Source organism: Lycium barbarum, chromosome 2, assembly GCF_019175385.1.
Source record: "Lycium barbarum isolate Lr01 chromosome 2, ASM1917538v2, whole genome shotgun sequence".
NCBI lineage: Eukaryota > Viridiplantae > Streptophyta > Magnoliopsida > Solanales > Solanaceae > Lycium > Lycium barbarum.
The window spans coordinates 95,945,090-96,017,178 of NC_083338.1; the positions used below are offsets into that span (position 1 = coordinate 95,945,090).

Sequence of the window (72,089 nt, forward strand, 5' to 3'; positions counted from 1 at the left end):
GCTGATATGTCGATATTTGATTGGCCGGAACATGTCACTTGTACATGTGACACATCTTCATTGGCATTTGATTTGACTAGGCATGCTGCATCATTTTGACACGTGGCATGATCCTATTGGCTCTCTCGCTTGACTTGGCGTGCCACGTCATTTGACAGGTGGCATCAATTTGGGCCTCTTGGATAAGATGACATTTCGGGCTTGGCAAAGTGGGCTCATTATTTATAACCCAAATTAATGGACTAGCCCATAAAAATCGAACCATCAATTAAATCTACATTTATTGGACTTAAATAATTTCAAAATGATATTAATCCACAATATTTATTTGGACTAATATCATGAATTTATTATTATCCGAAATTCTTTTACAATTAAATTTAATAAAATTTCTTTATCCACAATATATTCTTTCTTCTATGAATGAAGGAATTAGTTAACTTGGACGAATGCAAGATTTTGCAATAGATGCAAGTAAATTCATTGCTATATTTAAGTGTATCAGTGTATGTCTCCATCCACAAAGAGACGTTGTAGTCTTGTAGATACAGCGGTCCTCTCCGTCTACTAACATAAAATCTTATATGATAATCCGTTATTTAATAGAGAAAAGTCATGAAGTATCAAAGATATGTCACGGTGTTATAGTATGGTTAGGTCACAAATCTCAATCAACAAGCCTTTGAACAAAAAAACAAAAAAACACTATTTCAAAAGTAATCGTTAGTGTCGAATTCATTTGTTTCTTTATTTTTGACTAGTTATTCAAGAGGTTAGTTGGAATGTGAATAAGCTTAATTGTACCATGTAACTTTTAGGTACACGTCGCCGTTGGTATTACTATATACTTTCCCTATTTTTGCTTAATGGATTAAGCTGCCGTTACTTAAGACATATCTTATTAATTATTTTCACTGTTCAATAACTTATGTTGTTTCAGCTAACAGATGTAATTGATACAAGAAGCACATGTTGTTTTATGGAGTACTAATTTATCGTATTAGGTTGTGTTACATCAAAAGCAGAAAATAACTAAAGTTAATGTTTTCATCGTGCCCCAAATCTGTGGCGGGTCATGAAGTGGTGGCCATATTCACCCAATGACCCAAATTCACTTAACCTTCCCATTACAAGGTCATATTTAACTCGTCCCTTTTAAATAGGGATAAAAATTGGTTAACCCATTTTTAACCCGTAAAAATGTGGGTTTACACGGGTTCACAATGGGTTGATAATAGGTGAAAGGGAAAATGACATACGGTACTACTTAAGCCTCTTTATTAAAAAATATATAGATAGTTTTTCTTATTTACAAAACATAACGATATTTTACGAAACATGACGGATTTTCATATATTTTTCGTTTCTTTATTTGTTTTCCAGATATTTTACGAAACATAACGATATTTTTATATTTTAAACTAAAAAAATAATTTTTTTTTTCTTTTTGCTCAAAGGCTTAAAAAATTACCTCAAATTTTTACGAAACATAACGATATTTTTATATTTTAAACTATTTTTTTTTTTTTTTGCTCAAAAGCTTAAAAAATTACCTCAAATTTTTGTGTATGAAAGCTGTATGAAATGTGTATGTGTGAGAGAAATTTTAAATATAGTTTTCATACACAAAATTGTGAGCGAAAAATTTAAGCCTTGAATATTGTATGAAAGTTGTTACAATGTTGTTATAATTATACTAATTTTCCAGAAACCTAATATGAACTTCATATACGAAAAATGTGAATGAAATTCTAAGTCTTGAGCGAGATATACACATTTCATGTCATTCTCATACATAAAGTTTTGAGCGCAACATTTAAGCCTTGATCGAGATATACACATTTCATACGTTTTTCATACACAAAATTTGAGCGAACTTTTTAAGCCTTGAGCAAGATATACACACTTCATGCTCAAATTTTTTTAAGTCTTGAGCAAGATATACACATTTCATACACAAAATTTGAGCGAGCTTTTTAAGCCTTGAGCAAGATATACATATTTCATGCACAAAAATTTGAGCGATTATTTTAAGTCTTGAATATTGTATCAAAGTTGTATACAATGTTGTTGTAGTTGTATTAATTTTACAGAAATCTAACATGAATTTATACACGAAAATGTGACCGAAATTCTAAGCCTTGAGCGAGATACAAATTTCATACCGTTTTCATACACACAATTTTGAGCGGATTTTTTAAGCCTTGAACAAGATATACATGTACATTTCATGCATTTTTCATACCGTTTTAATTAACTAAGGACCTGTTTGGCCATAAGAATTATCACTTTTTTCATGAATTTTTTTTCACCTTTTTCCGGAATCAGCGTTTGGCCATGAAAATTCCAAATAGAACTTGAAGTTGTATTTCAAATTCGAAAAACAAGAAAAACTTATTTTTCTAGTTTTTCACCTTTTTCACTACCAAAACAAGTACATTTCAACAAAAAAAAATGCAATTTCAAAAACTATGGCCAAACACAACTCCAACTCCAAAATTTCAAAAAAGGTGAAAAAGTTTTTTGTTTCTATGGCCAAACGCCTACTAAATTTTGAGCGAACTTTTTAAGCCTTGAGCGAGATATAGACATTTCATACATACATTTTTGAGCGAAAAACGAAATTAAAAAAAATAAAAAATTTAAAAATAAAAAATATTTTTTTAAAAAAATATTTTTTTAAAAAAATATGTTTTTTGAAAAAATAATATTTTTTTTTTAAAAAAAAAAAAGTATGTTTCGTATAGGATTTGTAATGTTATGTTTTGTAAATAGAAAACTATCATCACGTTTCGTAAATATTTCTCCTTAATATGTATATATACGCACTTTACCCTAGGTAAAATATGGTTGAGAGAAATAATGTGATTTACAGCTTCAACAGGTTAGTTTTAAACCTTTAGTAGGCGTTTGGACATGCGATATGAAATCATGATTTCATATTTTGATTTCAAATCAGCGTTTGTTTATGCAATTTGCACAAAATTTCAACTTCAATTTCATTTCATGTTTTCAAATCCCAAATTCTCCAAAAAGACATGATTTGGGATTCCAAATTATTTTAAATATAAAACTTGACCCATAAGTTTATATTTTGTAAAAAAAAAATCTATAAGTTGTAGATATATTTGTCAACCATTTATATCAAATATTAAAAAAGAATCGTAAGTTGGTTACTCTGACCAACCATTTACCAACAACATTAAAGAGTGGTTACTCTACAACTGATGTTCAATTTTCCCTTTTATTGAACTAAAGTTCAATCAATTGATGTTGTATTTTTAAGAAAGGCCTTCTAGTAGCGTATTAATTTTGTTATGAACTATGATTTGCTCATTTAGGAAGATTGTATAAGAAATGAAAAAGTTTCCATGGTTTTCACAACTTGTGGGGGTTTTATCAGACATATGAAAAAATACAACTTAAGAAATCCAGATTGCATGTCCAAACAAAACTTCAACTTCAAATCATCATATTTACAAATCACTGATTTCTTATCATGATTTCAAATCATGTCCAAACAGTTCCTTAGGTCAATATAAATGGCCAATAGTCACTGGCGTCAGTAAAACTTATTAGAAGCATTGATGGGTTACATGATTTGTGTTACGGACCTAATGCCACTTATTTTTCATTAGATATGGGGAGGAACACATTAGCAATATCAACTCTGTGATTAGTAAACTAGAAAAATAACAAGTTAATTTGTGTGGATGACTCAACAAGATTATTAGCTACTGTAACCCTAAGATCCCTGTTCCCCTTAAACTCTCCTCATTAGCTTTAATTGCGTTTTTTGTAGTGTCGTAATAGTTTTAGTTAATCACTTCATGGAGTCACTTGAATATATAATTCGTATTAATTTGATTTAGTAAATAGTTAATTAATTGCAAATACTTGTTGAGAATGACACCGTATTAATTTGATTTAGTAAATAGTTAATTAATCGCAAATACTCATCGAGAATGACACTGTACTTATAGCAAAAAGTCTAGGCTGGGATCACTTAGCCTGATCGTGCACCCAATGGGCAATAGTACTGGCCGACTTTTCAGTTACCGGCGCAATCACTCCTCTTCATTTAGAGCGATTGCTCCTGCACCAGATATCAAGTTTTTCTAGTTTCTTGTTTGAGGTTCTAACATTCACCAAAATCCCTTGGTCTGACCAACCCCCACCATTCCAACAAGTTTCAAATGATTATACAAACATATACTAAGCTTGGACATGCAATTTTAATAATAAATACTCAAAAGTGAGAGTCCGATTGTTACAAAGATTGAGCTGAGTGATCACACTCAATGAAGCTTCCGCAATCTCATTCATGTCCGAACATTATAATACTTTATAACTGACGGTCGTATTTTTGTAGTTTTCTTATTATTGTTTATCACATAGCTGGCCATATGCTGACACTCCTACAACTTACTTCTACAACAACTCTTTGTGATTATGCTATCAAGACCATGCTTTAATGGGTATGAGCAAGCGAATCTTCCTGAAAAGTTATGTATATTAGTTGTACATACAGTCTCGTTACACATTGTTTCTTACACTCAGTTGTACACATGTAATGGATTATCTATTTTCATACATATGTAAGCTTTCAGATTATAAGAATTTACTTGCGCATCTAATACATTTCTCCCAAATATGTACTATTCTCCCTTGGCAATTTCGCATAACTATACACCGTCTTGAAGGTGCCACGTGTCCATCGCATGCACGTAGGCACTGCTCAAGCCCGTAGTAAAACATGCATAACTAGTTGTACTAAGATCAGATTGACGAACGATTTGTTGCGTTGGAAGCTAGACTCAAATACCTTTAATTGGATAGGCAATTCACCACCTAACTCATCATACGCATATAGATATGCTTGCTTAAAGTTGAACCCTGTGCGAGATCATTTGAAATATTGGTTTGTAGGTACGTAACTTCTAACTTGACTTTGTGCTAGGGCTCTCCTTATACCTTAACTAACTTTCAAAAAAGTCTTCTATCCTTATTATTATGACCATATGATATAGTACTAGTCTGTAGCCTACTTGGGTACACAAAACATTATTTTCAATCGTCGTAGTCGCACTTTAAAGTCTTGAATCATTTCGGGACTTAATCCTTTTATACACTGATCTTTTGATCTGCATACTTGAACACTACCTTATTCTTGCGAGTTCAGAAAAATTCACTCATGTCAAAACGTTTAATTCCTAGTCCGAAGATACGGGGTACTACATATATCTAGTATATCAATGATAATCTTTGTGTGATACACACTGATATACATAATATACAATGTCATATTCATATGTCACATTGCCATGGAAACTTCTGAACCCATAATATCAAATATCTTCTGGAATTAATTTTGTTTGGATGAAAGTGTTTATAAGTTTCTCTGGAGGAAACTTCTACAAATATTGATTCTGAAATCTATTAATTAGTACTCGGTTTACATAGTTTTCTAAGATCTTTAATGGCTGAATTCAGAGTCCGGAGCCTAAAGGGTATAAAAATACACGGTTTTTACCAAAAGGGAACGTTTAAAATTTATTATACCGAAAGGGGTATATCGTGGGCTGATCCACGATATACCCCAATTTTTTTTTTTAAATTGTCAGACAAACGAACGAAAAAAAAAATATTTACAAGTATAACGTGGACTGATCCACGTTATACAATATAAATTGTATAACGTGGATCAGTCCACGTTATACAATTATAACTTGTATAACGTGGATCAGTCCACGTTATACAAGTTATATTGTATATTTGGACTGATCCTTTTGCCCTAAAATATTTCCCTTCGTTCCCTTCCCTAAAATCTTCCGCCGCTTCATTCCCTTCGTTCTCTTCCATTCTCCTCCATTGCTTACAGAACCTCCATCTTCTTCTCCTTTTCCTTCTCCTCTATTTTTTTTAAACCCTGCAATACAATCTAATTTTTGAAGCAACTTCTTCATCTTTATCTATTATTGCTATTTAAATTGAGGTATTTTTTCTAACTCATATAATATTGTATATTTATAATAGATATAGATCTGTTTGTCTTATATATCTTAATTGTTATTTTTTATTTGTGTTATTTAATACGTTTATGTTATTTGTGTTATTTTAATTTGAACTTAAAATATGATTGTTAGAAGCATTATTATATAAAAGGTCCGATTTGTTTAGTAGCACTTTTGAAGAAATTTGTTGTTATGTTGCTGTTATTTTTGTGGATTGTTATATGAAAGATCTGAATAACTAAATAATATATTTTGTTAGGGATTGTTATGTTGCTGTTATTTTTGTTAGTTTTGTGGATGTTTGTAAAACGTGGACTGATCCACGTTATACAAAATATATTGTATAACGTGGATCAATCCACGTTTTACAAGTATAGATCACTATCTTGAAACATTGTGGAACTGTGGATATTGCCAATAATAGATCGATGATGACATTTTCGGTACAGGAAAAAAGAATTGTGAAATGTGTCATAAAGAATCGAATTTTTTTTCCTCCCTTTTTGTGAATGTTGCTTTGTTTGATGTATTTATGCATTACCATAGTAATTTATGACTACAGAACCTGTAATTTCTTCAATATATTTTGTTATGGATTTTTATACAATATATTTTGTTATGGATTGTTATACAATATATTTTGTTATGGATTTTTATATAATATATTTTTTTTAATAGTGAGTTACTCCAAATAACTTGATCTGGACTTCATTTTTTTTTTTATATAAGGTATGGAGTTTCCACGGGTATGCGTACATCCGGGGCCAGAAGTGTACGATGTGTTAACACTCCAAGAGAAGCATCGATCAGAGGCTGTGTGGGATGGTTCCTTGAGAGGACCGACCGGATGCCTGTTTCCTCGCCGCGCGGATACTGAATTTTGGAAGCATGTGAGGCGCCATCCTTTTCATCCTCGCATCCTTGACTACTTTGGCCTGTGTGGATTTAGGGGAGTAATAGAGGTAGGATGTGTATCATATGATTGGGCAGTCATCACTGCACTTATAGAGAGATGGCGTCCTGAGACGTACACCTTTCATCTGCGTACAGGTGAGGCGACCATCACATTACAAGATATCGAGGTCATGTTTGGCTTGGTTGTTGATGGTTATCCCTTGAATAATCTTAATGCTAGATATATAGATATTGGTGGGTGGTAACAATTGATCCATGATCTTACTGGTTGGGCACCCGGTCTGGATTGTTTTAATGGTGTTAGTAGGTTAGAAGTACATAAATTAATTGAATATATTAGAGGCTTAGATGATATTACAGATCAGACCCCAGAAATTGATGTGCAACAGCGGGTTAGGTTGTACTTGCTATGGCTTTGTGGCGGCACGATATTTCCGGATAAGTCTGGTGACTTACTTAATTTAGATTATTTGCTTGACATGCGTGACCTTAGAGCAATGAATGAACAAGCTTGGGGAGCGGCTGCATTGTCATATTTGTATACTTGTTTATGCCGTGCTTCGTTGAGGAAAGCCAAGGATGTGTGTGGATTCATTTCCTTATTGCAGGTACGTGACCTTTAAAATTATATAATTTTATTTGGTTGTCCTATTTGATAGTTATAAGGTTTTTATGTATTTATTTTTATTTTTTAATATAGGTTTGGGCTTGGGAGCGCATTATATCGATGCAGCCACCATGCAGGGCTCTTCCGCCACACACGGCTCTTGCACGAAGGTGGACTCATCGTAAATCCCACGAAAATGAGGCACGTGATGTTTTACCCATATGTAGGGATGTATTGGACAACCTAATAGATGGCCAGGTATTTTATAATAATTATGGTTGTTAATGGCGTTTTGATAGAATAGTTACGCTTATGTGTAATTTATGTTCTTTCTATCGTAGTTTGTGTGGCAGCCTTATTCAGAGGCCATCATCAATAGACTCCCTGAGTGGTGTCTGCGTGGCCGAGATATTTGGATGGCGAAGGTTCCCCTTATTTGTGGGATCTATCGAGAGTGGCACATGGTAGACCGCGTTCTCAGACAGTTTGGTAGGAAGCAACATATTCCGGGTCCATGTGCAGAGATTGATCCTTTTCATTACAAACGTGACAAGCGGTATGCTATAAAAGTGGAGGATCAACAATATTTTACAGAAACAAACTTTTTGTGGGGAAATCGTCGAGATAGTTTAATTCTGGCCGAGTATGAAACTCAAGATCCAGAGTCACTATCAAAGTATTTTTGTTGGTATCGACGTCACTCGCGCACTTTCATAGGAAATCCTGCGCATAAAGTGGATAGAGGATACCAACACATGGCAGGCAGGCATGAGGCACTGGTACATACATTACATTCCATTAGATGTTTGATGTCTTTATATGTGTCTTAGACCACTATCAAATCTCGATTTTTTTTTAGGCTTTAGGACATCAAGAATCATACAGGTTGGCTCAGCAGACTATCCAAGATCCAACCAAGTCTAATGAAGTGAAGGAAATAGCAGAGATGTTTAGCCACATTAATACAGAGTCCATGGTTGTTGCCTCTCTGGGGACGATGTTGAGTTTCGCTCCATATTATACACCACCGGCAGAGTATGTTGAGCCGCCTACTATGCAAGTGCCTCGTCATCAACGTCCTAATGTACCAAGACCTGCGGCGCGTGGTAGAGGATGCCAATCAGGTAACAGACGGGGTCGAGCTCCCGTGGATCACCAGTTGGTTGATGAGGAAGAGGTTCGTTTTGATCAAGATATTCCCAGCTCAACGATGCATGCAGATGATGATGCATATCACCCAATAATAGATTTTATGTCCAGCTCATCGACGTCTGCTCCTGAGGTTCAATCACTAGCGGTAATCAGAAGTGAGGGGCCTTTTCAGGCATTCGCATCGTCTGGGCCTATTAGCCTGGCAGTTATGGCCCAACAGTTTGGTGGTCAGACAAGCAGCTCTTATGGGATGACTGAGGGGCCTTTACCTGCATTCACTGGACAGAGCTCTTCAATTGGGAGGAGACTGATTTTTACCGATGTGAGTATTCTAACCACTCAAATAGCTTGTATCTTGTTTAAAGTAATGGCTACCTTATGTGTCTATATTATTTATTTTGCATAGTCTTCCATGGCATTTGATGTTGGATCCTCACACATTTCTGTGCCGGATGTACAGACTTTAGAGCCACAGGTTAGCTTTTAATTCAAATTTTTTTGAGACTTGTGGTTGTTATGTGGTGTTTTGTCTTAGTTGCTTTGGTTGTTTGTGTTGGTATATGGTATTGGAGGAACTCCTTGTTACAGGGGAGATGCTGCCCGATTTTACGTAGACAATCAATTTTTTTATGGCATTTACAGGATACAAGAGGAGGTTCACCAACGTAGATCAAAACGAGAGCGTCGTCAAACTCGGTGTGGCACGGGGGGGGGGGGGGTGGGGGGGGGGGAAAGGGACACTGTAAAAATTACATTATTATTGTATAGTGGGTAACTTCATGTTGAAGTATTAGTATGTAAACTTTATTGAATTCAATTTTAGATGGAAAAGTTACTGTTTTTATTTGCCAATTTCTGTCTGTTTTTATTTAATTCTGGTTCACCTCGTTTCTGCATATTTAATGTGTGTAAAGTTTGCAACAAAATTGAATTGGAAAACGTTGGAGTGTAATTTTGTTGGCCAACGTTTTAAAATATGAATTGCAAAACGTTGGCCAGCCAACGATTTGCAAAAATATGTTCGTATTTTGTAAAACGTTGGCTGCCAACGTTTTTCCTCCAAAATCGCAGAATACATGCGGTCGTCGAATCTGCCATGCAATCGTCAAATCAAGCGTGTTTTGCGTAAAATCAAATAGTAAAATCCGTGAATCATTAACGTTTTACAAAATATGAACATATTGTTAATTGGTAATTGATTCGAGAATTTTTTTTACGCGAATCGTTGCAGTCGTCAAATCACGCATGCTGCTGTAAAAGTAAAAATGATCAATAATTTGTAAATTTGTTTGTGTGAAATCGTCGAATCTGCCATGCAATCGTCAAATCAAGCGTGTTTTGCGTAAAATCAAATAGTAAAATCCGTGAATCATTAACGTTTTACAAAATATGAACATATTGTTAATTGGTAATTGATTCGAGAATTTTTTTTTTACGCGAATCGCTGCAGTCGTCAAATCACGCATGCTGCTGTAAAAGTAAAAACGATCAATAATTTGTAAATTTGTTTGTGTAAAATCGTCGAATCTGCCATGCAATCGTCAAATCAAGCGTGTTTTGCGTAAAATCAAATAGTAAAATCCGTGAATCATTAGTTTTATATAAAATCACAGATTTGTATGTCTCACTGAATTCTACACTTCTCTATTGTAGACTTCATTTTTTACGAACTCTCAACTTCTCTCTTGCACTCTCCATTAATTTCTACTTCTGTATTCTGTTGAAAAACATATGGCGGAAAATTATGTAAGAGTTAATTTATATTGGGGTGGGGAAGTTGTGTACGAAGAAGGTTCAGTTAGATATAACCGTCGTCCGGAAGCCGTACAACGGTTTCCAATTTCCCTCAAATACGATCGTCTACAACATGTTTTCATAAGCAAAATGGCCATATCTGATCCAAATCTTTCGGTGGTTATCACTGGACGATATCAAACATCAATTACAGCTAGGGGATTTCCCATTTACGAGGAAACTCTTATTTCGGACGATGACTCCTTATCGTTATTTCTTCGAAGTCCTGATATATTTAGCAATCATATCAGTATAGCCACACTTGACATGTATGCAACTGTTGAACGCTCTACTAATGTTGGAGCACCCACTGACGATGAGTTTGATATTCGGGGTACTACGTATCTTCCCGCTATGAATATTGGGCTTCAAAGAGGTACACTTCAACAAGAAACAATGGTAGGAGTTGGTAGCCAGTCACATAACTTTGGTTGGACTATGCAGAGCTGTGATATTCCTGGACCGAGTAGTGCTCCAGATACAACTGAATTAGATGGCGGGAGTATAGTTCGATATCACCCTACTCAAGTAGAGTCATTTACAGAAAGGTAAATATAACGATGTTTTATGAAAACTTTCTCATTTACGTTCTATTCAATTTTATTTATTTATGTAGGTGTAACGATTTTGAAGAAAACCCCGTGTTGACTCAGCTCACACAAATTGTGAGCAATAACGACGTAGCTAATGATCACTCCGATAAGTCAGATAGTGATATCCCATTAGATCACACAGAAACAGACGATGATCACTCATCTGATGGTGATGGTCATTCTTATGAAGACATTACTACTCCGAGTGATGGTAACGTTAGCTACCATTCTAATGCGATTCCATATTTGGACAACACAGAAGAAGGCCCGGATGATTTTGCCTTCTTGAGAGATGACGGTCCAATTCGATCTGCACTTTGGGATTGTAATAAACCTGAATTTATCAGATCAGGTTAGTATGGTGACAATGAATATTCTTTTTATTTGTTGGACCATTTTTAAGGGGTTGATAATTTTTCTTGTACTATGCAATTAGGTATGTTATTTCAGAACAAGCAGGAAATGAAAGGCGCAGTGAGACTATATTGTCTCAAAGAAAAGAAAGAGTTCATTTGTGATCAGTCCAAAGGTAAATTTTGGAGGGTTATTTGCAAGCGTCATATGCTGGGGTGTGAGTGGATGATCCGTTTTAGAGAAATTTCAAGTGGTATGTGGAAGCAAGGCAAAGCGGATCTCCACCACAGTTGTCTGACGGATGATTACAGAAAGGATCATTCCAATTTGAACAGTCACCTAATTGCTACTACGTTGATACCATATATTATGGTCGATCCATACATCAGTATTAAGTCAGTTCAGCTAAAAATAAAAGGATTGCATTTGTTTACTCCTAGTTATAGAAAAGCACAAAAGGGGCGTAAGAAAGCTATTGAAATGGTATTTGGTGATTTTGAAACCTCTTTCAAGACATTGCCCCGATACATGGCTGCCTTAAAATATTTCAATCCGGGGACCGTTGTTGAGTGGGAGCACCAATCAACTACAATGCAAGGTGAACACATCTTCAAGTTTCTGTTCTGGGCTTATAAACCAAGCATCGATGGATTCAAAAGTTGCAGGCCTGTCATCTCAATAGACGGTACTCATCTGTACGGTAAGTATGAGATGAAACTGCTAATTGCTGTTGGAATTGATGCAAACAATAACATTTTTCCACTTGCATATGCTATTGTTGCACGTGAGAGCTTTGAGTCCTGGACGTGGTTCCTTGTGTTGTTGTGGAGACATATTGTTCGTGAGAGACAAGGAATTGGACTTATTTCTGACCGTCATCAAGGAATCTTGCAATGTGTCCAAACACATGATTGGTTACAACCACCATCCACACACCATAGGTTTTGCGTTCGGCATTTGAAAAGCAACTTCAATAAAAAGTTCCTCAGTAGTGACCTTGAGAAGCTAATGTGGTTGGCGGCTACAGAGCACCAGAAGAAGAAGTATAAAATGAGGATGGAACAAATCAAAACAATGTCATCTCCAGCGTATTTGTGGTTAAAAGCTCTTCCGGAGGAAAAATGGACATTGCATAAGGACAACGGTCATAGGTGGGGGGCTATGACAACGAATGTCTCCGAACCTTACAACGGTTTATTGAAGAAAGCTCGTGGATTGCCAGTTACTGCCATGGTCCGTTATACGTTTAAAAATCTTGTTGATCGGTTTGTTGAGAGAAGCACCCTTGCTGATTTGTTGATTGCGGATAAAAAGTTTTGGCCGCTCGCTGTTGAAAAGAAGTTTGATGAATACTGGGAGAGGTCCCTAAAGCATACTGACATGCAGCAATACAATGCAACTGAAGGGGTCTTTGAGATTCTAACATTTGCACACGAAGGTAAGGGCGGAAATATACATAAAGTCTCTGCCGAAGGGAAAAAATGTTCGTGTGGAAAGTGGAGAAACTACCATATGCCATGTTCACATGCAATTAAATTTTGTGATATTCGCGAAATTCAACCAAAGACCTATGTTAGCAAGTACTACAGTTGCAGGTTTTATAAGCAAACGTACAGTGGAAATTTTTCACCGTTGGGTGATGAGGCATATTGGCCACCTTCTCCCTTCAGTTTAATTGCAAACACTGAATACAAGCGAACTTCAGGAGCGCGGAGTACAACTAGAAGGAGGAATGAAATGGATATAGCTCCTGCTCGCATGGCTAGAAAGTGTAGTACGTGCAAGCAAACAGGTCATAACAAGAATCGCTGCCCCGATAGAAATCAGTAGTTGTTGTTGCTTGTTGGTTTTTATGTTTTTTCTTAACTTGTACAATTGTTGTTTCTTTATGTACTCTTTCAAGAATATATAACATGTCTTGTGCAGTTTAATAGTTAGTATGTAATTTAACATTTACCATTCAGTTAATGTGTGACGTTTATTTAACTTATATTTAATTTTTTATTTCTGTTCGCATATATAGCACATTTAATTATTTGCATGTGTTAAAATATTTATTTGAGTTAATCATGCTTTAAAATTTTAAAAAATCAATAAATTTTTTTTATTAAAAACATAATCGAATATGATTTAAATCTAGACAACGTCTTATAGAGTGAGTATTTGGAAAAAGGAAAAAATTTCGAAAATTTATTTACAAGTATAACGTGGACTGATCCACGTTATACAATTTATATTGTATAACGTGGATCAGTCCACGTTATACTTGTAAATAATAATTTTTTTTCGTTCGTTTGTCTGACAATTTAAAAAAAAAAATTGGATATACCCCTTTCGGTATAATAAATTTTAAATGTTCCCTTTTGGTAAAAACCGTGTATTTTTATACCCTTTAGGCTCCGGACTCGCTGAATTCAATCGACCGCTTCGATATTTCTAGAAAATAGAGCTCTACGTTTTTGTGTGTATTTGGATTACTGGATACACTATCAATTTGAGGGACTCATTTTTCTAGGGTGAAATCAGGAGGAAAATCCTCTTCTCCTATTATCTGGTCCGTTTTGGTGTGATATGACTATACAATGCCAATTTTTTAAGTCTTCAATTGCTAAGCCTAAAGTTAGGCAAAAAAAATATGTTGATCTCTGTTGGATGTACGAAGTATATAGGTGTCAATATCCCAGAGAAATGTATATGTATATATTTCGTCTAATACCTATTGGCAGGATTTTAGCCAAAGGTTAGATTTAACAACTAAAGCCTAAAAATATTGGCAGTGAATTGCCAAATTCTACCGGACGAACTAAAATAATAGGAGAGTGGGAATATTCAACTCCTCTTTTATGCTTCTTTCCTTCCATAACCTAGATCCAAAACTTCACACATACTCCTAATTTCATGCTTGTCCTCTTTCAAACATAGATCCAACTTCGCACGTAGTCCCCTTTTAAATTCCAGATCCAACTTCACGCTAAACCCAACTATTTGTTGCCCAAGAAAATCGAAGAGTGTGAATCAATTGTGAAACAACATAAGTTGGTCTCACATCTGAATTAGAAAAAGAAAAAAACATTATAGAAGTTCTGTCCAAAAGAATCATACACATTCACTAAATATTCAATCTGACGAGTCTAGACAATTCCATGGCAACAAACATGTATATCTCCATGTATGTCACTGTTACAACTTGTAAAAGCTAACACCTATGAATTCCTGTATATCACTATGTATAACAACGTATATCCATGTACATCATTGTTTCACATGTAAAAAAAAATATTACATTAATATCCATGAATATACCCATGTATAACAATGTATATCAATGAATATACACATGTATAACAATATATATCCATGTATATCACTTACACTTGTAAATCACAACAAATGTATAACTATGTTTATCTCCATGTGTAATAGAGTATATCTATGATATCGATGTTACACTTCCTCTATGCATGCCTCTTATCCGCTAACAACAATGATATTTGGAAATCACTGATACATTAATAAAAAATAAAAATAAAAAATGTATACTGCAATGACAAAAGGAGAAGGAGGAGGAGGAGAAACAGAAGGCGAAGTAGAAGAAGAGAACTTAATATTGAGAAAAAGTATCAAATATAGATACAACGACCTAATCGATGAAGAAGAGAAAAAAAAAATGAAGATTTCAATCTAAAAAAGAATTATAGAACGTCTATAACGAGATACCGATTTTGGGGAGAGAGCTTGAAAGAAATTTGGAAAAAAATGTTAGTAGTGGTTGCGTATTACCAATTCTTTGGGTTGAATAGCCAATATGTGCTGCCATGTGTCATTAGTCAAAGATTGGATATGTTTTACTAAAATTTACTTCACATAGCTTACATTATTACCTATAATTATATTTAGTAGCTAAAATATAATATGTTTACTTTCTATAGCTATCACTTTTTTACCACTCATCTGATAACTTCCCACACCCCTAAATTTATGTCCAAAAAAAGGTCCCTCTCTCCTATCCCCCTAAATACACGCCATTATGCTCAATATCCCTTAATTTTCTCCAATTTCAAATCAATTTTACAATAGTTCATCTTCTTTGTTTATCTCTAATTAACTACTCATTAATTTTACTCATAATTCAAATTTAATTCCCAAAAAAAGTAAGACTCTATACTGATTTTTACGTTTCACCGTGTATTTAACCTATATATTTATGTTGTATTTTTAGTATATTTAGTTCGTTTGTATTTTTTAGTTCAATTATTACAGATCTGTGACTTAACTAGATCTATATTTTATGTGCATTTTAAGTATATTTTGTATTGTTTATTTTTTTTACATGTTTCTTCAGTTAATTTGTGTTTAGTATTCTTCACCATAACTGTAATTTTTTGTAGTATATTTAACCATTTAAATACAGTCGAAATATACAGCAAATATAACTTAGATATATTCCATAAGTCCACTTTTAATGTACAGTGTGTTACAGAAGTTAAAATTTCATCTAAATACACTCCCAATATATGTAAAATATATATGAAATATAGTTAACAGTAAACCAGAATAAGTAGTTTCTAACAGATCAGTCAAAATGCAACTAAAATATAGCCAAAATATATACGAAATACAACTATTAAAACATAAATCCAAAACAAAAGGTCTATTCAGTTTATATAAAGTAGACTTTTCAAATCTTATTAAACCACCAATATAACATAATATCTTGTTAGCTGTTTGAATAGGATATGAGATCAAATATGGAATGGGAGGATATTTGCGTGAATCAGGGAACATTAAAAACTTATTTTAATTTAAATTGGAATAGATTTTGTTTCTATAAATATAACACTTTCAGTTTTCTCAGCGTATGTATTTTCGTTATATTTATCCTATATTTAAGTCGACGCGTCTACTAGCTAAATATAGAGTCCTCCAGCTACGAATTGTAAATGTAGAACATGTAATTATAGATTGTTAGAAGGAGATAAAAGGTAGTTGTTTGTGAAAAATTTTATTGGACCGAGTTTCCATACAAGTGCCAAATGCTTAAGAACTATTGGGAAGAAGGGCCTCGTTGCAGGCCTCAAAGCCCAATACACTAGCCCAAACTATCAATACAATGACATGCAATTTAAGTATTCTACATATATAACCCTATCGAAATTGTTATAGATCTGATCATTTGAGCCAATATAAAGCAAAAAATTTATCAATTTATCAGCATACTGAAGATCTGTCTGTCCTATATTCTTTTTATTTAAAATGCACTTTAGGTCTTTTGCTAAATATTTCAGTGTCCTACCATTAATTAGAGGTCTCAGATTCGAGCTTTGGATCACCCTTGCTAAGGAATGCTTCCCTCTTAAATGGTCTTACGCAGCACAAAACCAAATTAATCAAGGCTCTAATGCGGATACTGTTACTGTCAAGTTTTTCTGATGACAATTTTATTTGTGCAGCTATAACAATTGAATCACACAAGGAATAAAAGAGCCCACAAGACAGCCCAACGAGATGGGCTTACACAAGTGAAATCTTCCCAGCCCACAAGGCAGCCCAAACGAGATGGGCTTACGCAAGGTTAACTCAGTGAAATCTTCCCAGCCGTACAAATGGATATTGCGAATATTGTGGTGGCTGACAAGATACTCTCCAGCAGTACAAAATCAGTTCAAGGAAGGAAAGGATATCTGCGCCATTAAAGAAGGAATATTCCACGAAGTGTAACAATCTTGTCGACTGTTAATGAGGCCTCATCGCACAAGGAAAGAAGCAACAGCTCCAGCCTTATTCTTGGAAATAGGATAAAAGGGATGCTTCACAAAAACAGCAGAACATGCTTAGTCTCATTCCCGTAGTGCTCTGCTTTACTTTTCATAAACATTGTATGTCTGAGTGATTTATAGTGTAATAAAAAAAGAAAGGAGAGTTACGATATAGCGTGTGAGACTCTGTATCAAAAAGACTAAGAGTGATTTGAGTGTAGACGTAAGAACTCCATTCAAACCTCCATTGTACCAAACCTTTAACAAGAGCTGCAGAGAACACCCTTGCAACCCAAGGGGACTGGACTAGGATTCACATTGAATCTGAACCAGTATAAAATACTTTGTGTCATTTATTTTCTGCACCTTACTTTAGCATTCTCTGAGTAAACAGTCGACTATTGATCTCACCTAGTCGACTAACAGATTGAAAAATTTTACAATTCACCCCCCCTCTTGCACTTTCAATTAGTATCAGAGCGAGGTCTCACTTTCAGTTGCTTAACTGCACGTGAGAAAAGATCAAATGGCTGGATATCAAATTCCTGAAGCAATATTGCAAGATGGGCACTCCACAACAAGACCACCATACTTTAATGGTGAACACCATTGCCATTGGAAGGAAAGGGTTAAAATCTTTGTGCAGTCAACTGATTATCAAGCCTGGATTGTGATTAAGAAAGGACCTAAACCTATTCCAAGAGCTGGCACTGAAAACAAGGAAGACACAGATACTTCGACAATTGATCTAGAGTCACATGACATTACCAAAGAACAACAAGAGACACTGCAAATAAATGCCAGGGCAATAGCTTTGCTCTACTGTGCAGTAAGTGGAGAAGAGTATGCAAAAATTTCAAATTGTGACACTGCCAAAGAAATGTGGGATAAACTTGAGGTCACTTATGAAGGAACACCAAAAGTAAGAGAAACAAAAATTGATGCTCTAAGACATGATTATGAAGCCTTTATGATGAAGGACGATGAGAACATCGAATCAATGATCACAAGATTCAGCAAGACCATTGGAGAACTCAAATCCCTTGGAGTAACTTATACCAACTCTTAACAAGTTAGAAAGCTTGTTAGAAGTCTTCCAAAGACTTGGGAAACCAAAGCAATTGTCCTTGAAGATGGAAATCTGAATAAGTTCACTTATGATGAATTAAGAGGAAATCTGATAGCATTTGAAAAGAATCACATTCAAAGATATCAGAAGGATGAAAAGAAGAAAGTGGTCTCAAGGCTCAAGTTGAAGAATCTGATGATGACTTTAAAGAAGAAGAAGTGGCCATGATTTCTAGGCATGTAATAGAAGCCATGAGAAGATCAAGAAATAATAGAAAAGGAAGCTCAAACTTTAGAAAAGGTAAGACTTCCACTAGGCAGCAAAAGAATGATGGAAAGTGTTATGAATGTGGAAAATATGGCCATATTGCATCTGAATGTCCTGAGACAAGAAAGAAACCAACTAGAAGTTATCAAAAACAAAGGGCCTTCAGCAGTTGGAGTGAAGATGAAATTTCAGATGAAGAATCTGAAGAGATTGAAAATGTGTGTTTCATGGCTTTCGAAGGAAGCAGTAAGGTAAGTTCCCATCCCTGCTCTAAATGTGAAGAAACTCAAGAATTATTGGATCAAACTCTTATAGACCTGAATAATGTCTTTGATGAATATAGGAAACTGAAGAGACAGAAAAAGGAATGGGAATCAAAATTAGAAATTTGCGAAAAAGAAAAAAATTTAATTCAAAATGAAGTTTACAATTTACAATCTAAAATAGATATTTTACTGAAACCTTCCAGCCATAACTATGCCAAGTCAAATCAGTCAACTTACATAAATAAGTCCACTGGGAAAAAGGTCTTACCAATGACTAATAATTTGGAAGGGAAGAAAACTGTTTTTTTAAAGACTGATCAATCAACTAGAACCTCTAAGTCGACTGAAAGGAAGTCTGGAATACATAGATCAACCGATCCTTGTAAAGTTGAAGGAAAACCTTTTCAAACATGTTTTTGTTGTGGAAAACTCGGCCATAACTATCATAACTGTAGATTTCGTTTTTCAACTGCACCTGGTTGGGTATGGAAACCCAAGAAAAGTAAGTATTTTGAAACTAACCATCAAGGACCCAAGAACCCTTGGGTACCTAAACAAGAGTAAAAATTCTGTTTTGCAGGAACGCCACAAGAAAAGAAAAAAGGGAAAATGGTATCTAGATAGTGCGTGTTCAAGACATATGATAGGCGACAAAAGTCTATTCAAATCAGTCGCTGACTTTGATGGAGGATTAGTAACTTTTGTAGACAACTCAACTGGAACGGTAATTGGTATTGGTACTATTACTTTTGATAATTCTTGTGACATTTCAAATGTTTGGTTGGTAAAGGGACTTAAGTACAACCTTTTAAGTGTAAGTCAGCTGTGTGACTCTGATCTTCAGATAAGGTTTAGTAAATCAGGTTGTGTCATAGAAGACTCCTCTGGGATAAAGGTTCTTCCTGGAAGCAGAAACAAAAATGTGTATACTTTGGATTCTGTCAAAAATTCTACAGGTCATATATTCTTGGCATCAATGGGAGAAGATCCGTGGATGTGGCACAAGAAGTTTGGTCATGCCAGTATGCGCTTAATTGAAAAACTGGCAAGACATGATCTTGTAATAGGATTACCAAAACTCAACTACACTAAAGATCATTTATGCGATTCATGTCAAAAAGGTAAACAAACTAGAAACTCTTTTAGTTCAAAAGATATTGTGTCTACATTCAAGCCTTTGCAACTACTTCATATGGATCTAGTTGGTCCTACTAAAACTGCTAGTATTGGAGGAAAAAGGTATGCATTTGTTATAATAGATGACTTCTCTCGCTTTACCTGGGTAATATTTCTTGTTCATAAAGATGAAACTCTAAAGAATTTTAAGTTTTTTTGTGAGAAAATTCAGCGTGAGAAAGGATATTACATCACTTCCATTAGAAGTGATCATGGAGGAGAATTTGAAAATAAAGCTTTTGAAGAATTCTGCAATGACCAAGGGTACACACACAAATTCTCCTCACCTCGATCTCCGCAACAAAATGGTGTGGTTGAACGAAAGAACAGAACCCTTCAAGATATGGCAGAACAATGATCATAGAAACAAACTTACCACATCACTTTTGGGCCGAAGCGGTAAGTACATCTTGTCCTATTTTGAACAGATGTCTAATCAGACCAATTCTCAAGAAAACTCCTTATGAGCTATGGACTGGTAAGAAACCAAATATTAGCTACTTTCATCCTTTTGGATGTAAGTGCTTTGTTCACAATAATGGGAAGGAAAATCTTGGTAAGTTTGATCCTCGAAGTGATGAAGGTATATTTCTTGGTTATTCTCCTACTAGTAGATCCTATAGAATTTTTAACAAACGTATTTTATTTATTGAAGAGTCTATTCATGTTGTATTTGATGATACTAATCACATGGCCGAGAAAAGAAAACTTTCAGATGAAGAAGACAGTCAAATACCTACCGCAGTGGTTACAAGACCCACTGAAGAAAAGGCATCCTGTGAGTCGACTTCTGATACACCTCAGTCGATTAATGTTACTATTGGAACAGTTCCAAACGAATGGAGAAGTGAACCTGACTATCCAAAGAAATTTGTTATTGGAGACATCAATGAGGGAGGAAAACTAGAGCATCTAGTAAAAATAATGTAAATCTGGCTCTTATTTCTCAATATGAACCAAAGAAAGTTGGTGATGCCTTAAAAGATGAATACTGGGTAAAGGCTATGGAAGAGTAACTTGATCAATTTGAATAGAATAAGGTGTGGAATCTAGTTCCCAAACCTGAAAATGCTTCAATCATTGGCACAAAATGGGTATACAGGAACAAGCTAAATGAGGCCGGAGAAGTAGTCAGAAACAAAGCCCGACTTGTTGCTCAAGGATACTCACAATAGGAAGGAGTTGACTATGATGAAAATTTTGCTCCTGTTGCCAGGTTGGAATCCATTAGAATTTTGCTTGCATATGCCTCTTTTAAAAAATTCAAACTTTTTCAAATGGATGCCAAAAGTGCTTTTCTAAATGGGTTCATTGAAGAAGAAGTGTATGTCAAACAGCCGCCAGGTTTTGAAAATTTACAATTTCCCTATTACGTTTTTAAATTAAGTAAAGCTTTATATGGTCTTAAACAAGCCCCTAGGGCATGGTATGATCGCTTAAGCTCATTTTTGGTAAGTCACGGCTTTCTCCGAGGAAAGATTGATACAACTCTTTTTATTAAACGATCCTCCTTAGGGAATCTCATTATACATATATATGTTGATGATATTATTTTTGGAAGCTCTAACCCTTCTATGTGCAAGGAATTCTCTGATCTTATGCAAAGCGAGTTCGAAATGAGTATGATGGGAGAATTAAAATTCTTCTTGGGACTACAAATTCATCAAACTGACAGTGGAATATTTATATGTCAAGCAAAGTATGGTAAGGAACTCGTTCAAAAATTTGGAATGTCTGACTCAAAAGTTATGGGAACTCCAATGAGTCCTACTTGTACTCTTGATAAGGATGAGACAGGAAAACCTGTTAATGAAACTAAGTATCGCGGTATGATTGGATCGTTGTTTTACCTAACTGCTAGTCGACCAGATATTATATTTAGTGTGTGTAGGTGTGCTAGATTCCAAGCTGCTCCAAAGGAATCTCATCTTACTGCTGTTAAGCGTATTATTAGATACCTTCATGGAACAACAAACTATGGTTTATGGTATCCTAACACCAACGATTTTACACTTGAAGGTTTTTCAGATGCAGACTTTGCAGGTGATAAAGATGATAGAAAAAGTACCAGTGGTACTTGCCAGCTTCTAGGAAAATCTCTTATTTCTTGGAATAGCAAAAAATAGGGATCAGTCTCTCTCTCTACCACTGAGGCTGAATACATTGTTGTTGGTCAATATTGCACACAGTTAATTTGGATGTCATATCAACTAAGTGATTATGACTTGGTTTTTAAACCTATAAAAAAATTTTGTGATAATTCGAGTGCTATCTGTCTGTCCAAAAATCTTGTGCATCATTCTAGGGCCAAACATATAGATATTAAGCATCATTTTATCAGAAATCATGTTGCTCAGGGAGATTTTGAAATAATTTTTGTTAACACTGAAAACCAACTTGCTGATATTTTTACTAAACCTCTTCTTGAAGAACGTTTCTGCATGCTAAGAAGATCCTTGGGAATTATTGACAAATCTGTCTAATTTTTTTTGGTAATCCGTACCGTAATTTTCGGCTACTCAAAATCCTTGCCATAAATTGTATTTCCATCCCCATTATGACCGTCCCATCTTCCCATGTTTTATTCTTTTACCTTCCCTATAAAATCTTTTCCATTTTCTTACATATCCCCATACAATCTTTTCCTTTTTCCCTTCTTGACCGTAAAATCTTTTCCATTTTCTTACATATATTTTCTTACATATCCCCATACAATCTTTTCCTTTTTCCCTTCTTGACCATAAAATCTTTTCCCTTTTCTTACATAATCTTTTCCATTTTCTTACATATCCCCATACAATCTTTTACTTTTCCCCTTCTTGACCATAAAATCTTTTCCATTTTCTTACATATCCCCATACAATCTTTACCTTTTTCCCTTCTTGACCATAAAATCTTTTCCATTTTCTTACATATCCCCATACAATCTTTTCCTTTTTCCTTTGAAAAGAATCACATTCAAAGATATCAGAAGGATGAAAAGAAGAAAGTGGTCGCTTTCAAGACTCACAAGGCAGCCCAAACGAGATGGGCTTACACAAGTGAAATCTTCCCAGCCCACAAGGTAGCCCAAACGAGATGGGCTTACACAAGGTTAACTTAATGAAATCTTCCCAGCCGTACAAATGGATACTGCGAATATTGTGGTGGCTGACAAGATACTCTCCAGCAGTACAAAATCAGTTCAAGGAAGGAAAGGATATCTGCGCCATTAAAGAAGGAATATTCCACGAAGTGTAACAATCTTGTCGACTGTTAATGAGGCCTCATCGCACAAGGAAAGAAGCAACAGCTCTAGCCTTATTCTTGGAAATAGGATCACTAATTCCTTTTTCCGAGGATCAAATCCCTTGGGTTGATTTCTCTGCGTGAAGAGCCTAAACAGCCATAAAAGGGCTGCTTCACAAAAACAGCGGAACATGCTTAGTCTCATTCCCGTAGTGCTCTGCTTTACTTTTCATAAACATTGTATGTCTGAGTGATTTATAGTGTAAGGAAAAAAAAAGGAGAGTTACGATATAGCGTGTGAGGCTCTGTATCAAAAAGACTAAGAGTGATTTGAGTGTAGACGTAGGAACTCCATTCAAACCTCCATTGTACCAAACCTTTAACAAGAGCTGCAGAGAACACCCTTGCAACCCAAGGGGACTGGACTAGGATTTACATTGAATCTGAACCAGTATAAAATACTTTGTGTCATTTATTTTCTGCACCTTACTTTAGCATTCTCTGAGTAAACAGTCGACTAATGATCTAACCTAGTCGACTAACAGATCGAAATTTTTTACAATTCACCCCCCCCCCCCCCCCCCCCTCTCTTGTATCCTTCTTTGCATTCTCTTAATTTTAAACGCTGTTGTGATTGAACTTTGGGGTTTTATCTTGCAGTCTCCAACTTGATTCGAACACATAACCATATAGGATTAGAATTGTAAATTATTGCATTTGTATAAACTATTCGGTATGAAATTGGGAAAGATGATGAAGAGAGGACTTTTACGGAAAATCTGAACCACTACCTCATAAATGAGATCGGATGAAGGAAAACATTTACCAAAATATATTTTCTATGGTAAATAAGTAATTTTCTCATGTATTTTCTTATGTTTGGCGGTAGACAATAAGTGTTCGATGTTTAATTAACACCATTCATCGTTCACAAGGTTAAACACATTAGCTTAATCAACATTACCTGTTAAGATACAAATTCGATTCATCTATGAATTCACTTTTTAAGAGATTCAAAAATAGTCTCGTACTGCTGTCATATATTTGGCGCATGATGAAGATAACAAATTTGGTACTCTTTGAAGGCGAAAATAAATAAAATTTACGTAAGATATTCTTGTCAATCCTATAAAGAGTCACGTTCTTGTTCAAACAGTAAGATAGTGTAATTGTTTAGCTGTAATACTTCAAAATTTTAATATACTTTTTCCATTGTATTTGATTTTTTATGCCTAAAAAGACCCTAAAATGTAACCAAATTTACCCACCTAAGTAGGAGTAATTCATGTTGAGAATTGTCAGGCACAACTTGAATTTTATTATTGCAAAGTAAGAATCAGCTTTGGTCTTACAATTCTTACACTTAATTTTTTCTTCTGCATTCACACTCTATTGATCACTTGATCACTCACTTATTGCTTTCAGCAACACTCTTTACTTGAGCACTCACTTTTATCTTGAGCACACACTCCTTACTTGAGTACACCTTACTTGCTCTCACTTCTAGAGCACTTCTTACTCTCTTTTGAGTACTTGCTTACTCTCTTCTTGAGTACATTGCTTACAACTCAAATGAACCACCTCTATTTATAGGAGGTGATGGAAGGATCTAGTTAGGGGTTATTTACTGCTCTATTCTAGAATGCTCCCAACTATCTAATTCTAGAATTACACTTCTACTTATTTCTAGAGTTGTTCTTTCTAGACTCTACTCTAGAACTTCCATTCTAGAGTTCTTCTTCCGACTCTCTAAAACTACTTGAACATTCTAGATTGGTTATCCATTGTCTTGGAGATTAAGTTGGTGATGACATTTAACACTCCCCCTCAGCACCAACTTAATTTGTTCTTTGCATCCATTGTTAGTGATTCCTGAAACTCTCGGATTACTCCGATTCCTACTCTTTGAAACTTCTTCAAAGGTAGTAGTCTCTTTGATCTTGACCACCTCAGCTGACAATGCATATATATACTTGGGTTTTGGATATTTTATCCGTGTAGACCTCCGTGGGTGCTTCTTGGACTTCCTCTTGCAATACGTCTGGAGTTTCACAGGCTCCAGTTTGCCATGAACTCTTCTTTTCCTTTTATGGAGATATATCTTCTGTATGTGATTTATGTTCTTCACATACTTCTGATTTTGCCTTACTTGCTTGTCCTTCTTCTTTAAGTTTATGTTGCAGCTCTTGCTCCAATTCTCTTGAATTTGGTAATGTGACTTCTTCGTACCATCATGCTGGTGATTCATCAAGTACCACATAAGTTGCCTTGGCTGGCATGACATAAATTGACTCTAATCATCTTCCCTTCATGATTGGCAAGCTTGTAACTTCCAAGCTTCGATATACTTTTACGTCATCCGGCTCAAATACGACATAGTTTCTTGAAGTTGTTAGTTGTGATACAGATAGTAAGTTCTTTTTCTTACCTGGAACGTGGTAGACATTCTGAAGTTGTGCTTGTCTCGAGCTATGACAAGGCACAGACACCATCTTGCCAATGTGAGTTATTGGCATTCTTGAATCATTTACAGTCATCGCTACCCAATCGCCTTTATATTCAATGACGTTGGTCAACTTTTTCTCATCACCGGTCATGTGATTGGAGCATCCCGAATCAACAATCCAATCATGTTCATAGTCAACCAGTTTATCACTTACAGTTACAAGTGAACTCCATTTCTTAGTTAGAGTAAGAGGTGACAAGCTCTTCCTGTCGATTGCTTGTTTCAACTGCATAAGAAGTCTCGAAATCTCAGGTTTCTTCTTCATCTTGCTTGTTTTGGGTAGAAGTAGCTACGTTACCTTCGACTTTCTTGTACCAGCAATCTCTAGCATAATGTCTTTTTTTTTTTTTTTTTGTAATTGTAGCATTTGTCTCTTTGCCAGTTGTTGAAACTTTTATTTGCCTGCTTGTTGGCTCGTTAGCTTCTTTAATGCTGATTCTTCTGGTCTCCCCCTGGCTGTGAGCTTCTCTCCTCATCCCTTCTTCGGTAATCTTATCTTTTGTTGAAGAGCGCTTTATCTTCATCTTTTATAGATTGACTTGATAATGACTTATCCAAGTTTTCTTCATTTTCCAACAGATTTTTCAACTCGGATAAAGTTGGTTTTGTGGCCCACCCTTATGTGGCTGTAATTATGCCTTTCTACTCTGCCCTTAGACCATGAACAATGATTCTCCTCATCCTTGTCTCTGCGATAGCATTATCTAGATCTAATTTTGATATTTCATCACATAAAGATTTTATCTTTGAGAAGTATTGATTGATTGTCATATTCCGCTGCGAGATCGATAAAAGCTCATTTTCAAGCCTTTGTAATCTCCCATCATTCTTCTTCGTAAAAATCGTTGCCAGCGTGTCACAAGCTTCTTTGGGTGTCTTGGCATTCTTAATCCGTTGCAGGAACACATATTTGATTGCTACAGTAAGAGCATACATGGTCTTTCCAGCTTTAACCTTCCATCTTTTTGCTGCTTCAATCAGTTGGTGGTGTAGCGTCTGAGCCACCAACAATATCCCATAATTTCTGGCCGAGAAAACAATATTTTATTCTCGTGCTCCAGGATCCGTAGTTGCTTGCGTTGAGCTTCTCAACGCTATTGAGAGTGCTTGCAAAATCCGCTATTGATCAATGCCTCCTGATTTGTAGCCTCCGATAGTAGCTTGTAGGATCTCCCTTGAGTTGCTACCACTTTTGATCCACCGGGCTCTGATACCACTTGTTGAGAATCGTTGGGCAAAATAGTCGGGCACAACTTGAATTTTACTATTGCAAAATAAGAATCAGCTTCGGTCTTACAATTCTTACACTTAATTTTTTCTTTTGCACTCACACTCTAGCAACTCTCTTTGTTGTTCTCTACTATTGGTCACTTGATCACCCCTTGTTGTTTGCTTCAGCAACACTCTTTACTTGAGCACTCACTCTTATCTTGAGCACACACTCCTTACTTGAGCACACCTTATCACTTCTTGAGTACTTGCTTACAACTCAAACGAACCACCTCTATTTATAGAAGGTGATGGAAGGATCTAGTTAGGGGTATTTGCTACTCTATTCTAGAATGTTCCCAACTACCTAATTTTAGAATTACACTTCTACTTATTTCTAGAGTTGATCTTTCTAGACTCTACTATAGAACTTTCATTCTAGAGTTTTTCTTTCAACTCTCTAAAACTACTTGAATATTCTAGATTGATTATCTGTTGTCTTGGAGATTAAGTTGGTGATGACACTTAACAATTCAAGCGTCTTCAGCGACTATTTTCTGGATGTCAAAGGAAAATATATTTTTTGGGAAAATATCTAGGTTAATCAAACATGGGAAAATGCTAGCAAAACATTTTTTGGGAAATGTTTCTCTTCATAACAAACACACCCTAATCAATCACTTATCGGTTGTTCACACCATACTTATGAAGCCAAGAGTTTACTATAAATATTTTTTTGTTTCCAAATTATTTCACTGCTTGCACGGAACAGTTCTAATTTAATACTCCCTCCGTTCACTTTTAGTTGTCCGCTATACTAAATCGGAAAAAGGTCAGATTTTCCCTTGTTCTCCCTCAAATAGCTTGTACTCCCTCAAATAGACTATATTTGCCTTCGTTATACTTTTTTATATATATTTGTCCTTACCATTCAACTTTAGGGCCATATTTACTCATGTACTCTATTTTCGGGCCATATTTTTTCTCCGTCCGTTAAATCTCCATGTCCCCATCTTTATTTCCTATGTAGCGCCTATGTGCCCCCCCCCCCCCCCCCCCGCCCTACGCATCCCTAATGTTTGGTTGTGTTGTGGTAATGTCTCATTAATATGGCCTGAAAATAAAGAATAAGGGTAAATATGGCCCTAAAGTTGGATGACAAGCGCAAATATATCAAAAAGGTATAACGAAGGATAAATATATTTTATTTGTGAGAGTACAGGGGCAAATTTGACCCTTTACCAAAAAAATAAATTTTCACTTTTGCTTGTCCACTTTAGTATATCAAGAGAAAGACAAACTTTTTTTTTCTTGTTTTATCCTTGCATTAGTTACTATTTTTCAATTTTTTTTCAAGTCTATTAAGATTATACACCAATTAATATGCATATTATCGTAAAATGTATACTTATTTATTAATTTTTAACGGCGTGCAAAATCAAAAGTGAATAAGTAAAAATGAACCGAGGAAGTATAATGCAAAATTTAGGATTTGGTCATCATCATTCCAAAGTCCAGGGAATCAATATGAAATAGGGAGTAATGTCTTAAGAGAATATTTGTATTGGATTTGGCATATTCAAGGCCGCAATGTAAGGGGACATGAAAAAGACGACGTCACCCACCATCCCAAACAAAGTCTACGAAAATCAAACAAATTCTCACTATCTTTCTTCCTTACCCTCAAATCTACCATTTGGGGACCAAGTCTAACAAAAATTTCGAACAAGAAAATTAATCAACGCTTTTAGTTTAATTTTCTTCGATTTTTGGCATTGATGGAATGATACAATTTGCATTGTAAGTTCCTTCTAAAAGATTCTAAACTATGTTGTTTCATTATGTTTTTTTCAGAGTGCACAACTTAATTAGAAAGTAGTAATAAATTTCAGCATTAAACTTACACAAAAAACTACTTTTTAACAGCTTCTAACAAGTTATAGCTATAAGTTGAAGATTTACAATTCGTAGTTGCTTTTGGCTGTATTTCAGTTGTATCTCGCGTTTTTTAAATACAGCGTGGCTGTTGAATAAAAAAAAAGCTATATTTATGGCAATAAAAATCTTTTTCAAATTATATGGTAATTTGTATTAATGGTTCCATGATTCACGCAAACCTCATGAGGTTCCAGTACAGCTAATGTCTCTCTGTCAAAATCACTCAATTCAAAAGTTTTTTGCTGGTTTTTTTTGTATTCGGTTGTATTTCGCGTTTTTGAAATACACGAAAATACAAAATTTGGTAGAGTAAAAATAGGTTGTATTTATGGAACATATTCTCTTCTTTCATTTTAAATGGTAAGTCAAATTAAATCAACCATGTATCGTTCATAACGGCTGAAGTTTCATAACAACTCATGTTTCTCTCTCCAAATTATTCCATTCCAAACTTTTAGAAATACTTCCAAATACAGAAAAATATACACTGGAATACAATGAAATATAGTTGATTGTTTAAGAAATATAAATTGTAGTATGCGTATATACAATGGAATACAATGAAATGTATTAGAAACTGTTTCGTAAATTAGAAATACATTGAAATATAGCGAAATATACTGAAACAGTACACTGAAATATACAGAAATATACTGAAACACCACAATCACAAACCCTACCGAACCACCACAACAACTGGAAAAACCCTCCTCCTTCCTCCGCCGCCTTTCTTCCGATCCACCATCCTGCTTCACTCCAAAAACCCTACCGAACCATCACAAAAAACTGGAAAAAACCTCCTCCTTCCTCCGCCGCCTTTCTTCGATCCACCACTGTCCTCCTCCACTCTAAAAACCATACCGAACCACCACCAAAAACCATTAATACACGAAGCATATAGAGTTCAGATCTGAAGAACTAGAACCTTAAGGTTTTTCACGAGTTTAGAGATGGAGATGGTAGTAATAGTGGTGGTGGTAGTGGTGGCTCCAGTGAAACCCACTTCTCCCTCTTTTTTAGATCTGAGTGTATTCTCAGATTTGGGGTCCTTCCACCACCGTCGCTGCCACCTTATCATCATCAACAACAGGAGCAATGGCAGCGGCATCGACGACTTTAGCAGCTGCCGGAGTAAAGTCATGGTTGTTATTTGACTAGGAAGCAGCAACAACTTGTGCAACAACGACGTTACTACAGTTTCTACGAGCTTTAACGCTCAGTTGTCTCACGAAGTTTGGCTGAAGGAGAAGAGAGGTCGGAGATAGAGAAAGGGAAGGAGAGAGGCGGCAGTGAGGGGAAGGGGAGAGAGGAGAGAGAATTTTTTTTAGGGTTTGGAGAAGATGATAAATCTTAAATATGTAGTGAGGGAGAATAAAGAGGTACATGTATTTCAAAAGTTATTGGACCAGTTATGAAATGTAATTTTGGAAAAATAAAGCTACAAAAATTAAATAAAAAATAAGGTAGTTATTATTTATAAATAAGTCTTAGAGATAGCTATGGCAAGTAAATTTTCCTTTTTTTTCCTTATGTGTTGGATTGGAGAAGATAGGACGACAAAGAGTTGGAAAAGAGAAAGGGGCCTTGCTAGAGCTGTAAATATGAGCTTGGCCCGCGAGGTCGGCCCAACTCAACTCTTTATTTAAGTAGGGTTGGGCTAAGATTTCTTTGGCCCATATAGAAGTGAGGCTCAAAAGCCCAGCCTCTCTTGGCTCGCCGGCCTCAAGTTTTGGGCTGGGTTACCCTTGAGGCCAGAAAAAAATAATTTTAAAAAAATATATAAGTAAATTAAACAAAAAGATATAAAGTAATGAGAAAAAAGAATGTATTTACTACTAAGTAGTAATTAGAAACTGGAGTAATACTTTTTAGTCTTAAAGTTTATATTATGTTTAATTTCTTTTGAACGTGATCTGAATTGGTGATTAAAAATAATAATTTATATTTATTCTCTTGATGTGGATTTGTGCAAGAATGGGTGGTAGAAGATTTTATTTCATACTGCAAAAGTTTCATGTTCAAATTGTATCAGAAATCACTTGGAAAATGTTATTTCGGAAGACGAAAAAATTTAAAGAGCTGGCCGGTCCTAGCCCGTGGCCCGCTTAGGGCTAGGTTGAGCTGCCATTTTGCAGGCCCTTCAATTAAAAGAGTCAGCCCGTCCTAACCCATTTAATTCTTTAGCCCTTTAGGGCTGGGTTGGATTGAGCTGAGCCAACCCATTTTGACAGCTCTAGGCCTTGCAGTGGACATGAGTGGATTTAAATTTGAAAAAAATAAATATTGCACTTAAAATTGAAAGGTGAATTTAAAATTGGGTAAAAATTCACTTGCACCGGGTATATACACCAATTCAATGAATGTAAGACATATTTCTTGGTATATACATTTTTTAATATTTAACCACGATTAAGTGATAAGCATTTTTACTTTGATTTGATGTTGTTTAAGATTAATTATTTAGGTAGATGTAAACATCCGGTGAAGATAAGTGTTAATATTTTATGGTTGGCATGTTACAATTATATAAAAAGATGATTAGAGAGCAAATGCAGTAAAAACTAAAGTATATATTCCATACAATCCAACCGTTTTTACGTTGACTAACAATTGACTGAAATCCTCATTATTTACTGTACTGTGCAAAGATCATATTGAGAGAATTAGATATCAAAATAATATCTCAAGCTTCTCCGAAGGAACAAATACAGTTACCAAAACACTAAAATTCGATCTTTCACTACAAAAGGATTGAATTTGTCTCCTCAACTTTCGTGTGAAAGAAAAACAAATATACCTCAAATAATAATAATTCATCAGATTTTATCACTTTTACTGAAATTAAATACTAGTGGTATTTGAAAGTAACAACCAGCAAACTGACTTTTTCAAAAACGCAGTTGAGTAAAAGCCCCACAGAAAAGCATTTCGCTTTCAACCTTACGAACTCTTTTTAGAATGAATCAAACAATGTTCTTCTCAACGGTAACCCAATGCAAATATGGGGTCCACTTCACCCACTCTTTGATTTTCAAATCCAATATAAAACAGTAATAAAAAAAAATCAATATAAATAGCGATTTACTCATTCATAGACGCCACGTTACCATTACATTAATTAATTTCCAACCAAATATGAAAACTAAAAGCAACTTCATTTTATTCGATAATATTTCACTAAATAGCAAAAGAAGGATGATTAACGAAGTATTTTGAAACGAAACATCACAAATATAAATCTAGATAATTATGAAACCAAGAAGCCTCAAGTTGCCTTAATCGAATTTGAAGTTTTATCTAACTTAACATTCATTTTCTTGTAAATATATTCATATTGAGAGACGCCATTTGTACCAACTCGTCTCTTAATTTAATGTTAAATTACGGAAAAACTCATCTCAAAATTTAAAGTTAAAAGAGTTAGATGAACTTAGTAACTATTTGGTCATAGATTCTTGATCAGATTTCAAAAATTTATCTTCAAACATCTGTTTGGCTAGGAAATTTGATCAGATTTTGAATTTTTTTCTTCAAAATACCTCGAATTTCCAAAAATTAGCTCATACTAGTTTTTGAGAGAAATTTCACTTCCACTCACAAAATTATAAATTTTTTCCAAGTAAAATACACGTCCAAATACAACTTCAAGTCCAAAAATCACAACTTCAAAAGCTCAAATTTTTCAAGTTTCAATTTTAAAATCTATGGCCAATTGAGAGCATAAATGAAAATTGTAACCAATAATATTGCTTAATAAAATATAGTCAAACATATTTGACATGAATCAAGTAGGAATAAAAATAAGAACTCTTCTTTTTCCAAAATTTTCAAAACCCCTTAGTATTTTTAAAGAAAAGGATTTATTACAGCTTTATCTAAGCTGTCTACACTCTTTCTTTCGTCTTCCTTTCTTTTTCCCTCTCCGCGTTTTCCTTTCTCCCTTCTCCCTCACATACACACGCACACGACTATACACATATTAATACACATTCAGACACATAAATTACATTACATAACACCATATCTTCATATAAATAAATAATCTTTGAATCCAAAATAACACATTCAAAGAACATGGCACCCACTTCATTTTCCTCTCTCTTTCTCCTTCTCATCATCACCACCGTTAAAGTCGCCGGACAAACAAGAACTCCGGCAGCTGTAGCTCCAGCACCGGCATCCGATGACTGTAACGATATATTCTTACAATACGTATTCACTTCAGGATCTAAAATTAAACCCACTTTAAAATCCAAGCCATCTAGTCAACCTTACAAATTTGAATCCATTCTAAGTATAACCAACAATGGGTTAGATGAGTTAAAGTTATGGAGAGTATTTGTTGGGTTTCAACATGATGAGTTGTTGGTATCTGCTTCTAATGCTATTCTTGATGATGGGGTTTCATTTCCTGCTAAAGTTGGTAATGGTACTGTTTTTGCTGGATTTCCTGTTTCGGATCTTAAGACTGCTGTTGAAACTGCTGGTGATACTACACAGACAAGTGTGCAGATTAAGATTGTTGGTACTCAGTTTGGTGTTGGCTCTCCTAATGTACCTATGCCCTTGAATATATCTTTGGTTAATGATGGGTTTATTTGTCCTAAACCCTCTATGCAAGGTATGGATCTTCAATTTAAATTCATAGTAGATACAATAAACCCTTTTTCTGTTACTCCCTCTGTCCAATTTATGTGGCACAGTTTGTATTTCAAGAGTCCCGTGAATTCAGGCGTGAAATCTTTTTTTTTTTTTGAATTAAAATTTACATATTTGGAAATAAGTCACAATAATTGATAATTCAAAATATTTAAGAGATATATGAAAAAATCCAAAAGGTGCCATCTAAATTGGGATGGATGGAGTACTTCATTTGAATTGTTTATCTTGCCTTTTGCTGTGGTTGTTTTCCTTTGAGCCGAGGGTTATTGTGGGGGTGCGGTAAGGTTTGCATACATCCTACGCTCTCCGGACCCTACTTGTGGGATTACACTGGCTATGTTGTTGCTGTACAAATACAAAAATTAACATTTCTGCTTCAATCCCAATGCAGTAGGATTTGTTATGTGAATTCTCAACTAATTGCAGAGACATGGTTTGATGAATATTAGGATTGATTTGTTACTAATCAAGTTTTATGCGACTACGTTTTCCTGTTTTAGTTGTCAAATTTAGGCTAAAGTTTGGATTTTTATGGAGTATTGTATTTCTTTTGTGCTACTTGCAAAGTGGAATTGCTTTTAGTTTAGATCTGTTGTCCATGGTCATAAACTGGTCATTGTTGTTTTTCCCGAATGGTGCTGGAGGTTAAATTATCATTCAAATTGGTTTATTGAGCGAGAGAAAGATAATAGTTTTGTCTAAATTTCTGAAATTATTCGTTATACAACAATAGGTGATCTAACCTCATGAAATGTTTTTTTTTTCTCTCACAAAATCATGGGTCCTGTACTATTTTTATTTTGAATGAGATTTATTGGAGAATGATAAAGACGGGTTATTAGACAAATAACTTTCTGGAGAATATGGTTCGTTAGGATGTCAACTTGGATGGATGGAGCATTATGTCTGAGTTTTGACAACTCTTAAGGAAGTATATATTTTATAAAGATTAGCAGTAATTTGATGCTATCTTACCTAGAGTTCCGAATGAATCTTTTGCCAATTTCGTGCATAGTTGCCTGGAAATTTGGTTTGTCATTAACCGATTGACATTTCAGATTCTCCCAAAATTCTTTATAAACCTAAGTGGTTTAGAACATGTATTATTTGAAATTCTACCTGCCTTAGTAATTTCTTCTTCTTTTTCTTTTTTTTAACTATAGTTGTTGCTTATCTGAATTGGCTATGCTTCTTAACTGTTCAGGAAAGAGTGTTATGCAAGTATGCTGCACTAAAGACTCAAAATTCAAGACAAATCTGACATTGGATGAGAAATTTAGTCGACGCCAAGATGGGGATCTTACAATTATGTATGATATCCTAAGAACATATGATTCAAATTACTGGGCACAGGTTACCATCGCAAACCATAACCCCCTTGGCCGCCTTGATAACTGGAAACTAAGTTGGGACTGGATGAAGGATGAGTTTATTTGGGAAATGAAAGGCGCTTATCCCTCCGTTGTTGATACTTCTGACTGCGTTTTTGGGCCACAGGGCAAATTTTATCGAGACCTTGATTTCTCCACTGGATTGAACTGTGAGAGAAGGCCAACAATAATTGATCTGCCTCTGGAAAAGACCAATGACACAAAGTTGGGAATGATACCTTTCTGTTGCCGGAATGGGACTATCTTGCCACCTGCTATGGACCCAAGCAAGTCAGTTTCAGCATTCCAGATGAATGTCTTTAAAATGCCCCCAGATCTCAATCGCTCCTCGTTCACTCCTCCACAGAATTGGAGGATCGAAGGCAGACTGAATCCAGATTATAAATGTGGACCTCCAGTCCGTGTAAGCCCCACCCAAGTTCCTGATCCTAGTGGACTATTACCTGATACAGCAGTATTTGCAAGCTGGCAAGTTGTATGCAACATCACCCAACCAAAAGGAGCTAGCCCCAGATGCTGTGTATCTTTCTCTGCTTTCTACAATGAATCTATCATTCCTTGTCCAACATGTGCCTGTGGTTGCCCATCTAATACCGCTCGGACATGTAGTACGAAAGCTCCCGCTCTTCTCCTCCCATCTCAAGCTCTTCTGGTTCCATTTGACAACAGAACCAAGATGTCCCTTGCCTGGGCTGATATTAAACATCTTCCAGTTTCAAACCCATTGCCATGTGGAGATAACTGCGGTGTGAGCATCAACTGGCATTTGTTCACAGACTATAGGGGGGGATGGTCAGCCAGGATCACCATCTTCAACTGGGATGAGTCTCCCTTTATTGATTGGTTCACTGCGGTGGAATTGGACAAAGCAGCCCCTGGTTTTGACAAAGTGTATTCATTCAACGGAACTATGGTAGACGGGGTTAATAATACAATATTCATGCAGGGTCTTGAGGGCTTGAACTATCTGGTAGCAGAAACAGATGGAGCTAATCCAGAAAAAGATCCCCGTGTACCTGGGAAACAACAATCAGTAATCTCGTTCACAAAGAAGAATATCCCTGCCGTCAACATTCCTGCTGGTGATGGGTTCCCAACGAAACTATACTTCAATGGAGAAGAGTGCTCATTGCCAAAGGTACTCCCAACAAGCAGTTCATCTAGAATATCTTCATTCACTCTCACTACATCCATACTAGCACTTGTGGTTTTCATGTTGGTGCGACAATAGCAGTGAGATGTGGCCTGCCAATTGATTCATTCTTTAGATTCTGCAACCAGGTTTTAATGCTGGTGAACAGTCTTTCAATCAGTTTGTGTATTCAGGGACAAGGTCTTTTCAGCAAGTTTTGATTTGTAACTATTGCGTAGTCTGGAAGTCTATTTCCAGATAATATTTGACTTATACGTTAATACCTGTATAATTAGCAGACAAGAATACCTCAGTTTGTTCATCATCCTCTCTCTCTCTCTCACACACACACACGTGACAAACAGTTCCAAGTCTGTATGCAACTCAGATGAAACGAGGCTTTTTTTACCCGGTGATACCAATAACATTGTTTGAAATAGCAGGATAAAGTGGAATATTTTCACTTGGTTCAATTGTTAAAATTTTGATCCGTCAGTCCCTTATTAAGGAATTAGCTTTTTGCTCTTGCTGTTGTGATGTATTTACCAGAATTGGGCATTCAGTTTATGTAGACCTTACCAATGTGACTTAGAAAATGAAAAGAGGAAAGCTTATCTTAGATTATGACGTTGAAGACTATTTTAAAACTCAACAACTGCAGTTCAGATGTATATTCTTGTTTAGTATCCACGTCTGTGATAACTGCTCCCTCCATTCCATAACCCCTTAAGAAAGTGTTCACTCCTAGAAAACTAGAAGTTTTTTACTAACTTTTTCCTAATTAAATGCCTAGAAAAAAAAAAGCTTAATGATTCTTGATTATATAAATGAGGGCCATTTTGGAAGAAGAAGATCAATTTCTTCTTGAAATTCTAGAACATCACTTATTTTGAAATAAAATGAAAAGCCTAAAAAATCACTTATTATGGAATGGAGGGAGTACTTTATATTTATGACAAATAATAAAGGAAAAAGGACTAAAAATGCCCCTCAACTATGCGAAATAGAATAAATTTACCCTTCGTTTGAGTTTGATCTTAAATTGCCCTCAACTATGGGAAATAGAACAAATTTGCCCTCCATTTAAATTTGGCCCCAAATATGCCCTTATCTTGAAGAACATTGCTCAAATTTGTCCATTAAAATTAACGGACCTTGCCATAAATAAAAGCACAGCTTACCGAGGACATGACCCTGGACAGGAGGGTGTGGAGGTCGAGTATAGGGGTAGAGGGCTAATAGGTTGCCGTGTAGATTTTTTTCCGTACTAGGAGTATTAGTATCTGTTTACACTTGCTTATTTTTACAACCAAATTGTTTCTTTCACTTTGTTTATCTTATTATCTTGTTGCTCTTACTGCCTATTATTACTATTGTCTTTGCATCTCTTCTTGAGGTGAGGGTCTATCGGAAACATCCTGAAGGTAAGGTAAGATCCGCATTCGCTCTACTCTCCCCAGATCCCAGCTGGTGGGATTATACTGGGTATGTTGTTTGTTTGTTGTTGCCATAAATAAAAGCACAACGCAAGAACGACTACAGCTACCCTTGCCATAATTAACAAAATGAGCTTGATCTCTCAAGTCATACATTGTTTAACAAATAGGGTAGACGTTCAGGATTTTGCTCTCTACTGGTTTTATATTGTCTCCCATTGTAGGTAGACCATAACAGTAAGTGAAGAAAAAATTGAAGTTGGCCATATTTGTATAAAACCCAACTTCGATAGAACTATACAGAATTAGCTAATACACAGAACATACATCTCAAGAGAGCTGCACACCTAAAAGTAAAACATGAAATGGAGAAAAACAATGAACTATATAAATCCGACAGACTTATCCTAATAAGTAATTCAAATGAAATCTGTACATTAAAAGATCAATCCTGAATGCGAAAGGGAAAAGATTGCATTATTGAAGTTAGAACTTGACCCTCCTGTTTACGAAAATCCCTGCACCTAACGTCTGCACCCAAGAAATGTGATTCTCCTAAAATCACCTATTAATACCAGCAAAAACTTTGCATGTTTGCCTTTGGCGCACCATGCAGTAGTATCATCAAACAGCTTAGTCTATTCCCTTCTGTGGTCTATCTGATATTCATACTTCCCATCCGACAGCTACTGTCTTCTTAGAGCACAATCCAAGTTTTATAGCTGAAGAAAAAACCGAGACTCCTTCATTTTGGTTCACTGGGAATTTTCAGGTGTAACAGCAACTATGTACACTGGTGTCTTTAAATTATATGTTTAAACTGTCAGGTACATCAACAACTAAGCTTTGTTCACATCTTAAACCGGAAGATTATCCAACGTGTATCCATCGAAGCCAAATTCAGTTTCAACTGGGCCAACACTTCCTTGCTGTTGCATATGCAAATTATCCAAATTAGGAACGAGAGCTTATTCATGAACTACAAAAGTTGATTAATCTATCTTCGTTAAGGATAACAAATTAGAACTCACCTGTTTTAGGAAGGCACTCATGAGGTCATCCTGTCCAAATTGCTCCGGGAAAATGGTATTCTGATAGTCTGCGTCGGGAAATCTTTCGGCTTTAACAGCAAGCATATTCCCACCAACAGAGTTAAGTTGTTGTCCACCCATAGGATTAGAATGTCCAGTTTCTTCCCCATTGGAGTACATTGGTTTCCCAATAGGAGCATTTCTGTTTTGTCCACTGTTGTGTGTAGAAGAAATCCCTCGTTGAAGTAACAATTGTGATGACACACCCTGAGTTCCCTGTATACTTGGATGATGAGAGGCGTCATAGGTTGAACCAACATTCTGTAAACCCCAGTTCTGCGATTTTGGCTGATGGAGTTCGTTGAAAATATCATAATTAGAAGGGAAACCTCTAGATCCTTTGATATCAGAGTTCACTTCTTGCTGAAGCATCCCTCGATTAGTCAAAGAGGACATCCCTGAACTATTACTCCCAAGAGAAAAGTTGTAGCTTTGCAACTCCTTGCTTTGATTTACCGAGAAATCTACCATTGAAGATCCTTGGGAGACTGGATTGTACACACTTCCTCGTGCATTGTCAACAATACCACTCTGTGCTAGGACCGCACCAGGTATCCCCTCTGACGACAAAGATTGCTGCATGGACAATGGAAGCCTCGAAACTTGACTGCCATTATTTGCTCCATTTAGCATTTGAGCCCTTGGTTGTGATTGGGACATTCGCCTAAGCAGAGAATTATTATGTTGTGTCGTGGAGTTCACTTGCATATTCATACCCACAAAGGTCTGGGAAGGCTGGTGCAAATTTGCAAGCTGCTTCGGTTCCATGGTGGTTGGGATTCCATGCAGCAAGTCGATTTGCTTATTGCTATTATTCAGTTGTTGCCCTTCTGGAAATATCAACTTGGAATTTTCGAAGCTGAAAAGGTTTCTTTGATCTACTAGGGGCATAGCTATGGCAGATTTTGTAGCAGATCTACCGAGGGCCGCTGCTTGGAGGGTAGCAAGACTTTGTGCAGGGATTTGACCGGCGGCAGCAATAGCTTGAAGATCAAGCCCATTGAGGGAAGATATTGTGCCAAAGGTTGGGTCTGGGCGTCCCATGAATGAGTTGTTCAGTCCATTTTGGTGCTGTGATACACCACTCAACCTTCTGAGATACAACCGATATTTCTGCAGAAAATGATTGCACCCATTGAGTGCTCCACTAAAGAGATTAAGCAAACTTTTTTGTACTACGCAATGCAAAACAAGTACAAGACAGACTTCGGGCAATTACACTTCCTGGGCATGACACTGTAAAAAGGTAAGAAGTAAAAGTCTTAAATTACCTGAAGGTGGCTAGCAACATTTTCTCTGGTTAGTCCAGAAACATTCATCAGTTCCAAGATTTTCTTGGGAACGGCCTCTGCATTCATATCCAATGTTGAAACGTTAGCGTGGGCGAATAAAACAACAAATATGTAGATAAGTACTCATTTAGATTTCACATAGACCAAGTTGTACAGTAAAAGACAGCACAACAAAATTGTATGACTGCTTATAACAAGATTAAATAGTGAAACAGACTTTAAAAAGTAGGACACTCAAGTTTTTTTTGTTTATTTTTCTTTTCCAGTCATTTTTCGTTCCTTCCAATTTCATTCTTTTTCCTTTTCTTTTCCAACACTTCTAATCATTTCTTCCATTATATACAGTTGTTATTTCATTGTTTCTTTCTTCTTTGTTTCTCTCTTCTTTCTTTTAGCATATCATACTGAGAAAATTCAACATTATCCCAGAAGTTTCATTAACGACCCCACCATTGAAAAGGCTGTGGTAGCCCTTTCTGATCAAAATACAGAGAACTTCGGAGCAGAGGACGCAGATGATGAAGTCGATCCCCCTCTTTACTCTATTCCGACATCGCTAAACGACTATCCTATTGAAAACTCCATGGATTTTGAAATCTCTTCCTTCTCTGGCAGCGAGACACACTCGTTAGTTCTGCATGACGGGTTAAATAATGGGAATTGTTTAATCAACACACCTATGGTAATCGAGACTTCTCACTGGACCAAGCTGTTTATGGCTAAGGCTTGCAAAGCCTTTGGAGTTAATTTGGCTGGATTCGAGCACGAGATGTTCGATATGATTCTCAGGATGGAACAGAGAAGACAAGCTCAATTAATGCTACAAAAAGAAAAGAAGAATGGGGGAAGGAGCTCTGCAAAGAAAGGGGTAAGAGAGGCCAGGAATATGGAATGCACTGTTACTTATGAAAAAGGGGAAGGATCAGCTAGGGGCAGGTTTCAAAAAGCTTTCTCTGAATGAAATTAAAACTTATTAGCTGGAACGTGAGGGGGCTCAACGATATGAGCAAAAGGAGTACTATAAGGGCTCTTATGCAAAAATGGAAACCAGACATTTTGTGCTTGCAAGAGACCAAAACAGATGGCTGTCCAGTGGCTACTATCACACAAATTTGGGGTTCTAGATGGGTTGGTTGGGCTGAGTTGAGGGCTCGTGGTACTAGAGGAGGCGTAATTATTATATGGGACAAGAGACAATGGAACTGCTTGACTCCCATCAAGGTCAGTTTACTATCACAACTATGTTGGAAGGGGTGCATTCTAATTTTAGGTTTTGCTTTACTGGAGTTTATGGACCCCACACTAATTGGGAGAGGGCTGAATTATGGGAGGAACTGGCTGATGTTAGAGGATTACGGGATGAAGGCTGGGTGGTTGGTGGGGACTTCAATGTTTGTAGATTCGAGAATGAAAGATACAATTGCATCAGGAGATCCAGGGCAATGAGTGCTTTCTCTGATTTCATTCAAGATATGGGACTGATTGACCTTCCTCTTCAAGGGACATTCTACACTTGGACCAGGAATGCTGATTTTCTTCAAGCCTCCAGAATTGATAGGTTTCTTGTCTCTTCTGAATGGAGTGATCACTTTGGGGTTATTTCCCAAAAAGCTCTGCCCAAAGTTGTCTCTGATCATTGCCCTATAGCGTTAGAATGTGGGGATTGGACATCTGAACCTTCCTACTTTAAGTTTGAGAACATGTGGTTGCAACATGAAGGATTTGGTGATCTGGTGAAACAGTGGTGGCAGGGGTATGAAGTGAATGGATCCTCAGATTTTGTGCTTTCTCAGAAGCTCAGAATGCTCAAAAAGGACCTGGTCACTTGGAACAAGGAAGTATTTGGTAGCGTCAACACTAAGATCAACAAGGCTTTGGAGGAGCTGCAAATGTTGGATCAGGTTGCTGAAAATAGAGTGTTGACTCAAGACGAGACTAACAAATCCTTGACACTAAAATTGGAACTTCAACAACTAGCCAAGGCTGAGGAAATCTCATGGAGGTAGAAATCTAGATGCTTGTGGTTGAAGGAAGGGGATAGAAACACTAAGTACTTTCAGCGAATTGCCAATTCTCATAGGAGGTACAACTGTATCGACAGGCTGCAAGTGGCTGATGACATTATTGAGGATAAAGAACATATTAAGCAAGTGATCTTGGACTTCTACCAAGAACTATACTCTGAGAATGAAGAATGGAGGCCTACCGCTGATTTTGAAGGTCTGAATTGTCTTGACAATGAAGACAAAGAAACCTTAGAATGTTCTTTTGAAGAAGAAGAAATCCTCAATGCTATCAACTCTTGTGCTCCAGATAAGAGTCCTGGACCTGATGGATTTACTATGGCTTTTTTTCAGAAATGCTGGTCCACCATCAAGCAGGATGTCATGAACACCTTCAATCATTTCCACACCAACTGTCATATGGTGAAATCCTTTACTGCCTCATTCATAGCCCTTATCCCTAAAAGGAAAGGGGCAATTGAACTAAAGGACTTCAGACCCATCAGCTTGATAGGCAGTGTGTACAAGATAGTGGCTAAAGTGCTCTCTGAAAGACTCAAAAGGGTAATATGGAAGTTGGTCTCAGGCTATCAAAATGCATTCATAAAAGGTAGACAGATAACTGATGCTTCCCTTATTGCCAATGAAGTATTAGATTGGAGACTAAAAAGTGGTATTCCTGGTCTGCTTTTTAAACTGGACATAGAAAAGGCTTTTGACAAACTTAACTGGAAATACCTAATCTCTATTTTGAGGCAAATGGGATTTGGAGACAGGTGGATCAGATGGATCAGGTTCTCCTTTTCTACTGTTAAATACTCTGTTCTTATCAACAGGAGTCCAGTTGGATTTTTTTCTCCCAAGAGAGGAATAAGGCAAGGGGATCCTCTGTCCCCTTTCCTTTTTATCATAGCAATGGAGGGACTTAGCAGGATGCTTGACAAGGCAAAAGAACTTCACTGGTTGGAGGGATTTGATGTGGGCAACAGGATTGGTCAATCAATCTCTATCTCTCACCTACTATTTGCTGATGATACCCTTATATTTTGTGGTGCTGAGAGGTCCCAGGTTCAACATCTTAATATTACCTTAATGATCTTTGAGGCTAAATCTGGACTTCATATCAATATGTCTAAGAGTGTAATCTATCCAGTGAATATGGTTAATGGTTTGGAAGATCTAGCCGAGATAATGTGTTGCAGTACAAGGACCTTCCCAACTACCTATCTGGGACTTCCTCTGGGTGCTAGCTACAAATCTGTTGAAGCTTGGAATGGGGTGGTTGAAAATTTTGAAAAAGGATTGGCCTCTTGGCAACAACAATATCTCTCTCTCGGAGGCAGAATTACACCGATCAACAGTGTATTGGACAGCATCCCAACTTATTTCATGTCCTTATTTCCCGTACCTGGTGAAGTCTTGAAGCAGCTTGACAGGCTTAGGTGCTTATTCTTATGGGATGACAAGGATGAGAACCATAAACTTCATTTGGTGAATTGGGACAAGGTCACCATCCCAAAATCTCTTGGTGGGCTAGGAGTGAAGGATTTGGCACTCCATAGCAAAAGCATGCTTATGAAATGGCATTGGATGTACAACCAAGAGAATATGGGATTGTGGAAAGAAGTGGTCCAGGCTAAATATGGAAATGATAGCCATTGGGTTTCTAATCTCAGCAGATCACCTCATGGCTGCGGATTGTGGAAAGAAATTAGGAAGTTGTGGACTGATTTTTCTTCTAACTCATCTTTACATGTAGGCAATGGGAACCGCATCCGCTTCTGGGAAGACAACTGGCTAGGGCAGAACCCCTTGAAGGAGCTCTATCCTATGATTTTTTCCATTGCCTCTAATCCTAACTCTACTGTCTCTCAAAACTGGGAGGGGCATACTTGGTGCCCCAACTTGAGAAGGAACCTGAATGATTGGGAATTTGATGAACTTGCAGCGCTTCTGGGAAGATTGCATCCCAATGTTGTTAACCCACTGAGAAATGACACGCTCAAATGGGGCACTAGCATGGATGGATCATACTCAGTTAAGGCTAATTATCAGCTCTTGAATTCCAACAAAATTCTGATTGACCAGTGGCCATGGAAGGTCAAATTGCCCCCCAAGATCAGCGCTTTCTGCTGGATAGCTTTGAACAACTCTTGTTCCACTATAGATAACCTTAACAGGAAAGGCTTCAATACAGTTAACAGATGCTACATGTGTTTGAACAGGCTTGAAACTGTTAACCACCTTTTTTTGCACTGCCCGATTGCTAGAGACATTTGGACAATGTTTTTCTCCCTTTTTGGCCTCCAGTGGGTTTTGCCAAATAGTCTCAGGGAAGTTTTTGTAAGTTGGGGCAATTGGAAAGTTGAGAAGTCCATCAGAAGAATCTGGTCTATGGTTCCCGCTGTTGTTGTGTGGGGTTTATGGACAGAAAGGAACCAAAGATGTTTTGATGGCATCGCAACTAACAGCTCCAATATTAAAGGCAGATGCCTAGTCTTACTTTTTAGTTGGGTTAACCATACTCCCTTGTATGACCCTGATCAATTCTTGGATTTTGTCAGCTCTCTAGTTTTATGATAGATTTTTATTTTTGCCTTTTATAGAGCTGACTTTCCTACTTTTGTAAATCTCGCATCCCCTGGATGCCTTGTTATTAATATACCACTTATTTCATCAAAAAAAAAAAATTTAACCTATAATTGATGCTCTGTCGCGTTAACTCTATTATACTTCCTTTTTTTTTTTTTTTGAAACTGGTAAAGTTAACTCTATTATACTTTCTGTTACTTCTTAACTACTTCAACTGCAATAGCCGTCAAAGAAAGGTACAAAATTATCTGATAATGATTGGAGTAACAATAGATAGAATCATATCAACTTTTTTGTTAACACTTAACAAATTTGATAGGACCGAGTAAGTGACATCTGAACAAACCAAAATTAACCTGTTTGCAACTAAGCCTCAATTCCAAGCTAGTTGGAGTTGGCAAATAGAGAAAGATGCATGAAACCATAAAAAACTATCAAGAAAAGAAATGAAAAAGACAATATTCTGCATTGAATAGAATTAGGTATAGGGAAAACAGCTATAGATTAACTTTGCTGGAACAACATCTCTAAATTGAATACTTCCCCTTCACCGTCCAGCCAAGACTGGGGGGGAATAGGCACGAGGCGGCAAAAGAAATCAATGTTAGGTTAGGGTAATGGATAATTCAACTGAAAAGAACTCTTTCTACCAGTTGAAAGGTCATATCTCTATTCAGTTCTCACTTCCAGAAACCAAGCAACACAAAAACTGGGAATCTTTACAAGTAAGCTCATACTGAAAAAGCACTTAAGGGAGAACCCACCCATATACAACAAGCGGGAAATGTGTTAACAGATTACAAGACAAGCACCCCCAAAAATGAGGTAAATGGCATGTGTAGTTAAAATAAACATCCAGAACATACAAAGCAACAAGGGTATATGTTAACAAGATAAGAGGTCAAACATATAGCAAACAGAAGAGAAAATGGTCATACTGTCAATTCCAAGTTGATGCACAGCTTGTACAAATTGCTGATGAAGCTCCACTGACCAAACGACACGTGGCTTCTTTAGTGTGGATTGATCATCCCTATCTTCAGCGTCTTCTTCCTCTTCCTTTCTTTTCTTAGAGTTTTTCCAGTTTCCTTCATTAGCTGAAGATGAGTAATCAGCATCTTCTGATGGTTTCTGCTGCCGATCTCCCTCTTCCACACTTCCTGATTGATCGAAATTGTTATCCTTCCACTCATGTTTCTTTTTACGAACAACATGCTGCCAAATATTCTTTAGTGCCTCAATCCGCACCGGTTTGATTAGATAATCATATGCACCATGAGTAACTCCTTTCATAACCACATCCTTACTATCATCCGCCGACATCACTAACCAATACAAATCCACCAATTAGTACAAATCAATCGTTATGGACATCACAGTTCTTAACTAAATAAAAACAGCGATACTCACTTATAACAGGCAGGTCCATCTCCAAACCAATGTGCTCAAGAAGTTTGAAACCATCCATGTCTGGCATATGTACATCACTTATAACAATGTCAAACCCATTCTTGTTTTCCCGGAGCAACGATAGTGCAATCTCAGCCCTATTACACTTGGTCACTGCAACATACAATAAGCAACAAATCAATTGCAAGAGTAACAAAAAGAAAATAATTAAGTTTACTTTACCTTGAAAATTATCATCTAAATTTTACTAGAATTACATCCAAACAGAGATCTAAAACCACCTCTCTCCCAGCATAAATTCATAATAATCTCATAAAAACCAAATCTTGAATCAATAATCAAACTCACACATCATATTATACCACAACAAACTAGTAATACAGACTTAAACTTACCAAAAAAGATAACAATCAAAACTTAAAACATTTCTAATAAATGGTCAACTATAGGAAACAAAGTTACAAACTTTTCAAGAATTGGATATAATACCTTCATAGTGGCAGTTCCTTAACATCTTTTCCAAGATCCTTAAACAAGTAGGGTCATCATCAACTACAAGTACCCTTAAGCCTACTGGAAACTGATCTGAAACCACATCACCAGACTTCCAAGAACCAGTAGAACTAGGCACAGTACCAATATTCATTATTTCTCACAATTTTCAACAACAATACATCAACAGAAAGAACCCCAAATTGACAAACAGTAGTATAGTAACAGTAGATATCAATCTCCACATATGTAAACAGTCATATTATAGACTATAGTACCAAAAATGAACAAAAAAGCTACAAAAACACAACAGAAAGAGACAGAAGAAAGTTGTTAATGGAACAAGAAAGCAACAGAAAGAACATAAAGAGGGAATTTAGGAGATTAAAAGTTGGATTTATATATTTTGTGTTATGCATAAGAGATTGAACTCTTGGATGTGTAAATTTTTCTGTACTTGCTTTTGGGGTTTATCTTATTTTTACATTTATTCTTTTAATGGTTTGTTTTTTTTTTTCTTTCCATATATGATGGTGGGTCTTCGAATCCAGCTCATACATGAGTTTAAGAAACCCCATGCCAGCCCAAAATGAGTATTTTATTTTATATATTTTTTAATACTTAGATAGCATAGGTAGATTTATATTATTTACTTACTTTTTGTTTTTTGTGTGATGAACCATCATACCTTGAGTTCTTAGCCTAAGATTAGTGTTATTTTCTTAGAGCCTGGTTGGATGAGCTTAAAATAAGCAGCTTATAAGCTGAAAACAACTTATAAGTTAAAAAAAATAAGTTGGGGTAGGCCAACTTATTTTTTTTGCCTTATAAGCTGAAAACAGCTTATAAGCTGCTTTAAATAAGCTAAGTCAAATGGGTTCAATTATTTTTTTGGGCTTATTTTATGCACAAAATGACTTTAAGCTGGCCAGCCAAACACTCAAAAAAGCTGAAAACAGCTTATAAGCAACTTATAAGCCAATCCAAACGGGCTCTTATTCATATTTGATATTTATAAATATATTGTACATGCCTAATATTGTATCCTTTAATTTGTCCGTCCCAAATTATGTGATATAGTTTAATTAGGTTCGGAGTTTAAGAAAGAAAGACTTTTAAAATTTATAGTTTAAAACAAGTTATAAATATTTTTGTAGAAATGTATCATTATTTTCAGGACAGATTTAAAAGGACAGCGTACCACATAGGACAGAGGGAGTACTAAAATTCAATTTTTAGTTTAAGATTTTTTCTTTTTCATTAATGCTTATATCACGTAAAAGATCATCATACTTTCAATACTTGGTTAAAGATTACTGGGTAAAAGACCACCATTCTTTCACACAACTGGAACACCTATTTATTAACTTATAATGGTTAATTATGTAAGCCTTCTCGTATATTAGTGTTAATGGAATATGCTTCATCCACTAGTTTTAAAAAACTAATTCTTTCATTATTCTATTTGTAACTATTTGTCTTTTTCTTTTTCTTTTCTTGTTTTTGAGGTTCACGTAGTCCTTGCTTAGTAGCAGGAAAAATCCCGTGGTAACTAAATTACATTTTCAAATTTCAACTATAATATGTTCCCTTCTATTTACAGGACTCCATTATTGTTATTATTATTATTAATTTTTATTATGATTACTATTATTCTTCTTCTTATTATTGTTGTTATGTAAATCCTTGCTAGTTGCTTTTATGAAAATAAGGCATCGAGCCAAATTGGAGAACATGTTTCTAACATCACGAGACTGACAAGTTGCTTGTTTAGTTATAATACTAACCTTCTCTTTCCTTTTCATTGCTTCTTTTAAGTGAGTTATTAATTATGATTTATTTAAGGTTGAATTATGTAAATAGTTGTAGATCTAATTAAGACAGATACTAGAGTATAAAAAAGAGCCAATCAAACTGCTGAAGTAGTGTCAAATCAGATCTTCACTTAACTCAATAATCTCCTAATAATTAGGAGTTCTTGGTTGAATTAGAGATATTGGAGTAAATATTCAGTTAACTATCTTGGTAATAATATTTTCCTTCTACTTCACAGCCTACTTCATACCTTATAAATCTATTTTTCTATATATGTGGTATTTATTTATTTAAACTGAAATGTAACCGGTAATAAATTCTATTACATGCTTTCAAAGGAAAAATGAAAATCTAATGAAGGTAACTTGTTTTCTATACGTTTTTTTTTTTTTCCGTTTCGTACTCTTTTTCTGTTAGTGGATATAAATAAATATGAATAAATATACAAATATCAATAAATTAAATTAAAAAGAAGCTGGTTGCCAATTTGCCATGTTGAGTAATGTCAAAATTAGGTGTTAAGCACATGAGTAGACAAATTATTTTGCATCCCTCCGAGATCGATTCACATATGCCCCAATTGCTATTTTTCAATATTTCGTATAAGAAACTCTTGCAACATGTTGTGCAATCTTTAATTAATTATTTTCTCCTGTTTCTTGTTTTTTCTAATACTTATAAACATATTTAAAATGTTAAGTCATCAGATGTGAATAAGGATGGCTGAATGAGATCAATGGTCTAAAGTTAAACTTTAAGAAGAGACATTAAAATGTGTGTCCAAATTAGTTGTCATGTTTCGTTTTTCAAGGATTAAAATGTAAATTTTGATCAATATTCTAAAATATAATATTTTTATCAAATTGGCATGAGAAATGTTGTAACTTGTTGTAGTACTTTTTCATAGGTATTTTGAATAGATAAGAGCAGTTGCTTAGATGGTCAACACTCCCCAGCTGAGTTACCAAAGGAACAATAGCTCCAACAAACGGGAACAAAGGGAGGGAATAAAAAAAATAGTTTTTGAATATTTATATTTTAATTATAAAATATTGAGTTATCCAATTTAATTTCACTTCAATAATTAGTCAAAATGACTTTCAACAAATTGAAGCATGACAACATTATGGAACGGAGGGAGTATGCAAGAAAATAGTGTTGTTGTCCCCTTTTTGTGGTTATTTATAATGTAGTACTCTTACAAAACGTAATAAATTATTTAACTTTCACATAATAATATTATTATTTATATTAAACAGGTTAATTCGAGCTAATAAAATGTTAACCATATGTTTATATTACGTAATCTCCTTGTTATAAAGAAATCAATTTACTAACATGAAGTTTTGCTCGCTGCTTTTACCCCATCATTACTCAACATCTATCCTATATTATCAGTACAGAAATTGACGAAAAAATGATCAGGTTATTACTAAAGTGCAAACCCAGTACTAAATAATAAGCACATGAAATGAAAGACATTTTCAAGTTCTGGACGGCTGCATTGTTTCTTTGTTTGCTGGTTTTGCTGCATAAAAAATACTAGTCGTTTTCTTTACTTTTACGTACCATTCGCTTTGTAAATTGAAAAATACAGCCACATTAAATTACAATACTTGTTGAGCTCTGAAAAAGTTCTCTGATATTACGCTTTCTTTATTGGCTATAACAAGAGGTCAAAAAGGGAGAAAAAGTTCCCTAATCTAGCCTTGCCTTTATTTTTACCGTGAAATAAACAACAACAAATTTTAGTAAAATAAAAAATAAGCATATTCCTTTGCTTTTTTAAGTTTCACTTCATGACAAATTCAAGAACATACCTCAAACCACATTTTACCACGTCAACTTTTATCCTATACAATCCTGAATCCACTACAGATTCAGTTTAAACATTATATCATTTTTTACAAAAGGCAGTGGTAGCGTACAAGCATTTATAGATGGTACTTCAGTACAACGTTTTATTTCTTTCTCGTGGCGAACGATTAAGCATTAAATTTGTTGTTAAAAACAATGAAATTGATACATTATATCCTCTCCACTCTCCAGGTCCATATACCGAATCTAATTTTAAATAACATTAAAAGGGCGTAAAATTTCCAATTTTAAATGTTGCCTTAGTGTTTTCGCTGAAGTATTCAGTATGAAGGGTAAATAATCTTAATTTTGGGGTAGTGCATTTTAATTTTGTAATAACATCATAGAATATTAAATGGGGTAACAATTGTTTTGCTAACAAAAGAAAACACACAAAGTATGTGTAGGTATGTAATGTATATATCTGTAAAAGAAACAATTAGTAATGGGATCACTTAATTGTTATCAGGAAAAAATGTGTTAAAATAGGTTTCAATTTCTTTCTTTATTTTCCTTCCGCGCCATTTCTCAATTCTGATCACTTGCAACAAAAAAGAAAAACTTTTGTGGGCATTGGCCCTTCATGGCTTCAGCCTTCAGGTATAACGCAAGTATTTTTCACGAGACAAAGACTAGTAATGTCAGGACCCAAATCTGGAGCAATTATCACAAACATAGTAAATGTAATAATACTTCGGAATTATTGACTTCAAATTCATAATACGGTCTTTGATTCATACTGCTTTCAATTGGATCAAGTATGGAGTAGTACGTTGTTTTTATGAAATCATTAACTTCAATTCTCTTTTCTTATCTTATAATTTTATTTTAATTCGTGACAGTTGTCCGAGATAGAATTTATAAAAAAAAATTCCCGTATGCCGAAAGTTATCTCTTTTGATCTCAGCTTCGGATCTACCTATCAAAAATGGCCATTGGCTCCTCCTCAAATGCCAGATTTTGGTCAAGTAACACCGAATCCCACTGAATCACATGAGAACCATCAGCGTGGTACTTCTTCAACACGAGCATCAAGCAAAGGAGCAGCAGTATATTCTCAAACAATATTCTTTTCCTCATTTTCATTGAGAAAATTAAACTGACATTCTAAAAATATCCAAGAAGTCTGTGTCACCAGCAACTTATTATTCCATGTTACTTCCAGCAATAAACACAAAACTATTTGAGATTTGAATTTGTGTAACGTGTCAGGGATTGCCCTTTCCTACTTTATTTGGACTGTATAAATTGTGTTTTATTTCAAAAAGATTTTCTTGGTGGAAAAAGATAACTCGGTAGAAAAGAACTCTTCTATATCTATCCTTTTCTTGAAAGAAAATTTTTGAACTTCTATAAATAGAGATCCTTTCTTCTCATACACCAACACAATAACATCCACAATGTAGTCTTTTAGAGAGTTTTGTTTATGAGGAGATTTCTCTCTCAAAAGCTTATATGTTTTTATATTAGTATTTCATATGTAGATCAATTGAGCAACCCGTATTAGAATATTATGTCTCTTTCTTTGTCGTCTGACTTATCGTCGTTCAAGATTTGCAATTGTTAGCTTCTACATGATGCCATTTTATTTCTATCCCAACAAGTGGTATCAACGCCAATGGTTGAACGAGGCTGAAGAAGGGTTCAAGCGGATACAAATCAAGTTGCAACCAACTCGTCGATAATGAAGATCTTTGTCAATTAAAAAAAAAAAAAAAAAACTGGAGTACTACATGTGGATATAATTCTCAATCAAACAATCATGTTGCTGCATATTTTTATAACAAAAATTATTTTTAACTCATGCTTACTTTAACGCATGAGCTCCAATTTTCAACTCATGCTTACTTTTAAAGTATGAACTCAAATTTTCAAGTCTTGCTTACTTTAAATGCTTGGGTCAATTTCAATTCATATTCACTTTTAATGCATGAGTTCCACTTTCAACCTATACTCACTTTTAAAAGCACAAGGCTCAACTTTTCAACCATACTCACTTTTAACTGTGACAAGCATCAGTGATAAAGATTATGTGAAGAAGGATGATGAAGATTATTTTGCTAGAAAATTCAAGCCAAGGAGAGATTTGTTAGATATTGTCCTGAATTTTATACTTTATTTGGACTCTATAAATTGTATTTTATTTCAAAAAGATTTTCTTGGTGGAAAAAGATTACTTGGTAGAAAAGAACTCTTTTATATCTATCCTTTTAATTTCTTGAAGGAGAAGTTTTGAACCTATATAAATAGAGATCATTTCTTCTCATACAACAACACAATAGCATCCATAATGTAGGCTGTTACAGAGTTTTGTTTTGGAGGAGATTTTTCTCACAAAAAGTTATATGCTTTTATATTAGTATTTCATTTGTAGATCAATTGAACAAACCGTATTAGAATATCATGTCTCTTTTAGTATGATTTTCTTTGTCATCTGATTTATCATCGTTTAAGATTTACAATTGTTGACTTTTGCATGACGCCATGTTATTTTGATCCCAACATAACGATCCAGTTCAAGTTGTGATTTCTTAGACACCATATTATATATCGTTATTGCCTTATTGGGTCATTTTGATTCTTCCAATAACAAACTTCTTTTTTCACCATTTAATTAATTAAATTAAGTAGAATATATTTGGTTTCATCTTTTAATAAAACGACTTTAAGCAAATTAACTTATTATAAACTGTTAAAGGTGTCTGATAACTGAGGAGGGCTTAGCTTTTTATGAAGGCTTGGATGCTTTTAAGGGCTCCAATTAAAAAGAATAATTAATTAATTCAAATTTGGGCTCTTAGCCACTCCAAGTTCGACACGTACATTCCAGAAAGCGAGTCTTATGCTTCTTTGTCACTTCAGTGATTATTAGTGCCATTCCATGTTCAGTTTTTTTTTTTTATTGTTCCATTTACCTTGATGAACTTTCAGATTAGATTTTTGAATTTTTGTATGTGGGAAAAAAAAAAAAACTGGTCCAAATCAATGTCTCACAGTGAATGTGAACAAATATTTCATTTTCTATAAAAGAAAATAGAAAATTATTGCTACGTGAGATTTTCTTGTAAGCTAAGAGCAGGGCGGCTTCATTTTCTTAATTTTGTGACATTTCTTTCTATATTATTTGTATTTCTAATTTTGTCCTTGTGGAAATCTTTTATAAAGAGTATTTTCATTGTTTTGCAACAACATAAAGAGATTAGGATATGAATCATTAAAAAAAACAAGACAGGACGTCAATCGCAAAAAAGGACATACATTAGGGGTGCAAAACGCAACGGACTCCCAAATTAAGGATGGAATTACCAATGTCTCACATTGAATGTGAACAAATATTTCAATGTCTACACGAGAAAATAGAAAATTATTGCAATGTGAGATGTTTTTTAGTGAATAAACATTACCGGATCAAAATTCAAAAAGAAGAAGTATGTATTATATGGCCTATTATATTTGACATTGCGCATTAGGTGCGATCAAAGAGAGTTAATTTCCGTTTACGAACTTATAGCGTGTACAATAGTAGGAGGGAAAAAAGGACAATTTTTTTTACTGAGTTATTCTGAAGAAATTAATCTCTTTTTCTTCCTACGAAGACTGGAAAATCAATATGAAAAAACAAGAAATTTTGATTGAGAAAGAAGAAAGAGACAAGGAAGCTGTGATTGTGAATCTTAAAAGAGTTGATGCATTTGTCTGTCCTGAGACCATCAATACAAGTACCTCAAAGTTTTAGAGTATATATGAAATATCATTGTAATATGTACTTATTTTATGACGGTAAGGAGTAGTTTGGTACGAAGGATAAGGAAAAATAGTCGCTCGATTATGGCTAGTTTACAGTCACTCAACTTTATTTTTTAACCAGAAAATTACTCAATTATTGGTGTTTCACTTGTAAAGTCACCCAACCTATTTAAGTGACTTTTTAATTAAATTTTATTGACATAAAATTTTAGCCAAATTTGTAAGAAATAAAAATAAAAAAAAACTCGTGCTAACCATTTTATTGACCCGACCTACTAAAAATATATTGCCCAAAACCTTTTATTTTACCATCATTCCCTCTTAAATCATCCTAGATTAGCCTTTAAAGTGAGATTGAAATGCACAATAAAGTATTGTGATCATTCTTGCACCACCCGGAGAATGGATTCCTTTGTTTAATTGGCAATCCTCTATGTCGAGTCCAACTGTAAAATAAGTACTATTGGGTTATTGTTGTAAAACCTTCGGCGGTTGTTTGGTGCATGGTATAAACTGGGATATTCCAGCACTAATTTTTTGTATCATGTTTGGTAGAAGGTATAAATTTATCCTGAAATAAATTTGTACCTTGTACCAAACAAGGTTTAAAATGCATCCCAACTTAAAAGATGGGATATCCCTTCCTATCCCACTTATCCTGGGATTATTTTATACCATCTTTGGGATAAATTAGTCCCGGCATGATAATCTCGGGACTAATTGATCCCATCTATTGGGATTATTTTATACCATCTAAAAGATGGTATAAAATAATCCCAGTATAAGTGGGATAAGAAGGTATAAGCTGGGATAGCCCAGCACTAATTTTTGTACCATGTTTGGTACAAGGTATAAATTTATCCCAGGATAAATTTATACCTTGTACCAAACATGGTATAAAAATTAGTGCTGGGATATCCCAGCTTATACCTTCTACCAAATGACCCCTAAGTGCAGGATAAATTTATACCTTGTACCAAACATGGTATAAAAATTAGTGCTGGGATATCCCAGCTTATACCTTCTACCAAACGACCCCTAAGTGCATACATATTTGTCCGCAATGAAGAGATCCAGAAGACCCAAAATAGTATTGAATGGAAGAAACATCCAAATTCCTCGACTTCTCATCACGTCCCAAGAGTACAGATCTAAGTTATTGGTACGGTGTTAATGAAGGTAACATAAAAGGTCTTGGTCAATATCAAGTGGGTCGGGTTAATAAAATGGTTAAATGAATATTTTTTTATTTCTTACAATTTTGGCTTTAAATGATTTTTTCATGTCAATAAAATTTAATTAAAAAATCACTTAAATAGGTTGGATGGCTTGGCAAGTGAAACACCAATAGTTGAGCGACTTTTTGACTGAATTAGCTATAAGTTGAGTGACTTTCTAGGTGATTTAGCCATAGTTGAGTGACCATCTGAGATATTATCTAATTAAAAATAGTATCAGGATAAGTTATCCCCGACAGAGAGTGAAATAACAATTCTGGGATAAGTTATCCCAGATAAAATAATGAAAATGAGAAAAATAGCCCTGAGGTCCCTCAAACCTCTTTTCTATTAAATAAGGTGGAGGGTATTTTTGTAAACAAATAACTTTATTCTTATAAATTATGCAATGCATGTTACTTTTAATACAACAAACCAAACAAGTAATAAAAAATAGTACCAGAATAAATAATTCTACATAATTAATCCCAGTATAACTAATCCAACATAATTAATAGAGCTTTTGATGCTTTGTTGAAAATTGGATTTGGATCACCCAGGTAAGTCAACCAAGATCCATAACCAAATAAATTGATATATATGTGCAATAAATTAATAAGAAAGAAAAAGGAGAAAGGACACAACTACTGTGAAAAAACTCCCTGAATAGTTGTCACTTCGGGAAAATAAAAAGAAGTCCTAAACGTAGGACCTTTAATTCTTCCAACTTCTGCATTTTCATTCTCTTGACAACAAAAAAGAAAAACATCTCTCAAAGAAAATGCTATCTTCTGTTACGGAATGGAAAAAAAAAAAAAACGAGAGAGAAAATTGAAGAGAGAATAAACTATAACTCTTTGTATTGATTCATGAATTGTTTCTTGCATTGAAAAATAAAAGACTACATCTCTATTATAGAGAAATAAAGATAATAAAATGAAAAGAAAATATATTATTTTCCTTATAGATACTAAACTAAAAGAAAACTAAATAGTCTATAATTAATGTAGTAACTAGACTTAAAAGGAAACTAAATGTTCTAGAATATTCCTATTAAAAAAGGAAGTAAATATCTACCACTAATTAAATCATAAAGCGGAAGGAAAGTAAATTTTAACATTCCCCCTCAAACTCAAGTTGGTGTATCCAATTTGAGTTTGAAGACTTGATTGTTCTAGAAAAACGTACTCTTCCTTGGCAATCTAAAAGAGTGATCCTCCTCATCTTCTATTTCTACCAATAATGCTTGTGAATTGTCTTGAGTGTCTTTGAACTTGCACAATTTTGTAACATGACCTGCTTGTTTGCAATTTCCACATATTGCATCTGATCTCCACCAACAAAAAATTTCTAAGTGTGTTTTCTTTTTGCAATATTACAAGGAGGATAGTTGACTTTTCCTTTTTGGTGTTTTACATAAAAAAATACCTTCGACAAATTTATCTGGTCTGAAAGCTCATCTTTACTCTTGTGCTTGAAAAACACTTATTAATTCCGCAAGAGAGATATTAGAGAGATCTTTAGACTCTTCTAAAGCGGAGATTTTAGACTCAAATCTCTCAAGAATAGTCACATGGATTTTTTCAACGATTCTGTTATATTTAAAATTCTCGCCAAGCAACCTGTTTCTATTGACAATCATAGATATCGTGTCAGAATATTGAGTGATTGTCTCAGAATATTGAGCGATTGTCTCACCCTCTTGCATTCTAAGAGATTCAAAATCTCTTTTCAAATTCAAAATCTGATTTTGTCTGCCTCGTTCACTTCCTTGATATTCCTTTTCAAGTTCCCAAGCTTCTTTTGTTGTTTCACATAAAATAATTTTAGAAAAAAAATTGAATCAAGAACAGAATTTTGAATCACAATTTTAGCTTTGTACTTTTTGATTTTCTCTTCTGAGTAAGCTTTGATTTGGGCAGGAGTAGAATTTTCGGGGAGTGGCTCTATGAGTTTATCTTTCTTTACAACCTCCCACAAATCATAAGCTTCAAGATAAGACTCTATCTTAACTGTCCAAATTTGATAGTTTTCACCGGTGAAGGTTTGTGGGGCATTGAAAGGGAGATTGCTACTTGCAATGATTTGAAATACAGTTAAAAATAGTATGAATTAAAAATGAGTTGAAACTGGTTTAAAGTAGCTCTGAGTTAAAAATAAAAACAAGGGCTAAAAATAGGTATGAGTTAAAAGTGGTTGAAAATAGTTCTTCTTCTTCAATGAAATCACAGATTCATTGAGATGGATGAACCTGGCTCTGATACCACTGTTATGGATGGAAAAAAACAAGAGAGAAAATTGAAGAGAGAATAAACTATAACTTTTTGTATTGATTCATGAATTGTTTCTTGCATTGAAAATAAAAGACCATTTCTATTTATAGAGAAATCAAGAGAATAAAATAAAAAATATATATATTATTTTCCTTATAGATACTAAGCTAAAAATATACTAAGAATTCTATAATTTATGTAGTAACTAGACTTAAAAGGAAACTAAATGTTCTAGAATATTCCTAGCAAAAAAGGAAGTAAATATTTCTACCACTAATTAAATCATAAAGCGGAAGGAAAGTAAATTTTAACATCTTCTTCTCCGTGAAGAACTTTTGTGGAAGATTCCTAATTGTTCATTGGAGCATTCTTCTTCTCTATAATTTAGGTACGATTTTAGACTGTGACTATGTATGGTGTAGTTCGTATTCTTGACATGTAATTACACTATCGACTAATAAAACAAATATTGGAGAATTTTGGGAGAACTGTGTGTTCTCGGTGGATTGTGTGTTTTCTTCATGTTTGTTGTCAAGACCCAAGCCGATGAGTCATGACGAGTGCCTGACCCCTAATGACCAGACACCCTACACTTGCATAACTATCACATAATAACAGGGTGACCCATATCTGACTCATATCCAACGGTGTATATATATATATATATATAAAATACCGAAGTAACAGTGCAAGCCGACTAGGCTGCTACATATATACTGTACGCAAAAGAATGAAAGCCGACAAGGTTACATCATGTACCAACTACATACAACTGTCTACAGACCTCTAATGGAACAGAAAGCTGTAGAAAGGATGGGACAGGGCTCTGCCATACCCATATATGAACATAACAAAATAGCATACCAAAAGAGAGCGAACTGCAGCTCCGAACCAAGTGGAGCGCACTGACTACTGCTGAGGAGAAGTCCTACTAAGCTGGACCGCCTGTCTGTCTATCGGTACCTGCGGGCATAGACGCAACCCCCTGAACAATATGGGAGTCAGTACGGATAATGTACCGAGTATGTAAGGCACAATAATTACGAGTACATATGAATCATGAAAACCAGACTCAATATTTGAATGCATCTGTGGCTAACATCTGAGAATATATGCGTAACTCTGTATGACTAAAGATGATTCTGTGGCGTATGATATGCATAGGGTATAATATTACTAACAGTGTTGTCGAACGTACAACCCGATCCATATATAAAATAATAGTGCCGAGGAACGTACGGCCCGATCCATATATCATCTAATCCAGCGTCCGGGCATTCCGCGTCCGGGACGATAATCATCTCATGCCGCCCACTAGGGGTGCTTCCTGGCTATATAGACACGGTGTACTCATACATCATCATCCATATGCCGCCAACCATAATGGTGCTGCCCGACCATATAGGCACGGTGTGAGAAAATAGTTGTGTATATATGCATATATATATATATATATATATATATATATGATGCATGAAAGACTCATGAAAGACATACTAAAGATTGCTCTAGATACGAAGATCTCTAGAAGTCATGAACATGGATATAAGGAATCAAGGGTGCGATGAATCCTGTACCATCTAAGAGTAGAGTCTTTGGAACTCGCTCGCCTACTTGTTCGTTCAAATAATAAGGATCATGTCAAAAGAATAAAAGGGACAGCCTTAACATACCTTGGAGTCTACCTAATGTCCGATGCGTACTTCCCAAGCTTGTAACACTACAACCAAGATAACACGAATTACAATTAGGCCATATACATCCCTTACTACCCATTCCAAGTACGTATGAAACTTAACGAAATTCGAGCAGCATTTCCCCTATAATTATTACTCCTATCCAACCCCCAAACGTTGCACAACATACAAAACATCATAAAAAACAACAGTAACAATACACAACAACATAAACAAGTAGAAATCTCTCAAAAATTCCAAGCGAAATAGCCTTCAAGGCAACCACATCAACAAGCTAGTTTAGGTCCTTCATATTATGTTTTCCTTTACGTTAAACTAAGGAATTCCTTCACATACAACATATTTCAATACTTTCATATCCAAATATAATCAAATCCAAGCCAAAACATCTCCCAAAATAGCCCCTAATCTTAGTTTGACTCAATTAACTCACTGCTTCCATAACTATATTTCCTTCACTTTAAATCACTAAAAATCTTGGTAATCAACTTAATAGAAAATATAAGAATAGTATACATACCTTAAAGGGGCTGGAATTCCAAGAACCAAACTCCAAATCCAACTCCTAAGCTCAACAACTTCAATAAAAACCCTAGGAACAACGTTTCCTTCACTAGCTCGGGTTTTCGGGCTCGGATCCTACTTGGATGATAAAGAAAGGTTGGGAGAGGGTTGATGAGTATTAAGGAGAGTTTAGGTTCTGTTGATGTGGGTTAAAATGAAAAAAATCACGAATTAGATGCATATATACATTAGCTGCACCGCCTGAAAATCGATGGGTCGTCGATGTGCATCGACGGATCGTCGACACTTCGACAGCCATATCTTCCAGCGTCAATGCGCGAATTCAGATGTTCTAGTTGCGTTGGAAAGTAGACTCGCTGAACTTATGAATGCATAGGTTATGGGTTCCGTAACTCCTTGTATTCTAGGATATATGCCTCCCCAAAGTTGACCCAAATTTCTGTCCGGAATTCTGCCGAATTTTTCCAAAATTTCAACAAACTTAATTTCTTCGATGCGCTTAACATCCAACCTTCCCGATACTTACTAAACATGATACCAAGCTCTCATGTATGAAGAATGAGCATAAATAATTCCTTATGACCTTGATGACAACCTCGCCTTTTAAGTCTTTGTCAACTTACTCACGACAAAACTTTACATATAAAAGTACGGGGTATAACATCCTCACCCCCCCCCCCTTTGGAACATTCGTCCTCGAATGTTAAACTAGTCTTGCATTCTCAATACTTCCTTAAGCATTCTGTTATTGAATCATGCCCTGCATATACCTTCCTCTCAACAGGTCATATCTAATCATACCATCATTCTCCTTACTTGACATATCTTCATTGCTTCTCTTCTCATTTTTCCTTTCACACGTACTCTTATCATTTCCTTGACCTATTTCTACTCACGCCTTGTATTGAACTTGCTAATATCACACGCCTTATGATCTTATTCTAGAGCTGCAAACGAGACACCAAACGGTCATTATTTTCCCTTGTTCTTTCCTAGCTGGACCATTTAATACCTGGGAGCCCTAAGTCGAAGAGTGCATTTTTGAGTATTTAAAGCTCTGTTTTATCACTCTTTCTTTATCCCTATCACGAGCCTTGAAACTCTCTTCTTTTATATTTCCAAGTTACCAGTTTCTTGCCTTCATCTCGCGTTATATCTCTGAAATTTTCTTCCTGGTTTGTCCTTCGCGTAACATGACCCATTGGTTTGAATGCTTTACTGGAGATACCTTATTATCTTATCGTTTACTGAATCATCATTTGATGCCAGTAGCCCTTCCTAATTTTTTTTATACTCTTGTCAACTTAGAGTTGTCACTGTTGTGCTCGATATGCTTCCACGTTCTTCTCACTTCTATCTCTACGGTGATAGGACCGTTTTACACCCTTTACTAGACATTGTCTCTTCCGCCTTTTAGTTTCCCTATCCTACCGTTCATCTCAAATCATTTTCCTTAAACTCCTTATAAATTAAGCTTAGTCACAGGTTATTTCTTATAAATCCTCTATGTGCTTTGCCTTTCACAATGGTATTCTGGGAGTTGTCATATGCTTCATCCTCAATACCACTCTAGTTAATTGACGTTCTACAAGTTCCTTTAATCATTTTCTGACAACAATATACTTAGGGGAAACTCTAATCTCCTTATTGCAACTTGAAACTCAACTTTAGGATTAACACGCTCGAATGATAACTGATTATAGGCATATCTAATAGCCCTAAATACAGTGTACATGTAAACTCCATAGCTCATATGGGGGAGCATTAAGGATATGTCGCGCCATATTGGTGAATCTTAGAGTAGCCTCACAGGTTTCGTTGACTAAGTTTTATTTATTCGTTCAATCCTTTCTTACATTTGAATTCTCCGTCGTCATTCTCCCAATCATCTACCATGTTACTCACGGAAGTCATCCTTAATTCCTTTCTAAGCATAATTTATCTTATCCAAAATAACTCATGATCATCCTACTCTTTTTATCGATTGTGACTTATAAACATTCTATCTTAATATTGGCTATTGCACTCAAATTTATTCTTTCCCCCTTTACAGCTTCATCTTATCGTAATAGAACATCACAAACAACTTACCTATATCCTTCATCCCCGACGTTTATTCATAACAACCTCTTGAATCCTCAAAATAATCCAATAACATAGCCTTAATGCTTCGTCCTTTCTGTGCCTTGTCTCGTCTTTTTTTTCTTTAGCCAGTAAAACACATACTAGGTTAACCTTGGGCATTACCAAGAATGTCTTAAACTTCACCTTTGGCAACAACTTTCATTTGAATTAAACTGCGTCCTTTTTGGAATTTCCCTAAATTAATCTGCAATGCCATAACAGGTAATCCTTTGTTACTCTGAGGGATCACTGGTATGTGTGATTGCCGAGTGCACTTAGGAAGGCAAGAAATCCATTCTTAACTGATATTTGGAAAACTAAAGTATGCACTAATTATAACGCCTCGTTTTCAATTATAGTAGAATCACGTAACATATATCCTTGGCAGCTTATCTTACTCTCAATCGTCTTAAAGTGCTAATTTCTCTCCTAGTACAGAAGTACCTGCGGGGAGCGTATCTTCCTCATACCATACTTATCGTAGCCATTATAGCGGGTAGGCGTTTAATTATATGCCTCCTTCCTAAACCCTTCCTTTCATTTAATCACGAATACTTCATACTGTCACTGCTCAACCTCCACTCATCTTTTAACTTGCTGTCCTTGTCATCTTGCTCTTAGTTATCGACTCATTGTCCTATTCTTTCCTTACTCATCATTTCCTCCATGTTAATTACAACGACCTCTTCTTCATACAATCATTCTCTTAACTTATCCTCAATCCTATATAACATTTTTCCTTATTCATTACCTTATGTCGTTATTATAAGCCTATAGGATTTGGTCTATCAAATATATGAACTTTAGTTATCAACAATGAATCTATCTCTGATCCGCTAACCTGTACTCATACTATACATATATTTACATACAAATTCGCATTGTACCTTAATAAAGCATAGGGGTCAATATATAATATCTCAAAAGCTCAACCAGTGCCTCAACTTTGCTGGTGGCGTCAACACTGTTGACAACCGTCAACTTGCAGGCGTCAAGTTGCAGCAGCCTCTTATCCTCAGGGTTGATTGACGATGCAAGGTTGACGGACCGTCGACCATGTTGATGGCTTGTCAATCTGCCTGTCAAGTTGCACAGTTCTCGACATTCTTTCGACGTCGATTCGTTTAACCTCTAATCCTTTGATACTTCGAAGTCATGAGCTCATACCTTGGTACATATAATAACATACTCAACACCTCAAAATCTCGGAGATAAATCTTAGTACTCGAGACTAATGCGACTCATATAAGTCAGAAAACTGCCTTCAAAACAATTTGTCTCTCTTGACCTTCCCTAAACATTTGGGTCCTCTTTTAATTTCTCCTCGTAGGAAACATCTTAATTCTTTCTTGTACTTCTATATCCTCTTCCTCACTTACGCATAACGCCATCTTACTATTTTCTCTCCTCACATAGGGTCATTGTTAATTCCTCCTTCAATCACCCATTACTAAACTCCTTTGATCTACGATGACATCTTACCCTTGCAGCACACATATACTCAAATAGCTTAGATTTCGAGAAATTTTGATAGAGTTTCCTTTGTAATTCTTGCTATCCCAAACCTGCACACAACCCACAAAATACATCCAATACCTCATAGGCTACCCATAAAACCCATAAAAATACATATGATACACAACTCTGCCACACATGGCTATTGGTATAAAAGGGGATATAAGACAATAAAGCTCACTTCATATGCCATATCTGGGCATCCTTCTTGCAAAACATCAAATTTATTTCCTAAACCCTTCGTTAATCAATCCTCTTAAATACAAGTTCATATACTAATAAGATGTTCTTTCTGCATATGCTCCTTTACTCCCTTCTGTAATTAATCAATAAAATTTGCATTTCATTATCACTATCAACATTAGTTATAGCTAGATCACCAACTAGCATAGACACCTCAAGCAGTTTAATCGATTTAGGCTTTATCCCAAACTTACCAGCAACAAATGGAGTAACATGTAACACGTAAACTCCAGATCAATCAATACATATACATAATAAAAGAATGCTGATATTATACCTGTGATAAACACCTAAACCCAATCGGTACGGTCCTGAGTGTAATCTACCACACTGGGCACAGGTGGCCTCGTCTGACTGGAACCACTCCTAATCTGAGAACTGGAACTCTGGAACTCTTAGCTGGGCTAAAATAAGCGGATCTATCAAACCTGGGTCCAGGATACCGTGGAGGCGCACTAGCTGCTGAATAAGCTAAGTGTCTAGAGAACTACCGCCTTGGGCCACTTCCGAACTCACTTTCAAACCCTGAGAACCTGGACCTCTTGCTCTGACCCCTACTACCATGGCCCACACCCTGTCGTCGAGGTTGAGCGACTACTAACTGGTTCAGGAAAAGGATGGCCTCTCTCATCTCTTAGCCTGAGGCATTTGGTGGAGGAAGTGAGGGTGTTGGAGTTGGAGCTGAGGATCCTCTTCGCTCCTCTGAAGGGGGTGGAGTATGCAAAACCCGGGATAGGGTTTCACTTTGGGACTCGCCCTGAGCCCTGGTAATCCGCTGAGTACGGCTAGTAGTCTTACCAGCCACTCCCTTGCCCTTCTGGGCAGCTACATTTTGCTTTCGGGGCATCGCTGAAATCAAAAAAAGTCATTAGAAAGGGAATTCTTATCTTATGTCTCTATCGCACGATCTAGAATAGAAAGAATGACAACATCCTAAATGTCCTGTAGCCTCCTACTTATAAGTGTGGTGCACAACACACCCATAAACAAGACTCTACTAGACACGGTCTGTAGACAATCCTAGGAAGGAATTGCTCTAATACCACTTCTGTCACGACCCAAGCCGATGAGTCATGACGAGTGCCTGACCCCTGATGACCAGACACCCCTATACTTGCTTAACTATCACATAACAATAGAGTGGCCCAGATCTGACTCATATCCAACGGTGTGTGTATATATATATATATACACACACACACACAAAATACCGAAGTAACAGTGCAAGCCGACTAGGCTGCTACATATATACTGTACGCAAAAAAATAGGAGCCGACAAGGCTACATCATGTACCAACTACATACAACTGTCTATAAACCTCTAATGGAACAGAAAGCTGTAGAAAGGACGGGACAGGGCCCCGCTATACCCATATATGAACATAACCAAATAGCATACAAAAAGAGAGTGAACTGCAGCTCTGAACCAAGTGGAGCGCACCGACTATCGCTGAGGGGAAGTCCTACTAAGCTGGACCGCCTGTTTGTCTATCGGGATCTGCGGGCATGAACGTAGCCCCCCGAACAATAGAGGAGTCAGTACAGATAATGTACTGAGTATGTAAGGCACAAGAATAACAAGTACATATGAATCATGAAAACCAGACTCAATATTTGAATGCATCTGTGGCTAACATCTGAGAATATCTTCATAACTCTGTATGACTAAAGCTGACTCTGTGGCGTATGATATGCATAGGGTATAATATAACTAATAGTTCTGTGGAACATACAACCCGATCCATATATAAAATAATAGTGCCAAGGAACGTACGACCCGATTCATATATCATCTAATCCCGCGTCTGGGCATCTCGCGTCTGGGACGATAATCATCTCATGCCGCCCACTAGTGGTGTTGCCCGTCCATATAGGCATGGTGTACTCATACATCATCATCCATATGCCGCCCACTGTAGTGGTGCTGCCCAACCATATAGTCACGGTATGAGAAAATAGTTGTGTGTATATATATATATATATATATATATATATATATATACACACATACATACATATAGCATGAAAGACTCATGAAAGACATACTGAAGATTACTCTAGATACGAAGATCTCTAGAAGTCATGAACATGGATATAAGGAATCAAGGGTACGATGAACCCTGTACCATCTAAGAGTAGAGTCTTTGGAACTCGCTCGCCTACTTGTTCGTTCAAATAATAAGGATCATGCCAAAAGAATAAAAGGGACAGCCTTAACATACCTTGGGGTCTACCTAATGTCTGATGCGTACTTCCCGAGCTTGTAACACTACAACCAAGATAACACGAATTACAATTAGGCCATATACATCCTTTACTACCCATTCCAAGTACGTATGAAACTTAACGAAATTCGGGCAGCATTTCTCTTATAATTCTTACTCCTATCCAACCCCCAAACATTGCACAACACACAAAACATCATAAAAAATAACAGTAACAATACACAGCAACATAAACAAGTAGAAATCTCTCCAAAATTCCAATCGAAACAGCCTTCAAGCCAACCACATCAACAAGCTAGTTTAGGTCCTTCATATCATGTTTTCCTTTACTTTAAACTAAGGAATTCCTTCACATTTAACATATCTCAATACTTTCATATCCAAATATAATCAAATCCAAGCCAAAACATCTCCCAAAACAACCCCTAATCTTAGTTTGACTCAATTAACTCACCGCTTCCATAGCTATATTTCCTTCACTTTAAATCACTAAAACTCTTGGTAATCAACTTAATAGCAAAGATAAGAATAGTATACATACCTTAAAGGGGCTGGAATTCCAAGAACCAAACTCCAAATCCAACTCCTAAGCTTAAAAACTTCAATAAAAACCTTAGGAACAACTTTCCCTTCACTAGCTCGGGTTTTCGGGCTCGGATCCTACTTGGATGATAAAGAAAGGTTGGGAGAGGGTTGATGAGTATTAGGGAGAGTTTAGGGTCTGTTGATGTGGGTTAAAATGAAAAAAAAATCACGAATTAGATGCATATATACATCAGCTGCACCGCCTGAAAATCGACGTGTCGTCAATGTGCATCGACGGATCATCGACACTTCGACGGCCCATATCTTCCAGTGTCGATGTGCGAATTCAGATATTCTAATTGCGTAGGAAAGTAGACTCGCTGAACTTATGTATGCATAGGTTATGGGTTCCGTAACTCCTTGTATTCGAGGAGATATGCCTCCCCAAAATTGACCCAAAATTTATGTCCGGAATTCTACCGAATTTTCTTAAAATTTCAACAAACTTAATTTCTTCGATGCGCTTAACATCCAACCTTCCCGATACTTACTAAACATGATACCAAGCTCTCATGTATGATGAATGAGCATTAATAATTCCTTATGACCTTGATGACAACCTCGCCTTTTAAGTCTTCGTCAACTAACTCATGACGAAACTTTACATATAAAAGTATGGGGTGTAACATTTGTCACTTATGATTTTAAAGGTTGATCCCCAACACATTTTGACCAAGCATTCGTTTTTTTCCCTTCTCTTTTATCATCAAATAAGAAATTGATTCATAATTAGTTGAATTAAAATTTACATATTCAGCATGAACAAGGAGTACTTTATGTTATAATATTTTATAGAGATAATGGGAAAAAACACACCACAAGTATATATTTTTGTGAGTTTCCTACTGAACTGTTAGGGGTTTGTGTTTCCTACCTAAACTATTACCAACTATTTATCAAAACACATCTCAACTAGTATCTGATGGTACGTGATGTACATTGTCTCCTTTTTTTTTTTTTTTTTTTTTGTGTGTGTGTGTGTGTGTTTAGAAATAGTGCCAAATGGCACTCCACTCCGATAATTGAAGGAATTAATTGGAAAATTAAAAAAAATCAAGAGATAATGATTAAAAACACATCTGAAGTATCATTTTTTTGTGAGTTTTCAGCAACATCAGATACTGGTCAATATGTGTTTTGATAAATAGTTGGTGATTGTTTAGTTAGGAAATGCAAACACTTGATAGTTCAGGGGTGTTTTGATAAGTAGTTGGTGATAGTTCAGGTAGAAAACGCAACCACCTGATAGTTTAGGTAGGAAACTCATAAAAAAAGATACTTAAAGTGTGTTTTTTATCCTTATCTTCTCTATTTAATACTAAAACATTTAAAATAAGAACAATACTAAAACGGGAAGAAATCATATGATATTCTCTAACATAAACTAATGTGTAGTGCACGTATAGCAGGACAGACAGAGTAATGTACAATCTAGATTTTATGTAAGTATTTAAATTCTATTGCAACTACGTTATAATGTGTATAGCTTTACTACATTGAGAAAAACAAAAGCAAAGATGAACTTATTTCAGAAATACGTGTTGTGGAGCATTTGGAAAAGTTTTATTTATGATATATCAGAAACACCTTTATGAAAATTTGGTCAAAATTAATTAATTGCATTCAAGATCAAGCCTTGAACGTCCTAATGTTATACATGGCGAGTATCTAAGAGTTCTATTGAGCATTACTGAAGCATCTATCATTGGAGCAGACTGCGGAGCCTATCCCGTATATAAAGTACACGTTTATAGTTGTTCAACTATACATATAGACAGTTTGCAACAACGACCATTAGATATATGCGCTTCTGCATATAGTTTCAAAGTCATCCGACAAATATAATGAAATTAAAAATATAAAGAATCTGAGAACTGAAGAGATATAAAAAAACTTGGATGGCAAATTAAGCACATGCCAAGTGTGTGATGGATTCCCTTGATGTACAATTTAAATGCAAGTTCAACAAGTGTAAGACAAAACAACAAATTTGGCCACACCTTTGTTTCTCCCCCTACATTTTCACATTTGTAACTTGTACTTGATAACTTATAAGCTCAAAAAAACAATCTTCTTTTAAAAATTTAGTTCTTGTGTTTTTCAAAAATATGATCCAGAAATCTTTTTACAAAGTTAACCCTTTTTTCCTTACAAAAACAACAGGAACAATTTTTTTTTTTTTTGCAAAAACGCAAAAACTGAATCTATTGATTCAATTTTTGAAAACTTCGAACAAACATCACCTGAGATATTTGATTTGACATTTTAGTCTCCATTTACTTTGAAAGAGCTTTTATAAATCAAATTACCATATTTTTTTCATCGAGAGGAACTTTATTAAAATATTGAACAAATTTTTATATGAAAAAAAAAAACAAAAATGTCACGACCCACTTTAGCCTAGGTCATGCGGGCACCTACCTTTCCCACCTCGGTAGGCGAACCCTTAGCTCAATATTCACAATAATAGAAAATAGCGGAAGAAAGTAAAATAACGTAAGTCTCACGATATAATATAATGTTAACAAGTGTGGAAGTAAATGAAATCCACCCCAGTATCTGGTCTGGTCATACAAGAGCATCTAAATCCGAATACTAAAGTCTAAATAATAATACATAAGCAGTCTCAAATCATGACTCTGAATGGAAGGCAAGACATAAGTAATAGAAGAGTCTTCGAGGTCAGCGGACGCCATGCTCACCCTGGAAAACTCAAGTGGAAGCTGAAGAGTCGATCAGCCACGAGTCAGAGAAGTAGATCCGACCTGATACTCTGCATTCATAAAAGAATGTAGCAAGTGCAGGTCAGTACAAACAACAGTACTGGTAGGCATCATCGGCCGACTAAGCATAGTTCACACAATTTAGAAAATAAAGCAGATAAGCAAAGAATCAATCAAGCATGAGACAATATAATCGCAATCGAATATCCGTAATCACCTATGTAAGCATCTAAACGCCAATATGATAAGTCCGAGTATACCCGATCCAATCTGATCACCACAATAGAATCGACACAATCCAATCATCACAACGGAAACATCACAATCCAATCTTCACCACACTCGATCAAGTAATAATGCAATGTAGTGCAATAATTGTATGAATGCGATGCCGTGCCATGCAAATGAGGTGTACACATGTACTCCGGACGGAAATATCGACGTCTCAGTAGCACAACCCAGCGTGACTCGCGAAGCCTAAGTGTCACGCGTCCTGGATCTTTGCCCAATAGACATACGACTAATTGCTCACAGGGGGAGTCTTACCAGCACCACCCTGAGGGACCCGCAGAGTCAATGCACTAACAACGATTCCGGGATAACATCGGAATCGGCCATGCAACAACGATGCTCGAATATAACCATCGGACACCGGCCTCCTCACAGTCACTTAAAAGAGTTTATTAAATATCAATTTCACAAATCAACGATTCCAGAATTGAACCTCGGACATCGGCCTTCTCATAATCACTTAAGTAAAGAGTTTATCAAATATCAGTTTCATATAACGATTCCGGAATGGACCTTCGGACATCGGCCTTTTCACAATCACTCAAGTAAAGGAGTTTATCAAATATCAGTTTTGCTCAATCAATGATACCGGATCATCATCGGTATCGGCCATGCATGAATATGAGAGAATGCGTGTAATGCATATGTCAACAATCAAGTTTAACATCACAAGTACCATAACGAGGTACGCCAACAACACATCACATCACAATACCAACAATGGGCATGCTAACATATATCAAGTCAAGTACCGACAGTGGGTACGCCAACATGTATCAATAACTCAGGTACCAACAGTGGGTACGCCACATATATCAAGCACCAGTACTAACAACGGTATGTCATTAATATCCAAATCAGGACGACAAAACAGAACTCGATATCTACCAACTACACATGGCATCAACTATCAAAATAGATCAATCAAGCACACATAACAGGGTGGCTAGTGTCGACCGAGTCAACCCCCGATGCCCTAATTCCAATCTCCCATCCTATGTCCCGAAATGCATCCGAATGCATTGGGAACCGAACCAAATACACGTACAGGTTCTAAACGACCATCCAGACCTTTCGGAATTGGTGAAACTTCGAAAAAGGTCTGTTTGCCCAAAAGTCAACTTCAGGTCAAACCTTTTCACTTAAAGCCTATATTTTTACCAAAGTTGTCCGAATCCAGTCTAACCCGGGAAGCATAATAGCGGTCCCCTCGATTCAAAAGCAAGCTAATCAATGCTCGGGAATGGGCGAAAACGCCTAGAGAACTATAACGACTAAACGAGTCGTTACAAAAAAAGACAAAAAGTATCGGGTTTCATGAAAATTAGCACAAAGTTCATACAAAAACCTAATTCAAAAATAATTCATGCACACAACTTCTCCCCTGTTGACATCCAATTTTGACTATTCATATATTAAGTTAATTTGTTTAATCTTTTTGAATTTTAAACAGAGTGATTTATTTATTTATTATTATTATAAATTTAAAATCATTTCTATTATTTCTGGCACTGTATTGTCATTTCATGTGGCAAAATACTCTAATATATTATGTATATTCTTATAATTTAAATATTAATTTTGTCTAATCTAATTAATTACTATAGTTTATCTCCTAAAGTACAATATGTATTTGGTATTTTGACAATTACAAATCATTTAAAAAATAAGTCTAATTATATTGTATAAATATTTAAATTGCTAAATTATAACTATTTACAACATAATGTTAAATATTTAGTCTATTTTTTTGTTGTAGTCCAAGGAGCTTAATTAATTGATTTAAGACACAATTTAATCTCAGTTGATTTCAATTTGGTCGAAATTTGTCTAAAATTGAAACCCCAATTGTCTGGCCCAATTCATTAGCTTATTTGGAAATTTAAAATTTTACAGCCGACCAATTTGCATGTGCCACATAAACATCATGCAGATCGTGTGCTTCTCCCGTTAAATTCCAACCGCTGATCATTTGATCAACAATTGTGATTTCCCCCCTTCATTTTATTTAATCCCAATCGTCTTTCGCGGGCTCAGCCCGCGTTCATCCGTTTCGGACAACAGATCATCCTTATATGCTCCTTTACCTGAAATCCATCAAAATAAGTTAGTTTATAGTTATTAAATCGTTCTTAAAGGAGCGTTAAGTACAAAAAAAAAAGTGCAAATAAGCTAGTGATTTACCAACTTATCAATTGTAACTAAATCCTTAGGAAAAATAAGCACGTCAATGCGATGTGAACAATTGGATGCCTTCTTGTAAAAAAGCTCGTTAACCTTATCAACCAACTAAGCTTTTATCACGACCCAAACCAGAGGGCCATGAGGGACACCCGGGCCTTACTTGTCGAGCACCACTAATCATAGTTTCGTATCATAATCATAAACAAGAGTGAACCTCAAGGGTTGTTAGATAAAAATCTGCAAGATCATAAGAGAAATATGCTGAAAAAGGGATGAGCCCGAATAGACATACTTTATGACTATGCTGGACAAAAACTGTGCAACTCGACAAGGCCATCATGAAATACTATACAACAAAAATATAGGCCGAAGGGGCCATACAATGTCTAACTAACCCATGACTATCTACAAGCCTCTACTGAAGTATATGACATAATAAGATCGGGACAAGGCCCCACCGTACCCATATGCACACAAAAGTATAACGTACCAAAAACACAACAGCAACTCCAGAACAATAGGAGTGCCCCAATATCAGCCGAACAACAGCCTACAGTGGCAGATCGTCAACTTGTCTACCTGAACTTGCGGGCATGAAATGCAGCGCCCCCAGAAAGAAGGGACATCAGTACGGAAAATGTACTGAGTATGTAAGGCATGAAGTAACACGAAGAAACATAAAGTACATAGGATAAAATGAATGCAACCTGTACGTCTGAACTG

The 72,089-nt window shown here is 35.7% G+C and overlaps 5 protein-coding genes across 5 annotated transcripts; 4 read left to right on the forward strand and 1 right to left on the reverse strand.

The window, feature by feature from the left end:
- The first annotated feature begins 7,195 nt into the window (after positions 1-7,195).
- On the forward strand, positions 7,196-9,640 carry LOC132628682 (uncharacterized). Its single transcript, XM_060344448.1, has 5 exons — positions 7,196-7,794; positions 7,878-8,315; positions 8,396-9,010; positions 9,095-9,163; positions 9,512-9,640. Exons 1-5 carry the CDS (start codon positions 7,657-7,659, stop codon positions 9,638-9,640), a joined length of 1,389 nt encoding a protein of 462 aa, XP_060200431.1. The 5' UTR covers positions 7,196-7,656.
- A 779-nt stretch (positions 9,641-10,419) lies between these two features.
- LOC132628683 (uncharacterized) lies at positions 10,420-16,892 on the forward strand. The gene is made up of 3 exons (XM_060344449.1): positions 10,420-11,030; positions 11,876-12,580; positions 16,880-16,892. Exons 1-3 carry the CDS (start codon positions 10,420-10,422, stop codon positions 16,890-16,892), a joined length of 1,329 nt encoding a protein of 442 aa, XP_060200432.1.
- Positions 16,893-18,505: 1,613 nt separating this feature from the next.
- LOC132628684 (uncharacterized) lies at positions 18,506-22,089 on the forward strand. The gene is made up of 5 exons (XM_060344450.1): positions 18,506-19,270; positions 19,368-20,227; positions 20,404-20,889; positions 21,180-21,414; positions 21,547-22,089. Exons 1-5 carry the CDS (start codon positions 18,506-18,508, stop codon positions 22,087-22,089), a joined length of 2,889 nt encoding a protein of 962 aa, XP_060200433.1.
- Positions 22,090-32,758: 10,669 nt separating this feature from the next.
- Positions 32,759-36,351, forward strand: LOC132626658 (COBRA-like protein 7). The gene is made up of 2 exons (XM_060341606.1): positions 32,759-33,465; positions 34,711-36,351. The coding sequence occupies exons 1-2, from the start codon at positions 32,919-32,921 to the stop codon at positions 36,126-36,128; spliced, it is 1,965 nt and encodes a 654-aa protein (XP_060197589.1). The 5' UTR covers positions 32,759-32,918; the 3' UTR covers positions 36,129-36,351.
- A 1,438-nt stretch (positions 36,352-37,789) lies between these two features.
- Positions 37,790-46,900, reverse strand: LOC132626657 (two-component response regulator ARR2-like). The gene is made up of 6 exons (XM_060341605.1): positions 46,343-46,900; positions 45,854-46,006; positions 45,382-45,768; positions 39,828-39,904; positions 38,497-39,669; positions 37,790-38,394 (listed from the first exon to the last, which is right to left on the reverse strand). The coding sequence occupies exons 1-6, from the start codon at positions 46,497-46,499 to the stop codon at positions 38,323-38,325; spliced, it is 2,019 nt and encodes a 672-aa protein (XP_060197588.1). The 5' UTR covers positions 46,500-46,900; the 3' UTR covers positions 37,790-38,322.
- Between the last annotated feature and the right edge of the window lie 25,189 nt (positions 46,901-72,089).

Excerpts from the sequence above, each read along its gene's own strand:
- LOC132628682 (XM_060344448.1), top strand. The coding sequence starts at position 7,657 with ATGCAGCCACCATGCAGGGCTCTTCCGCCACACACGGCTCTTGCACGA. Across the intron at positions 9,011-9,094 it reads GGAGACTGATTTTTACCGAT|TCTTCCATGGCATTTGATGT; the intron begins GTGAGTATTCTA and ends TATTTTGCATAG. Across the intron at positions 9,164-9,511 it reads TACAGACTTTAGAGCCACAG|ATGGAAAAGTTACTGTTTTT; the intron begins GTTAGCTTTTAA and ends ATTCAATTTTAG.
- LOC132628683 (XM_060344449.1), top strand. The coding sequence starts at position 10,420 with ATGGCGGAAAATTATGTAAGAGTTAATTTATATTGGGGTGGGGAAGTT. Across the intron at positions 11,031-11,875 it reads GTAGAGTCATTTACAGAAAG|AAAAGCACAAAAGGGGCGTA; the intron begins GTAAATATAACG and ends TCCTAGTTATAG.
- LOC132628684 (XM_060344450.1), top strand. The coding sequence starts at position 18,506 with ATGAGAAGATCAAGAAATAATAGAAAAGGAAGCTCAAACTTTAGAAAA. Across the intron at positions 19,271-19,367 it reads TTTCAACTGCACCTGGTTGG|GAACGCCACAAGAAAAGAAA; the intron begins GTATGGAAACCC and ends TCTGTTTTGCAG. Across the intron at positions 20,890-21,179 it reads GAGCATCTAGTAAAAATAAT|GTTGGAATCCATTAGAATTT; the intron begins GTAAATCTGGCT and ends TCCTGTTGCCAG.
- LOC132626658 (XM_060341606.1), top strand. The coding sequence starts at position 32,919 with ATGGCACCCACTTCATTTTCCTCTCTCTTTCTCCTTCTCATCATCACC. Across the intron at positions 33,466-34,710 it reads TCCTAAACCCTCTATGCAAG|GAAAGAGTGTTATGCAAGTA; the intron begins GTATGGATCTTC and ends TTAACTGTTCAG.
- LOC132626657 (XM_060341605.1), bottom strand. The coding sequence starts at position 46,499 with ATGAATATTGGTACTGTGCCTAGTTCTACTGGTTCTTGGAAGTCTGGT. Across the intron at positions 39,905-45,381 it reads GCATCAACTTGGAATTGACA|AGGCCGTTCCCAAGAAAATC; the intron begins GTATGACCATTT and ends ATATGAATGCAG. Across the intron at positions 38,395-38,496 it reads TGAGTGCCTTCCTAAAACAG|CAAGGAAGTGTTGGCCCAGT; the intron begins GTGAGTTCTAAT and ends CATATGCAACAG.